This window comes from Rosa chinensis, chromosome 1 (genome assembly GCF_002994745.2).
Source record: "Rosa chinensis cultivar Old Blush chromosome 1, RchiOBHm-V2, whole genome shotgun sequence".
Lineage (NCBI taxonomy): Eukaryota > Viridiplantae > Streptophyta > Magnoliopsida > Rosales > Rosaceae > Rosa > Rosa chinensis.
Window position 1 is genome coordinate 11,870,413 of NC_037088.1, and position 71,117 is coordinate 11,941,529.

At 37.7% G+C, this 71,117-nt stretch overlaps 2 protein-coding genes, 1 long non-coding RNA gene and 1 pseudogene across 9 annotated transcripts in view; all 4 read left to right on the plus strand.

Annotated features, from left to right (window-relative positions):
* The first annotated feature begins 36,054 nt into the window (after positions 1-36,054).
* On the plus strand, positions 36,055-43,012 carry LOC112175626 (annotated as a pseudogene).
* A 7,936-nt stretch (positions 43,013-50,948) lies between these two features.
* On the plus strand, positions 50,949-56,004 carry LOC112175636. Of its 6 annotated transcripts, none has more exons than XR_002926564.2 (7): positions 50,949-51,141; positions 53,157-53,279; positions 53,612-53,697; positions 54,607-54,675; positions 54,866-54,961; positions 55,090-55,242; positions 55,330-56,003. It is a non-coding gene; the product is annotated as an uncharacterized LOC112175636 (long non-coding RNA). The 6 variants fall into 6 exon arrangements; XR_002926565.2 differs by having other exon boundaries at positions 55,090-55,370; positions 55,502-56,001; XR_002926560.2 differs by having other exon boundaries at positions 55,090-55,370; positions 55,476-56,000.
* A 480-nt stretch (positions 56,005-56,484) lies between these two features.
* Positions 56,485-58,218, plus strand: LOC112175620 (F-box protein SKIP23). The gene is made up of 2 exons (XM_024313327.2): positions 56,485-56,641; positions 56,842-58,218. Exons 1-2 carry the CDS (start codon positions 56,632-56,634, stop codon positions 57,960-57,962), a joined length of 1,131 nt encoding a protein of 376 aa, XP_024169095.1. The 5' UTR covers positions 56,485-56,631; the 3' UTR covers positions 57,963-58,218.
* Positions 58,219-63,602: 5,384 nt separating this feature from the next.
* LOC112175601 (beta-galactosidase) overlaps positions 63,603-71,117 on the plus strand; it is a 13,343-nt gene continuing 5,828 nt past the window's right edge. The window contains exons 1-9 of one of the 2 annotated variants that reach the window (XM_024313309.2): positions 63,603-63,902; positions 64,457-64,696; positions 66,486-66,632; positions 67,200-67,278; positions 68,031-68,214; positions 68,674-68,739; positions 69,051-69,290; positions 70,055-70,261; positions 70,368-70,671. In XM_024313309.2, the coding sequence (XP_024169077.1) occupies positions 63,770-63,902; positions 64,457-64,696; positions 66,486-66,632; positions 67,200-67,278; positions 68,031-68,214; positions 68,674-68,739; positions 69,051-69,290; positions 70,055-70,261; positions 70,368-70,671 (1,600 nt within the window). In that variant the 5' untranslated portion in view covers positions 63,603-63,769. Of the gene's footprint in view, positions 63,903-64,456; positions 64,697-66,485; positions 66,633-67,199; positions 67,279-68,030; positions 68,215-68,673; positions 68,740-69,050; positions 69,291-70,054; positions 70,262-70,367; positions 70,672-71,117 lie in introns of those variants that run through there. The other variant, XM_040512120.1, reaches the window with a different exon arrangement.

Consider the following 71,117-nt stretch of genomic DNA (forward strand, 5'->3'; position numbering starts at 1 on the left):
TGAGTTCATACCGCTAGAGAGCGAGGAGCCCCAACCTACACCGATATCGGCTATCCTAGCGACACTTGTCTAGGAATTGTATGTCAACGGCTCCTCCAACAAAAAGCACTTTGGTGCCAGTATTATCATTACTGACCCTGAGGAATTCACCTATGAGTATACACTGAAGTTCAACTTTAAGGCGTCAAACAATACTGCTGAATATGAGGCCCTAATCACTAGTTTACAACTAGCATGAGAACTCGGTGCCACAAACATGAACATCTTCAGTGACTTCCAGCTAGTGGTAAACCAGGTCAGAGGAGAATACCAAACTAAGGAATCACACCTTACTTCATACCAAGGCCTGGCGGGGATGCTGTTGTAATGGTTTACGACTTACAAAATAACACAGATACCACAATCCAAGAACACCAGAGCAGATGCCTTGGCAAGACTCACTACTGATCCACCGGTACCTGTTAACGTTAGAGATTCAATGGGGTCTCTATTTAGCTTTAGAGAGAGAGAGATAAGCAAGTATAGTGGTTTGTCTCCGCCTTAGCGAGAGACTACGTCCACTTGAATATTGTACTATGTGTGTTTGGGATTACAAAGTGTGTAATGGAGTGGATGAGTTGTGGGAGGACGCATTCCTTTTATAGGTGAAGGAAGCCATCTCCTTTACATTTTCTTAGATGTGATAGGAGCATTTTAATGCGACGTTTTACTTGCTTTTCCCTGCATTTTCTGCGTTATTTCCTTAATAAAACCCTGTTTAGGAAAGTTTCCATTCTTTGATTGGGAAAGTTCCTATTTGTAGAAAGTTTCTATTTTTGTAGTTTTTATTTATCATTTTTAGTAAGTTTCCATTTTTAGTAGTTTCTATTTTTCATTTTTAGAAAGTTTCCCACTTTTCATTTTAGGAAAGTTTCTATTTTCTTACTAGTTTCTATTTTCAGGTCCTTGTCACAAATGAGCTGAAACGAGCTCACAAATGGAGAGAGAAGCTAGCCAACGTTGGAGGGAGACAAGATGAAGTACAAAGGGAAGCACAAATGAGCAGAAATGAAGAAATGAAGCTTTCCTGGTCCAACCAGGAAACCCTGTCCAGAAAAGGAAAGCTTGCCAAAACAAGACTCTTGAGCCAACCATGAATGGAGATCGAATTAATGAAGTGACATGGCATGAGAGAAGCTTCTTGAAGACTCTAGATGATGACATGGCACAAAGGTGGCGCATGGAGGCCCAAGAACTCTCAAGACTTGTTGGATTTTCGGCAAATGGATCAAAAGCCCACAAAGCCCATGCAATTAGGGTTTGTGACGCAATGAAGAAACCCTAGAGATGTTTGCCGTCCAAAATGAAGAGAGAAACAAGGAAAATGACGTGGAAAATCAGAAATTAAAAGGAGATTTTCTAGGGAGATTTTCTAGGGCTATTTTTATGGAAATTCATCAAGAGATAAACCCTAGAATATCTTTTGCCGTCCAAGCCAAGAGGAAAAGAAGGAAGTTGCCGTGTGAATTAAAAGAAAACCCTAGAGAATTCGGCAAGGAGATATTCAAGGGAGAAATAAAAGGAAAGAGAAAAAGGTGGAGACCAAGAAAAGCTCAAAAGAAGTCTAGATACATTCCTTAATTCCCTAAAGGAAGTTTGGCCGAATTGAACTACAAAAATCAGAATTATATCAAGGGAATTTCGGCAAGATTATTTAGGGAATTAAATGGAATTTTGTGATTGGTTGAACCACCTCATAGGGCTTATTTGGCAAGATATTATTGGAGGAAATTATGTGGAATTTTCAGATTAATTCCATAAGGTTTACACGGCTTGGAGAGCAAGTTGGCCGTCCCCTATATAACCTCCCATCTTCTCAACGTTTTGGAGTTCCTAGTTCCCACTTTTGCGTTTACACTTTGAGAAAAAAATCAGAAAACTCTCTCTAGCTTAGCCGTGCTCCTCTCCATCCTCTAGGGCAACCACGAAGTGCAAGCAAGGCCAAGGAAGAAGAAGACAAGCCGTGCACACCATCCACCCTCCACCTTGAAGATTGCTTTCGAAATTCAAGAGACCACATCATCACTTCATTCATCTCATCTTCATCACGGTGTAATCCGATTCTCCTTGTACCTTTGCTTTGTATTTTCGTTGGTTTTGCCTTAGTTGACACATATGTATGAACAAGTATTGTTTTCTGAAATTTTATGATGAATTGTTAATTTTCAGATTCATATATTGCGATTTATGGTTGCTTTTGTGTGAGTGTTTGATTAAATTTGCATGATAGATAACTTTTGTATTTTAATCTTATGTGGTTGCAAACACTTAGGGTTTTGATATAATTGGTGCTACGAATTTAAGAACATGAATCAACTTTTTGGTTTTGTGTTCTTGAATCAATAAGTAGTAAAGGTTTTGTACAAAAACCGAATTTAATCAAAGAAGATTGCAATTAGGTGGACTTTTCCATACTAAGTTGCACATTTGAGTTGATAGCCTTTCTAGGTGCTTAATGCGTTAAACATGACATGATTGACTAGCTTTCTAGGGTTTGATTGCATGTTTGATAGGATTAATCTAGGTGCTTTCGCTTAGGTTAATTAGCATTGAAAGTAAAATATGGGAAATTGTTTGCTTTTGAACGTTTCACATGATCAACTCCTCTTGCATGACTATGATGAACAATGATGAACTTGAATCAATTTTAATCATGAGTTTCGAATTTGATCTTTGTTCTTGCATCCCATTTATATTTTTATGTTTTTGCATTTTAATTATTTTCTTAACTTAGTTTAATTTTCGAAAACCAAAAATCAAAAATCCCCCTTTTCGTAAATATGTATATATTTTGTTATATTTTTGTAAATATTATACTTTGTTTTAATTTTAATTGTTTAATTGTTTGACAATGACAGGTGTACCCTCAATCCCCGGAATAGAACGATCCCTATTTACTTTATACTACTAATGACATTTCAGGGTTAAATTGGTCGCTTCCCAAGAGCGACATCAATTTTTGGCGCCGTTGCCGGGGATTGAAAAATCACTTGTTAAATATGTGAATATATGTGTTTGTTTATATTGTGACCGAAAAAAAAAAAAAAATTTCTTGTTAATTGTTCATAATTTGTTAGTCAATTAGTTAATTAGTTAATTAATTACTTAGGTTGTTATTTATATTATTGAATACGAATTTTAATTGTGAGTTGTAAATTAAAGAAGGAATAGGTGAAGTCGTGTTTATTAATATTGACCTAAACCCCTTATTGGTACCTAGTCCAGGTCCCTTAAGGTTGAGGGCGGTCTTTATTAACATTCATTGAACTGTCTTCACACTTAGAATCTTTTTCATCCAAGTAAGTATAGCCTATGTGGGATGGTGTCTAGGAAAGGGGACAACGTTCATAACGGGTTCTTGGATTCAGAAGTGCATGCAAATGGGCGTAAACCACAATGTGGGAGTAGCCTATGCCAAAATGGATCCTACCTCTTGTGTTCGCCCTCCCCTACCTGGCCATCTCAGTAAGGTTGCCCAAAGGATGTAGGAGGGACTTTGTGTCTAGACGACTATACTTGGGCCGCACGTCCTCTTGATTTACCGCTTGGAATTGAATTTGAAATCAATGATATATATAACAAATGAAAATATTGTGATTCACTAAGGTATATTGGATTAAACATAGTCTTGAAAAGGGTAGCTGTTTCAGTCCCATTGCACATCGAGACTCACTGTTCCCGTACCTAAGTGTTGAGAATAATTGTAAAGAAAAGGAAGAAAAACATATATTTGTAAGTATTTTCGTAAAAAAAAAAAAAAAAAAAAAAAAAAAAAAAAGAAGTGTACAAAGTGTGACGTTTGTTTGTTTGAAAGTTTTGTACAAATTGTGTCTAATCTTGTTATACAAAAGAAATTTAAAGAATTAATTGTAAATATTGTTAAATTCTTGATTGTTATAAGTGTGTAAAATCGTATGAGTAGATAAGGGCCCTTTTGTTAATATTGGCCTTAACCCTTCATTAGTGCCTCTCTAAGGTCTTTTGAAGTTGAGGGCGGCTTTTATTAGCATTTGGAGAACTGTCTAACACATGAGTTCTTTTCAAGCTGAGTAAGGGGCATATAGGTGGTGTCTTAGGTTGAGACCCTGGGTGATGGGTTCAAATTGGATCTCAGAGATACTATAGACTGTGCGTAAACCACAATGTGGGAGTAGCCGATAGGGGCCTAAACCTCAATGAGGGAGTAGCCTCCGTAGTGTCACCAAAATGAGTCCTCCCTCTCACTTACCTCTTAATCTGGCCATCTAGCCTTCTGAAACAAAGGAAAGCGACTTATGTCTAGACGACTATCCCTAGATCGTATCTCACCAATAGTAGTGGTTTCTATTGGGCTCGACTTACAACTTGTAATCAATTGAAATATTAACTTTATTTTGTAAAGATTATAAGATACTTGAACATAACCTCCACTTGTAAATTGTGTTGTTTTGTACATTTTATACTTGTATAAACTTCTTACGTGGTTTATTTGTGAAAAGATTGTGGATAGTTTGTAATTTATACTTCTCTTTATACTTGTATAAATCATAAATAGTAAAGTCGTGAATAGTAACTTGTGAATAGTGACTCGTGAATAGTGAAGTTGATGTATTAACCACTAATTTGTAATTAGTTTACTTTATACTTTGCTAACTTCTTTGAATGCTGATAATGTTCAGGATTCCTATGAATGACCGAGCCTTTTAGACCATCTACACTAAAGGAAATTGAAGCAAGGCTCGCTCGTTTGAAGGGTCCTTCACTCCTTGAGTTCACAAGCCCTTCTCCTTCAACATACAAAGAGTACACATTTAACGAGCAAGGGAAGAGGACCTACTGTTCTGAGGAGTCTACATCACCTACACCGAGTCCATCTCCTCCCTCACGTTCACCTTCACCTGTGATTTCGTCCAACTCTACACCACCACCTTCACCACCACCTGAAGAAGTCGAAGAAGAGAGAATGGCATCTATTAGGGAACTCTCCACCGCAACTGTTGAAGGAGGACCCCCTACAGGCATAGTATACCCTGCCCCTGCAGCTGGAAGACAAGCAGAGTTCGAGCTTAAGAGTGGATTGTTGCACAAGCTCCCTATCTTCCATGGCCTCAATATGGAGGATGCTAACAAGCACGTACGAGAATTCCAATCTGTTTGTGCAAACATGCAACCACAAGGGGCGGATGAAAACCTTCTTAAGATGAGAGCATTTCCATTCTCTCTAGCTGATAGAGCCAAGGATTGGCTATATGAGCTTCCTGCAGGTCGTATCACATCATGGGAAACAATGAGAAAGGCCTTCTTGGAGAAATACTTCCCAGCTTCAAAGGTCATCACACTTAGGAAGAAGCTTAGTGGAATAGAGCAAGCTCATGATGAGTCCTATGCTGCCTACTATGAGAGGTTCAATTCCTTACTTGCACAATGTCCTCAACATCAGATGAAGGATGAGACCCTACTCACATGTTTCTACGAAGGACTCTTACCCTTGGAAAGGCAAATGTTGGATGCTGCAGCTGGTGGAGCTTTTGTGGATAAGTCACCTGCGGTTGGGAAGGAACTTATAGCTAATCGTGCCCTAAACTCCCAACAGTATGAGGGTGTGAGACAACCCACTCGTAGGGTAAATGAGGTGAGCACTAGTCCTGCCATTGCGGATCAATTGAGCAAACTCACCCTTCTTGTGAACAAGGTGGCGACTACTCAAGGCCATGGAGGACCCTCTGCTTGTGGGGTATGCTTTACTCAAGGACATCCTACGGATCAATGTCCTCAACTGAGTGAGAATGGTGGTTGGGAATCTGTGAATGCTATAGGAGGCTATCAAGGGAACCAAGGGGGTCCCCCACGTCCAAGGTATGATCCATATTCGAATACCTATAACCCTGGATGGAGGGACCACCCCAACTTCAAGTGGACCAACAATGAAAATGTTCAGAACCCTCTTGGTGGCAGTTTCCAACGTCCTCAAGGACCTCCCTATCAAAGACCTTACATGCCTCCTCAACACAATGTAGGGAATCCCAATTCTCACTATGATAAGACGATAGAGGCATTGACTAATTCTACTCAGGCATTGACTAGTGCCACACAGACTTTGCTTCAAGGACAACAGACCAATGCCAAGGACATTGCAGAGCTCAAGAAGCAAATGGGATAAGTGGTGGACTTCATGACCAAGTTTCATGAGAATGGTAAGCTTCCGAGCAACACAATTCCAAACCCAAAGGGAGGCTTTGAAGGTTCCACCAACTGAGGAGAAGAGGAAACCACGTCTAGGCTGAGAAGACGTTAAAACCAAGCGCTACTTGGGAGGCAACCCATGCAAATCAGATTTGCTTTCTTTATCCTTATCTTTTATTTTTCGTTTTTGCTTTTTGAATTTAGTATTATTTTCGTAAATTTCATCCCTATATGCTTAAGTGTTTCATTGCATGCTTTTAATTGATTACATTGAGGACAATGCAATATTTAAGTGTGGGGGAAGGGATTTATATTGAGTCATATATTGAAAAATACAAAAAAAATTGAAAAATGTCCAAAATTTAAAAATTTTCGTTGCTTTTGTTTTTGTTTTGAGTCTTAGGATGCCCTTTCAACTGTCTAGGATGATTCTATATCTTTGAAATCATGACTAAAAGAGGATCACAAAATTGAGATGATTTAAACACGGTATTCTTTGGTTAATTGAGATATATGAGATATATATGCATGTGTAGTGGATATGGATTTAGAAACTTTGGTACAGAAAATATGAGCATGTTAAGATGAGTTTTGATTCATAAAAGCCATGTGAGATAATTGAGCCATGTCCCTTTTTTTCTTGGAGTAAAAATGAAATATATATTCTTATTTTCTTGGCGATGTTTTGATGATCTCATTATTCTTTCATCTTGATTGACTACTTGCCATAGATTAAGTTTGATGGACTAGAGAATGCTAGAATTCGCTCTTGTGCTTGTTGAGACGTTATATCAATACATGGCCCTGATTCTGGAAGGGATAGAGGCATCCTAGGAATTACCACCATTGCCATATAAACTTGTGTCCCCATTTGTGCCTGTCGTGGGACTCCCCTAGATAAGCCCCTTTGAGCCTACATTAAGCCTTTTCGTTCATCACCCTAAAATCCTTAACCATGAAGCTTAGTATAGTAACAACCCTACCCTTTGTTCTAAGAACTTAGTGGAGCTATCTTTTGAGACATACTACATGGGTTTGGTGCTAAGGAGGGAAATTGAGAAGAGGTTAAAGTTCAAGTGTGGGGGTAGACTTGTCCATAAAGAAAAAAATATGTGAAAGCCGTGAAAAATGAAAAGAAAAGAAAAAATGTACGGCTAGAAAAGAAAAGAAAGAAATATTTATGGATTTTAGTCCCCCATACTTAGTGATTTTGGAGTTTACTTTGAAATGAAGGCCTATTAAAGAAAAATTTGACCTTTGTCCATTCACTATAGTTCAGGGGAAGTTTACAATGAAGATTGGGCCCAACATGAAGACACTAGGCCCCTTTTATGTTACCTCTAGGGGAAGTGACGTTTTTGCAATACATTGGTGGATTTCTTGTGGTCTCTACATTTACATGTGCTCTGCTAGGTTTTTAGGACACTTTGATAAATCCTTACCCTTCATTTCTTAAAACCTTGAGCCTTAACCCATTACAACCCTTGAAAAGACCTTCTTGATCCTTAAGATGGGACAGCCCTTGATGTGGAGATGAGTTACAAGAGTTGAACCTATGGCTTGGGTCCATCTGTGCAAGTAGTTGGTATCCTTCATGAGATCTTTAAAGAAAATTATACATGTGCTTTCGTTTCTTACATTATGTGATATACTTGCTATCTTTCACATATACTTGAGTGTATAAGCTTTTAAGCATTGCCTTGAATTCTGAGAGAAGAAAGAGTGGATATGCCTTGTGAGGATTGAATCATACTTGTCTGAAACATGCTTAACAGAACCCATCACCATTGTTACAACCAAGTCCTACTTGTGTATGTGAAGATTATGTGTTTTAATTAACTCTCGAATGCCTAAACATTTATTCTTGGTGAAGTGCTAATCTTGGTGTTGTGAAAGTAAGAGATTGCTGAGACAAAAAGTTGAAGGGCTATAGAGTCTGTTTCGTGTCAAGTCTTTAATTTTCGTTGAGTCTTAGTGTGTGTCTTAGTGTGATTTTGCTAAGGGACTAGCAAAAGCTAAGTGTGGGGGAATTTGATAGGAGCATTTTAATGCGACGTTTTACTTGCTTTTCCCTGCATTTTCTGCGTTATTTCCTTAATAAAACCCTGTTTAGGAAAGTTTCCATTCTTTGATTGGGAAAGTTCCTATTTGTAGAAAGTTTCTATTTTTGTAGTTTTTATTTATCATTTTTAGTAAGTTTCCATTTTTAGTAGTTTCTATTTTTCATTTTTAGAAAGTTTCCCACTTTTCATTTTAGGAAAGTTTCTATTTTTCTTACTAGTTTCTATTTTCAGGTCCTTGTCACAAATGAGCTGAAACGAGCTCACAAATGGAGAGAGAAGCTAGCCAACGTTGGAGGGAGACAAGATGAAGTACAAAGGGAAGCACAAATGAGCAGAAATGAAGAAATGAAGCTTTCCTGGTCCAACCAGGAAACCCTGTCCAGAAAAGGAAAGCTTGCCAAAACAAGACTCTTGAGCCAACCATGAATGGAGATCGAATTAATGAAGTGACATGGCATGAGAGAAGCTTCTTGAAGACTCTAGATGATGACATGGCACAAAGGTGGCGCATGGAGGCCCAAGAACTCTCAAGACTTGTTGGATTTTCGGCAAATGGATCAAAAGCCCACAAAGCCCATGCAATTAGGGTTTGTGACGCAATGAAGAAACCCTAGAGATGTTTGCCGTCCAAAATGAAGAGAGAAACAAGGAAAATGACGTGGAAAATCAGAAATTAAAAGGAGATTTTCTAGGGAGATTTTCTAGGGCTATTTTTATGGAAATTCATCAAGAGATAAACCCTAGAATATCTTTTGCCGTCCAAGCCAAGAGGAAAAGAAGGAAGTTGCCGTGTGAATTAAAAGAAAACCCTAGAGAATTCGGCAAGGAGATATTCAAGGGAGAAATAAAAGGAAAGAGAAAAAGGTGGAGACCAAGAAAAGCTCAAAAGAAGTCTAGATACATTCCTTAATTCCCTAAAGGAAGTTTGGCCGAATTGAACTACAAAAATCAGAATTATATCAAGGGAATTTCGGCAAGATTATTTAGGGAATTAAATGGAATTTTGTGATTGGTTGAACCACCTCATAGGGCTTATTTGGCAAGATATTATTGGAGGAAATTATGTGGAATTTTCAGATTAATTCCATAAGGTTTACACGGCTTGGAGAGCAAGTTGGCCGTCCCCTATATAACCTCCCATCTTCTCAACGTTTTGGAGTTCCTAGTTCCCACTTTTGCGTTTACACTTTGAGAAAAAAATCAGAAAACTCTCTCTAGCTTAGCCGTGCTCCTCTCCATCCTCTAGGGCAACCACGAAGTGCAAGCAAGGCCAAGGAAGAAGAAGACAAGCCGTGCACACCATCCACCCTCCACCTTGAAGATTGCTTTCGAAATTCAAGAGACCACATCATCACTTCATTCATCTCATCTTCATCACGGTGTAATCCGATTCTCCTTGTACCTTTGCTTTGTATTTTCGTTGGTTTTGCCTTAGTTGACACATATGTATGAACAAGTATTGTTTTCTGAAATTTTATGATGAATTGTTAATTTTCAGATTCATATATTGCGATTTATGGTTGCTTTTGTGTGAGTGTTTGATTAAATTTGCATGATAGATAACTTTTGTATTTTAATCTTATGTGGTTGCAAACACTTAGGGTTTTGATATAATTGGTGCTACGAATTTAAGAACATGAATCAACTTTTTGGTTTTGTGTTCTTGAATCAATAAGTAGTAAAGGTTTTGTACAAAAACCGAATTTAATCAAAGAAGATTGCAATTAGGTGGACTTTTCCATACTAAGTTGCACATTTGAGTTGATAGCCTTTCTAGGTGCTTAATGCGTTAAACATGACATGATTGACTAGCTTTCTAGGGTTTGATTGCATGTTTGATAGGATTAATCTAGGTGCTTTCGCTTAGGTTAATTAGCATTGAAAGTAAAATATGGGAAATTGTTTGCTTTTGAACGTTTCACATGATCAACTCCTCTTGCATGACTATGATGAACAATGATGAACTTGAATCAATTTTAATCATGAGTTTCGAATTTGATCTTTGTTCTTGCATCCCATTTATATTTTTATGTTTTTGCATTTTAATTATTTTCTTAACTTAGTTTAATTTTCGAAAACCAAAAATCAAAAATCCCCCTTTTTCGTAAATATGTATATATTTTGTTATATTTTTGTAAATATTATACTTTGTTTTAATTTTAATTGTTTAATTGTTTGACAATGACAGGTGTACCCTCAATCCCCGGAATAGAACGATCCCTATTTACTTTATACTACTAATGACATTTCAGGGTTAAATTGGTCGCTTCCCAAGAGCGACATCAAGATGTGGAATGTAGAAATCACTATTCTAGTGTAGAAAGCATGTTTGTGAAGGCAACTTTGCAAGGCCGGAAAGGTGGCTTCCCGGCTACGTATTTGCCACTTTCGGATACCGTAGCGTAGCTTGAACATAGGGCTACGGGATGCATGTCTCGGTTGGGCCTCACCATGGCTTATGGGTGTCCCAAAGAGGGTGTTACTTATGCTTGGTGAGATAGTAAATTCTCCATATTGTTGGAGGTATGTACAAGTCCCCGAAGTCCCCAAGTAAGAGGAGCTTCTTGGTTGGGGAGTTAAAATCATGAAGTCATCAAGCATAAGTAACCGGGGGGCACGGAGCCCCTACAAGTCCCTGAAATCCGTAAGCAAGAGGGGACTCGCTAACCTGCACAACGAAGACAAAAACACGCATATGTAGAATGCTCGTTGGATTGGGCAACAATGTGAGTGGCATTGATATACATTGGCATATACAAACATATGAGGTGCATGATACATGTTGATGCATGTATACATGTGGAAGGCACCGAGTACGATTGGTTATGACGTATAGACTCGAGAGCGCATATGTTTGTGTGCGCATATGGATTGCATATTATAAATGTGTGAAGGGCGTAAGTAAACGAACGAGGTCGAGTTTGACGGCGTTATGCACATGAGATGTAAGTTGCATGAGTGTCATGAAGGCAAGCATTTGTAATTTCGTGAACGATGCTTGCGCAAACGTTTGGGTTTGTTTGGTTTTCGCTCGTATTAATGGAACATGAAAAGAATTCAATTTGTCGCAATCGGTAAACGACAAATGGTAGAAAAATTGAATGTTCCATTAATGTGTAGTGTGTCGAGGAGACATGAGTGTAAAGCTTGGGAATGCCGGAAGGCAAGAGTGTGAAAGCTCGGGGGTGCCGGGAAGTCATGAGCAGGAAGCTCGAGGGTTGCCGGGAAGGCATGAGCGGAAAGCTCGGGGTTGTCGAGAAGTCATGAGCGGGAAGCTCGGGGTTGCCGGGAAGGCATGAGCGGGAAGCTCGGGGGTGCTGCGAAGGCGTGACCGGTAAGCTCATGAGCGGATGCTCGAGAGTTGCCGGGAAGGCATGGGCGGAAAGCTCGTGGGTTGCTGGGAAAGCATGAGCGGAAAGCTCGGGGTTGCCGGGAAGGCATGAGTGGGAAGCTCGGGGGTGCCGCGAAGGAGTGAGTGGAAGCTCGAGGGTTGCCGGGAAGGCATGAGCGGGAAGCTCGGGGGTGCTGTGAAGGCGTGACCGGTAAGCTCGAGGGTGCCGTGAAGGCTTGAGCGGAAGCTCAGGGGTGCTGCGAAGGCGTGAGTGGTAGCTCATGAGGGGGAAGCTCAGGGGTGCCGCGAAGGCTTGAGCGGTAGCTCAGGGTGATGCCCTGAGGCGTAAACGTAACCGTTGCTAATTATGTTGGGCTGTATGTACGAGTCCCAAGTAAGAGGGTTTTCTTGCGGGGTTGATACCAAAGTGTAGCTTTGTGCCATATTGCGAGTGCGTTGTCCATCTAGAATTGGTCGGAGCGAACGCTTATTCCCTTTCAGGTGGGCCCCTGCTAGGCCCTTCGAGGAGTCCCCCACTCCTGGCTATAGACCTCCGTATGGTCGGAAAATTGTTTGATGAAGGGAGCTGCGTTAAAGCAGTGGGCGTAAGGTAGCGAACCTAATCTTTGATACCCAAGTGTCGGGGGTTAACTGCCGGATCAATGGCTGCCGTGGGCTGCGTTAACCAGTCCCTTTACTCTTTCTCAGAGGAGAAAAGCTTGACTTCAATGCCACCTAGCGGTCATCGTCATTATGAGGTGTTGCCTTTCATCTTGGCTGTTGGTCGTCGACCATAGACTCGTGGTGTCTAGACCCGTTTAGGTCTCTTTACCGTGGGGAAAGTTTGACAAAATATGGTGGCCAAGAGGCTAGACCATGCGTTTACATATAGAGTATATGTAAAGTTTGTAATTGTATGGACAATGACAAATAAGTATAGCAAGTAATAATATATAGATCTTATGACCATGTAACATGCACAATAGATAGTGACAAGTGTGATGGTTGTCCATATAAAATTTTGAGAGTAGCTTCCGATGAAAGCTATAGAGTATTGTGAACTTAGAGCTTAACTAAAGCATGTTGGATATGTTTATGCGAGTTAGGTTGTGTTCGAGCAAGTTAGGTGTAGTTGAGCAGATAGGCGCTATGCGAGCATGCGGGGCGTGGCCCAAGCAAGTCGTGGCCATGCTCGATACCCAAACGAGTCGTAACCATTGCAAGTGTTTATCCAAGCATGTTTAATTAAGTCATAAGTGTCATAAGCTTCTAGACATGGCCTAGTTTGTTTGACGGTCACATGTTTATTTAATTGGGTTGCAATTAAATAGAAGCATGCATGGCATGTGTACCGTGTACTTGTAGTGAAGTTACTAATAACATTTTTGCATTATTGTAAACATGCTTAGAGATTATGAAGACATGTAAATGCATATCGTGTGATATATTTGTAGGCATGCTTAAAGTAGTAAAAGCATGTGATTGGCATGGCACTAGCTCAAATTGAAAGAGCGTAAAAGAGAAGATATAGTTACTTATCTTATGCCGATTTGGAGCAAGTTGGAGGAGAAATTGGTATAGGTACCCAAATCATGTTGGAGTTGTCCAAGCATGACGCTCCATTGCTTTGGCCAATGTACCGTCATGACGAAGTGTGCGAATAATACGTGTACACTTGAAGTTTTGATTTTGAATATAAGGCAATCTCTGATAGGAATAATTTGAACCTCCGTAAATCAAAAGTAAATTATTAGTATGAGTCTATAGCTTACCACAATAATATCATTAGTTTAAGTAAGCTTATGAGGTAGACAAAGTGACTTTGTCATTATGAGCAAGTTTAGCACACAAGCAGTGGTGTAAATTAAAGAATTCTCAAGAAGAGGTAGTGCACCAAGCAAAGTCTTTTGCTGATATATATGTGGATGGTGAGCAGCAGACATTCAGAATGATGGTAATGGTCAATTGTAGACAGATCTTATATATGCAATGATTATTGACATAAAGAAGATATGAACTTCTGACCAAACCCACCTTAATTTAAGAAGCCAGGATGGTGCAAGCTAATGTTGGAGTTATGTGCATGCAAAAGGTTTGATTAACAAACAATGTTATCAAAACATTTGTGAGACTGCATGTAGCATGCCTATTATGAGATTTTGCATGTTTTAGTGTGATACCGTGAGGAAAAATTGACGCTACAAATAACATATATTTCTCCATGTGTACACTTTGTAAAACATTTAAGTCATTCATATGCCCAATCTTGGCGTCTATCATGTGTGCGCGGCAGATAATACTTTGGAAGAAGATTAGGATAAGGAAGCTAACCTTCTCTGTCATGTTTCTAATGGTAACGACAAGCGTGGTGTGCATATGGCCATTAGGTAATTAAGTACTAACCAGGTGTCTAATATATATGAACACCAGATGTATGAACTATGAAGACTATAGCTGGGTGGCCAAAACATGCCTACTCTGCTTTATGTGGGGTTCATATATATGAACTTAAGCATATATATAATGATATAAAGCTATGTATGAATGACGGAATAAAGCGAAGATGTGAGGTGTTCCGTTGAGAGCTTGAGCATATGTATGCCACACAATTTATTCATAAATTAATGAAGAGCATGTATAAAGTACTGATAAATATATGCACTATGCCCATAAGCTGACAATTATAATATGCGTTCTTGCTCTTAAAGATAACAGTTACTCTGTTTCGCAAATGAGCATGTGGTGTGCGTAAGAGTGAGAACAACATAAAGCAAGAAACTTAGCTTATATGGTTGGTCTGGCCGCAGGTGAAGTCTGTTCTGGTGAAAGCATTGTTTGAATCAGGAAACTCAAAGCTGCTGCTCAGGGAAGAGATGAGTTCAGACGCCAATACTTGGGTGTCCGCTGAAGCTTGAGTGTATAATCGACCATAGTTGCTCATTGGGTGTCCAGAGTAAATGTAGGTGTGATGGTATTGCCCAGAATAGAAGGTCGATTGCAGGTGGCCAGTGATCTCCAGATTTACTTTTGTGCTTGGAGCTGATTGAGTACTGAGTAAAAGTGTAGGTGAATGATCAGTTGTAGTATGTGTATAGGTGCTCACTGTCCAGAGTAGTTGTTCAAGTGTCCAGAGAGGATAGATCGAACATGGGTGTCTAGAGAGGCTCAACGGAGGAAGTTGGGCGGTGGTGCCCTAGTCAGCTGGAGAAGAGCTTTGGCCAGCGGTTTGCTGGTGGTGGAGATTTTGGGACATCATCAGATCATGGACTGCGGAGCTCTTGGCCGGCGGAGCCGTTGTCCAGCTAAGCGGAGCCTCAGAGGTGGGCGGAGACTTGGAACTGAATGGAGCAGAGGTGCTCGACGCTAGAGTAGTTTTGGCCGTTGGTTTTGCGGCTGGCAGAGGTTGTGCCGCCGGTGTCTCCTAGGGTGTTGTATCAAGCTGAGGAGGCTCAGAGTATGGTGGAGATTGATGATCGAATATTCGACGTAGTCCCCATTGTTGACGGGGCTCTCTTGCCAGCCTCTCCTGACTTGACTTGGAAAGAACCCTTGATGCTGATGATCGATTGAAAAGCTTGGCGAAGCTTTGCTTTGTAGAGGCTGGCCAGCGGTGCCGCTCAGCGGAGGAGAAGTTAGGCGGAGCGGAGCTCAGCCAGCGGACCTCGTTGATGGAGCTTTGGTCAGCGGAGGAGAAGCTCAGCGGTGAATAGTCCAGCGGAGGTGTAATGCTTGGCGGAGCTTGTTTAGCCGTGTAGCCTAGCAGTGGTGATGACTGAAAAACGCCAAAGTGGACCTTTGGGTGTCCAAAGCAATTTGGCAAAAAAAAAAAAATTTTTAGTGGGCGTTGACCACTTTGAGCTGGCGTTGACCGGAGTTGGCTAGCCTTGTTGAGCGTTGACCAACCTTAATTTGGATTTTTGCGAGCACTGATCCCAAGTTGAGCTTGATGCAAAAATTGTTTTACCGCTAGGATGGGTTGCGGCGGATGTAAGACTTGATTTAGAATACTAGGCAAGGGAGGCCGAGTGCTTCTAGCGCCAATGTTAACGTTAGAGATCTGATGGGGTCAGGGTCGGCCCTGGGACTAGGCAAAGCAGGCCCAGGCCTAGGGCCTCTGATTTTAGGGCCTCAAACTCAGATTTTAGGAGCCTCAACTCAGATTTTGAGAAAATTGTTGCCTGCTGATCTATTAACTTTGAGCCTTGTGTTGCCATACTTATTGATCTCCAAATGTCCTGACATTTTGATAGATTTCTATTCTGCTAGTTAAAAAAGGATCTAGAAAGTTTCATCTTATTTGGATGTATAGTGAATCTCCGGTGATTTTTCTTTTAAGTCTAGTCTGCTTTTGGAAAAGTTCCAGAATTTTTAGTGTACTCTCTGAATTTCTGCTGAGATTTGAACTTCTATTTGAATCATTTAACCTCTGATCTTTGTATATATTGAACTAAACATTCTATTAGTTGTTTCAAAATTGATTTCTTGTCAATTGGTTTTGAAATGAATTTTTGGTACATTTTCTAATTTGACTTTGCTGCTGCAATGTTTTTCTAAAACCTGACAGTTCAGTCTTTTTGCATCCATCGTTTCCCTTACTTCTCGAACTCTGATTAGTTTGAAATTTTAGTATGTTGTACCTTGATATTTCAGCTCTCATTTTGGAAAATTTCAACTTCATTGTTGCACAAATGAATTTTTCGTAAATCCTCAAAGCCGAACTGTTTCTGCCTAAAGTTTACACTTTAAGTTGTCTAAAATTTGGTCTTTTTCTGAATTTCTCATGCTGAATTTGGGGCCTCGAATTTTTTTTTCCCCTTGAGCCTCTAAACTCACAGGGCCGGCCCTAGATGGGGTCTCTAGTTAGCTTGAGAGAGAGAGAGAGAGAGAGAGAGAGAGAGAGAGAGAGAGATAGAGAGAGATAGACAAGCAAGTATAGTGGTTCGTCTCCGCCTTAGCGGGAGACTACGTCCACTTGAATATTGTACTATGTGTGTTTGGGATTACAAAGTGTGTAATGGAGTGGATGAGTTGTGGGAGGAGGTATTCCTTTTATAGGTGAAGGAAACCATCTCCTTTACATTTTCTTAGATGTGGGATGTAGAAATCACTATTCTAGTGTAGAAAGCATGTTTGTGAAGGCAACTTTGCAAGGCCGGAAAGGTGGCTTCCCGGCTACGTATTTGCCACTTCCGGATACCGTAGCGTAACTTGAACATAGGGCTACGGGATGCATGTCTCAATTGGGCCTCACCATGGCTTATGGGTGTCCCAAAGAGGGTGTTACTTATGCTTGGTGAGATAGTAAATTCTCCATATTGTTGGAGGTATGTACAGTACCGGTGGAAGAGATATCAAAGTTGAAACACTTGACAAACCAACGATTTCTAAGTCATTCTCAGAAATATTTGTTACAGATACCCCATCACCACCATCGTGGATGGACCCATTCATCGCTTATCTGTCCTCCGGTACACTACCACAGACCAAGTCCTAGCGCAACGCTTGAGAAGAAGAGCATCATTGTACAAACTACGTGACGGTAAGCTGTACCAGATAGGACAATCGTTCCCCTCCCTCAAGTGTATCCCACAAGAGGAAGGCCAACGCGTCCTCGAATCAATATATAGCGACATCTGTGGTAACCACTCTAGTGCCAGGGCACTGGCATTTAAAGCATTGCAGACCTGCTACTACTGGCCCACGATAGAACATAATGCGGTACTACTGTCACTGTCCTACACTCAGTGCCACCAATTTACTACTTTCCCATGAGCACCGACTGTCCCTATTTCCATTATCATAATACCGTATGCTTTCGTCCAGTGGGGCCTGGACTTCATTCACAAGTTCCCAACTGCATCAGGTCAATACAAATTTGCTATAGTGGTAGTTGACTAGATACCAAATGGGTAGAAGCAAAGCCCATGGTAACTATCACCACCGCCAAGGTCATAAACTTCCTGTGGCGGAACATATTCTATCAATTTGGCATTCCTCAAACCATCATCACTGACAACGGCACACAATTTGATAACGACACGTTTCGTGCATTTGTCAGCAAGTATGGTACTAAAGTTCTTTACGCTTCACCAGTTTACCCCAGACTAACTGCCAGGTGGAAGCCGTTAACAAACTGATCAAGCAGAACTTGAAGAAATGGCTTGACAATGCCAAAGGCCTTTGGGCTTCCAAATTGCCAGAGGTCTTACGAGCTATCAGGACTACCCCCACAGAGGCCACAGGTGAATTGCCTTTCTGCATGGCCTTTGGCACAGAAGCCATAATACCGGTAGAGACTGAAATACCATCTGGTTTCATTCTCATTCTTGGCCACCACCTCCGCTTCTATGTTGGCCAACATCTTCTCCACATTGAACCAACCCTTGGCGGTACCTTCCTGGTACCTGGTAGTTACAGTACTCTGTTTAACAGCTTCCATGGTAGCGATGTACTCGGCCTAGGCTTTGAACTCAGCGATGGTGGTGGACTTGGCTATCTGAACCTCTTTTTTCATATGCTCGTTCTCTTGCTCCAACTCTGCAGTAGTGCCTTCAAACGGCTAAATCCGGATCAACTGATCCTTCTGACTCTTCGCCTTGGCCACGAGCTCTTTGTTCTTAGCTTCCAATTCCTTAACCAGGCTCTCCAGAGTCTTGATACCAGCGGCACGCTGATTAGCAGTGGCTTCCAAGAGCTTTTGCTTCTCCTGTGCAGTAGCCAAATTGTTGTTCAGCACCTTATTGGCCTCAGTCAACTTAAACTTCTCGCCCTTAGGCAGCCGTGCCTCAACCTCCATGAGACTCAACAGCTCCTTCATGGACTTCCAGGTCTCAGATCCAAAGGGGGAATAGATGAGCCTCACCGACTAAAATATAGCGGCAGATGTTAAACAATAGCATCAATAGCAATACATAAGTTAAACAAACCAACGGTACTTACCCTCATCATCTTCTACAGGCACCTCCAATCCCGCTCCTCCCAGTCTATGATACCGATGATGTCATCGTCATGGTGCATGTGGCGGAGGTCCGCCACCGTCTCCTGGATGCAGGAATCCTCCACACCAGCTTCCCCCAAGGCCTTAGTGAGTGCCTCTTGTGTGGCCTCACCGGTGGGCCCGGAGCTGGACTGGTTGGACCGCTTCTTTTTCCAGGAACTGGGCTCTAGATGTGGCCCCCGACACCCACTTCCTTGGTACCGGTACATACTGGTTGACTACCACCTATTGGCTGTCACCAGCACCAGCCGCCACTGTCTTCTTCTTGAGCTTAGCCACGGCCTCAATAACTGTTTTCTCCTGGCCGTAGCTGCCTTGGCTACTTAGCGAGGCCAGTGAGTGCGAAGGGGTCTCCTCTGCAGCATATCCTCCTGAGCCACCGTAACCACCAGCTGCACAGGGGGAGCCCGAGCCTTTTTCTGTAGCTCTCTCTAAATATGCACCGCCAAGACCTCCGTAGTCGGTTGAGCCACCGGGGGGACCGGAGCATTGACACCCTTCAAGACTTAGTCAGGGTCCGATTGCGGGTGCAGCCACTCAAACACATGATCCAGCAAGGATGTATATCCATCATCGAGCAATCACATGTTGACAACCTACCCCTCCACTCGATGGGCCTCATCGACATCATCAATGGCGGTCTCCTTCGCCTTCTTTCTCTGCCTTAGCAGGTTCCGCACGAGGTCACGGTCAGTCATCTTGTCGTACGGCATAGGATTATCCCACTTCGCCCTTGGCGGGTACTTTCCTAAAAAAAAAAAAATTACAAGTGTCAGCAACGACACAAAAATACACAATTGCAAAATGCAACACTACCGCCACTGAGGCAAGCTTACTCGGTGGACGCATCAACTCCAGCTTCCTTAACAAGTACAGCTGTCATAACCGGTATGAACTCTTATCAAAGGGGGACGAAAACACGCTCAACACCCTCTTGATCTGCTTGTCTTTGACGTCGGAGAGCTTTGGCTGTGGTTGCCTCCCTATCGACTGGAACGTACTGGGGAATATGTGCTCCTGTCCTAGTTTTGCAACCGACCCCCGACAAGACATACCTTCTCTCACCAATTGGAAATTTCGGATGAGTGCAGGCCATCCACATTGGACCCATAAGCCTTGGAGAAAACTAAATGCAGCCTCCACTACCAAACTTCTTAGAGTACTGCATCCCATAAAAAGCCAAGAACTAGGCATAACTTGGCAGTCTAACCCCGCTAACGACCATAGAGTGCCCCTGGGCCAAATTAAGGCATGTTAGCATGTATTGTACCTGCTCAGTCAACGGCAACGACATATCGTGCCGGAATTGATTAGAGTGGATGGCAACCCATCCCAACAGGGGATTACTCGCCATCTTGCCAGGCGCAACCTCCCTTAGCACGATATTGCCCGGGATCGCCTAATCCTTGCTCAATTCGACCATGTTTTTCTCGGTCATGTTCACAGAAGTTGTTGAACATATTGTTTCTTCCCCCGGGGGCCCAACAGCACATGTCGGGGCGGGTTCCTTTCTAACGTGACCGTTGACCCGACCGCAGCACGACCAGCTGCCTCAGCTGTAACGGTACTACCATTCATAGGGACAGACTTAGCCTCATCTTCAGGCCGATAATTCTCCACTTCCTGGAGTAAGGAATCCCCATAATCAACATGGGACCTTGCTCTAACCGCTGGGGCATTCATGACTTGGTTCACTTCCTCACTAAGTGCATTGACTTCACGCTCCCAAACTCAGTTCTAGCTATTGTCGCTGCTAGACAACGCTAGCACCTCGAGTTGCCTGGAGGTACCGACTCGACCTGCCATGTCAAAAGTACAATTCAATCAACACTAGGACTCGAGGTGTCTAGACCTATCGCCCCCTACCTCCCACCAATACCCATTTTTCAAAACATAAAAATGGGGGGATTCTTGGAGCCGAAACCCCAGAATCCATCCCATAACCTATTCTAAAACAACAAGGGGTTTTCTTGCCATACCACGAACTGCATCCCCTACCTAGACACACAAATACCTAACCACAATCAAAGAGCAAAACAAAGCAGAAACATACATTCTCATGCCCAAAATATTCACAAACCCAGAAAACTTGAATTTGAAAAATGAGTAGGGTTCATAACTCTTTCTTACCTGTGAGTACTTCGAGCAAAGTAATCAACTTCGTGGACGGTTGCAAATATCTAGGAAGATTGATGAAATCTTGATTCAAGGAAAAAAAACGTTCGAACTCTCGAGTTCTTCTTCTAGACAAAGGGTTTTCCAAAGATGAAGATGGAAAAGTGGCTCTCTTTCTCTCTCTCCAATGCCCTATTTATACCAACCTTCAAACAAATCTAAGCCATTAACCGCGAAGCAACGTATACCCTTAGATCTCGCCACGTGTCCAGGCACGTTCTGCATTGATGATGGATACAAGCTGTCGCCTCTGTTGACAGAAACGGTCCCATTAATGACCATGTTGGACATTTACGGGACGCTTCAACGTACGTCCCACCAACCAAACTTCGCCACATATTGTTAATGTCTAAGATTTAGTGGTAGCCGAACCCGGGTCTGATGGGCGAACCGCTACTTGTGATATTCTTGATACTCCCACTATCTGTCAAATAAAATACACAGGGCGTCAGAGGGAGACCGCGGTTGGCAATCTTCTCTACTCCAATGCCTAAGTCAGTTAATGTATTTGTGTTGACAAAATAACATTAGATAAGTAGTTAATGAGTAATTAATGAGGAGAGATGAATGGACCTTTTATAGGTGGAGAAGAGGCTGATCTCTTCCTTGTTTTCTATGTAGGATCGATATGCTTCTATTCCCAGCTTCTGATACTTCAGTGAGGTGATATTGGTGCGGCGCGTGGCGGCGCATCAGTGATGATCCTGGGCTGAGCCGGAGCTCAGGTGATAGCCTGTCTAATGGTGTTTCAGTAGGTCACACCCTTGATGGTTGTTTGGAACCGCTATCAATGGCATGAGCGTAGCTCATTGTAGCTAATTATGCTTTAGGCAAATGCTCATGTAAGTACAAGTCCTCCAAGTCTCCAGTCAAGAAGGGCAATCTTGGTTGGGGAGTTGCCTAGCGGTTTGAAGTGTTACTCCTGCTAGTCTTTCAAAAGCATAATTAGCGTCAGTGCATTGTCAACCATAGACTTGTTCTGATCAAATGCTTTATGCCCTTTCGGGTGGGCCACTACTAGTCCCCCTAGGGAGTCCCCCACTCCCCAATTAAGATAGACCTCCGTTTGGCCAATGTATTGTTTGTTGAGGGGAGCTGCGTTGAGCAGCTAGTGCTAGGTAGCGAGCCCAATCTTTGATACCCGAGTGACAGGGGTCAACGTGGCTGATCAGGGCCATCGAAGACTTTGTTGACATGTCCCCTTACTTTTTCCAGGAGGAACAGAGCTTGACTGCAATGCCGCGTGACGGTCGTTGTCATTATGAGGCATTTCCTCGGGAGGCGCTGCTGGCGAGAGTCTCTCCCCTGAGAGGTAGTGGTAAGAAGCGCCGCTGGCGCAGTGTTGTATACCGGAGACTTTCTCGCTTGCAAGATGAAGGTGAGAAGTTCCGCTAGTGGTGTTGCGCTTAGCAGAAACTTTCTCACCTGAATGGTGAAAAGTGAGAAGTTTCGCTAGCGGTGTTGCGCTTAACGGAGACTTTCTCACTTGAATGGTGAAAAGTGAGAAGTTCCGTTAGCGGTGTTGCGCTTTGTGGAGACTTTGTCGCTTGCAAGATGAAGGGGAGACTTTCTCGCTTGCAAGATGAAGGTGAACGACATATTGAGAAGATGTGTATACGTTTCATGGCTGATTGGTTTTAGTACAAGTGGGAGATTGAAGGAGTTGTGTCCTAAAACAATCATTTTGATGTAATTATTATTATAATTATTATTAATGAAAAGGGTAAGTTTATTGTTCATTGCTTATATTTAATATTTGATTGAATAAGGTCCAAGGAATATGAGTTAAAGAAAAAGTAATCTAAAGAGCTTAATTAACAATAATGCCAAAGATCTTTTAAATTGGCAGCTAAAGTACCATATGTTATAGCATAAACGGAGAGCTTCAGTAATCCCACATTCCGATGTCTAGCTAGATATGTTGACGGTAGAAATTTTTAGATGATATGTTCGCCTGCAAAAACTTCAAAGCTATAGGCCTATAGTCTTCTTAATTAATTAGTTTTGCAAATAAGAATGAATTAATCCTTTTTTTTTTTAGAAACAAATGAGCCAACCCTCCTAGATAGTCGTTTTTTCTTTATTCTTTTTAATAAATCTGGGGAGATGGATTTGTCATCTCTCATTAAAAAAACGATTGAACTAAGCCTTCTTAATCTAGATGGACCACTGTAAGTGATAGTATGAAACTATGAATATATAATTATCCACACATATATGTAATTATCACGAAAAGTTCACGGCAGCTGCTTAATTAAATATATTGAGATGCCGGTCATAGAAGAAGAAAAAAGAAGAAGAAGAAGAATAGCTAGTAAGATGCTCCCCACCTAGTTATGTGTACCCAAAGCAAAAAAAAGTACGTAAAACAAGAATTTAACTGGAATAAAGTACCGGTAGGCCTGGCAATTCAGCCCATGACCCGTTAACCGCCCATTAACCGCCCGCTAAAAACCCATTTATTTCCGCCCGATAACTTAACGTGTTAATGGGCTGCCAACCCGTTAACAACCCGTTAGTTAACGGGCGGAAACAGGTTGCCCGACGGAACCCATCGAACCCGGTTAGAAGAGAAAAAAAAAAAGATTTTTTTTATTATTATTATTTTTTTTAAGAATTGTGAGCCCAATATGTATTAACTTTTGATAGTTTCGATTTAATGAAAATCAACAATGAAAAAGAGTTTTAATGGGTAATGGGTTGGAAGAGGGTTTAAAAAAATAAAAAAAATTTTTTTTTTTTTTTGAGAAGGTTTAATAGATAATGGGTGTGAAAAAGAGTTTTAAAAAAATGTAAAAAATAAATAAATAAATTCATTTTATGTTAACGGGTCTCAACGGGTTTCAATGACCAATTTATTGTTAACGGGTTTTAGTGGGTAATTGATTAGAAAAGATTTTTTTTTTTTTTTTTTTAAAAACCTTAGCGGTCTTAATGGGTTCCAACGGGTAACCCGCGAACCCATTCTTAACGGGTTATAACGGGTTGAGCCCGTTAAGACCGTCAACCCGTTAAGTCCGCCCGTAACCCGCCCGTGACCGCACTGTTGCCAGGCCTAAGTACCGGTACAACTTCTTTTTGGCCAAAACCAGTACAACGATACATCTAAGAACAGATTATTATGAGAACAAACACTATGCCTTTACATAATTAAGCAAAAACAAAAATACACTGAAGTTATTAATAGGGTTTAAGAATAAAGTACAATCTTACCTCCTAAGAGTTCTTTCCAACCGCTTGTCATGCGAACTGTACGTCCAATCTCGTTCAGCATTTGAGCCTATCTTGTACATTATTCAGGAATTTGAAATATGCATCTCTCCAGGTCTTGATAAGCAATAAGGAACCACAAACTCCCACTAACCCTATAGTGAAGCCAAGCACAACGGAAATATGAAACCCTAGAATTTGATTCCCGTCATTCTTATCATCATTTGTATCAGTACCATTGAATGATCGATTGACACAGATTTAGAAGGGGGGAACCATAAAGCTTCAGATTCCCCTCAAATGCTGAGACATTCAAGCCTTGGAGCTGAGTGCTTTTTGGTATTTCTCCTTCCAAATTATTATATGAGACATTAAAATATGACAAGAAACTAAAACTTTTCATTGAAGGTGGGATTTCTCCAGACAAATGATTCACTGAAAGATCCAACTTCTCCAAATTTTTGAGATTAGATATTTGGTCTGGAATGGTGCCAGACACCTGGTTGGCACTGAGATCCAATGTACGGAGACGTTGCAATTTTCCTATCTCAGTAGGTATATTGCCACTGATGCTATTGTTGCCTAAGAATATCGATGGTGGATAGTAAGACAAAGAGTTGAACTGTAAAATACTTGCATCAGGCACGGCTTGGGAAGCGAAGAAAGGCAATTCAAGATAACCATGATCTACTTGTGCTGCAGTTTGTTCAGATAACAACATTGGTAGTGTGCAAAGTTCTTTTGGAATTTCACCTGAGATTAGGTTGGACCCCAAGTTTATAGAAAAGAGCATTGGAAAAGTCCCCAATCAAGTAGGAATTGAGCCTGTGATTCTATTAAGAGACACATCCAAGATCTCTAGCTTCTTGAGCTTAGAAAACCATATAGGTATTTGACCAGTGAGCTCACAACCACGCAAAGCCAAAATCCTAAGATTTTGGAATCCATCAAAGTCAGCCATGTGAGCACCATCCGGCATTTCTTCACCTATAAAAGTGGTTGAAAGGATGAGTACCGTGAGACGTCTACAGCCCTTTAATATATTCATAGCACATGTGACATTGGTCAGTCTGTTCCCAGAAAGTGAGAGACAGGACAAGTGTTTCAATGAGACAATCTCGGGTTGTATTTGTCCCTCTAGGTTGCGTTGTTACATTTTAATATTTTATTTATTATTGAAATTAAATTTGGGTGAATTTATTTTGTGTTTAAAATCTGAATTTATTTGTGTGTTTAAATTCAGAATTTATTTTGAATTTTATTTTGTAACTCATGGTGTTTTATTTTGATTTATTTTGGGTTTTAATTCTTGTAACCTATGGCTTTTGGTTACTACCCTATTAATGGTAGGGAGTGTCCTAAGAGCCTATAAATAGCACCATTTGTTGCATGCTTAAAAAGATCATTGCTTTTACGTAATATTGTTACAAAACACTACCATTCGCCCATCAATTTTCTTTCCAAAATCCCCCAAAGTGTCTTATGTGTTTTTTGGCCAAAGAAAGGTGTTCTTTTGGTGGAGCATTGGGTTCCTCCAATTTGTGCAGATTGGTGTGAGACCGTACAATTATTGTTGGGCTGTTGTATCCTGGAGGGGACAAGTCAAGAGATTTCTGGTGCACCGGCATTGTTACGCAGAGGGCTTGAAACTCCTTAAAGAGAGCGAGATACCCGCGCCTCAGCCTATTGTCAACGAGTTTCTCATATAGAAATTATAATTTTATTGTAATTTCACCAACAATTTTAAGGAGATTCAACAAAGATGGAGCATGCACAAGAGAAACCGTTTGACAATATGGGAGATCTCAATTTGAGAAAGATGAGTATCAATATTATTTTTTTATCTCTTGACTTATTTCTCATATAATGTTTATGATTATAATGAACTACTCATTGTTATTCAAAGAAATATTGAGAAGTTTTGTAGATTAACTTGGAGAGACTTCCAAAAATCCATGTGTCACAAACAAAAGGAGATTTCATTGGAGACCTTGACGACTCGCATCCGCATTGAGGAGGAAGCAAGAGGTCAAGATGTTCTTATGCAAGATACAAACAATGACACCTCCAAGGTAAATTTAGTATCTTCCAATAATAATATGCCCAATGGTCATTTTCATAAAAATTCTCTTATGCAGCCAAAGAAGAAAAATATATATGAAAAAAAGTTAGTAAATCTCACCAACAGATTAAAAGCAAATCAAGCTATGTGAATAAGAACCAATACGCTCCTTCAGAAAATAAGCAACAATATACTTGTTGTTATGTTTGTAGCAAAAGTGGGCATATTGCTCGAAATTGCAATTATCGAAAACGTGATGCTGTTCCTCAAGCTCACGTCACTGAAGAACCATATGTGACAATGATAACTGATGCAAATATGATTCAAAGTGTTGAAAGATGGTGGGCAGATTGTGGTGCTAATAGGCACATCTGCTATGATAAAGATTGGTACAAGAAATACACTCCTTTTAAGGAGCCCAAAATAGTTATGCTTGGAGATTCACATACTACTCTTGTGTTTGGAATTGGTGAGGTGGAACTCAAATTTACTTCTGGTAGGGTGCTAACTTTGAAAGATGTGTTACATACACCCTCCATGAGGAAAAATTTGATGTCTAGTTATCTTCTTAATAAGGCAGGTTTTAAACAAACTATGGAATCTGACCAATATGTGATCACCAAAAAAGGTTTATTTGTGGGCAAAGGTTATGATTGTGATGGTATGTTCAAATTGAATGTTGAGAATTATTATAAAGCATCTACTTCAGTTTATATGCTTTCTTCTTTGAATTTTTGGCATGCACGTTTATGTCATATAAATAGTAGATATGTGGGAATCATGAGTAGCTTGGGTTTAATTCCTTCAATGCAAAAAGATTTTGAAAAATGTGAGACTTGCAGTAAAGCAAAAATTACTAGAAGGCCTCACAAAAATGTTGAAAGGAATACCGAGCTATTGGAATTAATTCATACAGACTTATGTGAATTTGAGGGAATTTTAACTCGTGGAGGTAACAGGTATTTTATCACTTTTATTGATGATTGTTCTAAATATGCTCATGTCTATTTGTTGAAAAATAAAAGTGATGCTTTTGCCAAATTTAAAAAGTTCCTCCTTAAGGTTGAAAATCAATTCGGTAGAAAAATTAAAAGACTCTGAAGTGATAGAGGGAGATAATATGATTCTTCTGAATTCAATTCTTTTGTTCAATCTTTAGGAGTGATTCATGAAGTTACTCCACCTTATTCACCTGCATCTAATGGTGTGGCTGAAAGAAAAAATAGAACTTTTATTGAGTTAACAAATGTCATATTGATTGATTCAGGTGCTCCCTCTAATCTTTGGGGTGAAGCAGTTTTAATTGCTTGTTATGTGTTGAATAAAGTGCCACATAAAAATACAAAAATTACACCATTTGAGGTGTGGAAGGGGCATAAACCAAATTTGGGTTATCTTAGAGTTTGGGTTGTCTAGCCTTTGTGAGGTTAACTGACCCTAAAAGACCAAAATTGGGTGCTAGAGCTACTACTTGTGTTTTCATTGGATATGCTTTAAATAGTACCGCCTATAGATTTCTTGATGTTGAAAATCATGTTGTGATTAAATCTGGTGATGCAATTTTTCATGAAGAAAAATTTCCTTTTAAATCAAAAAATAGTGGGGGTCAAGAATCCAGAGAAAATATTTTTCACAACCTAGTTCTTCTTCTTCTAATTTGCATATACAAGAAACTAATGAAAATGAACCTAGAAGAAGTAAGAGAGCTAGAGTTGAAAAAGATTTTGGCCCAGAATATTATGTTTATAATGTTGAGGAAAATCATATTTCTTTACATGAAGCTTTATCATCACCAGATGCAATTTTCTGGAAAGAGGCTGTGAATGATAAAATGGAGTCTCTAATTTCTAATAATACTTGGAAATTAGTAGATTTACCAACAGGGTTTAAAACCATTGGGTGTAAATGGGTCCTTAGAAAAAAGCTCAAACCGGATGGAAGTGTAGACAAATATAAAGCTAGACTTGTTGCTAAAGACTTTAAGCAAAAACCTGATCTAGACTTTTTTGATACTTTTTCTCCAGTTACAAGGATTACATCAATTAGATTATTGATTGCTATTGCTACAATTCATAATTTGATTATTCATCAAATGGATGTGAAAACAGCTTTTCTAAATGGTGATTTAGATGAAGAGATCTATATGGACCAACCAGAAGGTTTTATAGAACCTGGTCAAGAGCACAAGGTATGTAAGTTATCTAAATCCCTTTATGGTTTAAAGCAGGCTCCTAAACAGTGGCATGAAAAATTTGATTCCTACATGATTGAAAATGGTTATAAATCAAATGAATGTGACAAGTGCATATATTATAAATCTTGGAAAAATTCACATGTTATTATTAGTCTCTATGTGGATGATCTGTTAATTTTTGGCTCAAATTTGCATGTAATTGATGGACAAAAACTATGCTTAAGAGCAATTTTGATATGAAAGATCTTGGTGAGGCTAATGTTATTTTGGGCATGAAAATAACAAAAATATCTGATGATATTTTTCTTGATCAGTCACATTATATTGAGAAAATTTTGAAGAAATATGATTATGTTGGCCACAAGCATGTGTCTACTCCTTTTGATTCTAGTGTTCACTTATTTCCTATTGAAAGTGAAAATGATGTGATTAATCATAAGGAATATGTTAGTTTAATTAGCAGTTTGCGATATGCAACTGACTGCACTAGACCTGACATTGCATATGCAGTTGGAGTACTTAGCAGGTTCACAAGTAAACCAGATAAAAAACATTGGCATGCAATTGAGCATGTTGTGAAATATTTGCTTGGTACTAAAAATTATGGATTATTTTATAAAAGATATCCTGCTGTACTTGAAGGCTTTTGTGATGCCGATTGGAATACTCTGTCAGGTGATTCTCGCTCTACCACTGGTTATATTTTTACATTAGGTGGATGTGCTATTTGTTGGAAATCAAAGAAGCAAACAATAATCTCTAATTCAACCATGGAAGCTGAACTTATTGCTCTAGCTTCAGCAAGTGAAGAAGCAAATTGGTTGAGAGATTTATTGTATGAAATTCCCTTGTGAGAAAAACTTATACCACCTATATTGATTCATTGTGATAGCACTACAGCTATTGATAGAGTAAATAACCGTTATTATAACAGTAAATTCAGATCTATAAGAAGAAAATACAGTACTGTGAGATCATATTTGAGTGATCGAATTATTAATGTGAATTATGTTAAGTCATGTGATAATCTTGCAGATCCTTTAACTAAGGGATTGGCAAGGGATAAGGTCTGGAGTACATCGAGGGGGATGGGATTGAAGCCCATATCGTCATGAGCCATATATGAGGACACCCAACCCAGTGATTAGAGATCCTAAAAACTGGGTTCAATGGGAAAAACGAATCATAAGGTGGCCGTAAGAAAAATGCACTATATTTTCTTACTCATCCCTATGATGTAAGTGCATTAATCTTGTAACGTATATGAAAGTTGAGTTCACTTAAAACTCTTAATAAAATCTGTAGCTCATATGAGTGGGATGTTATAGTTACAAGAGCATCCTCGACAGATTTTACCTATATGAGTGTGAGAGTGGGGCCGCTCTCTACGAGAATTGGGCTTATTCTTGAAATGCACTCATGAAAACCGGGATAAGTACAAGGCCGTAACATGCTGGCTAATAAAGCTCATATTAACACCTGAATTATTATGTGTGAGCAGTAGTTCTTATTTTCCCTTAAGCAGTTGTAGTTCAAGTCTGAGACCACTATCAACTCTGGAGTAGGGATTGCTGTTTCCCTAAGTGAAGGTTCAATGCAGAGCACACCTTCATGAGGCATAATGGTTTGTCTTTGGCCAGTAACTTTGGTTTATATTTGTTTTTAAAATATTAAAATGAGTGGGGGAATGTTGTTACATTTTAATATTTTATTTATTATTGAAATTAAATTTGGGTGAATTTATTTTGTGTTTAAAATCTGAATTTATTTGTGTGTTTAAATTCAGAATTTATTTTGAATTTTATTTTGTAACTCATGGTGTTTTATTTTGATTTATTTTGGGTTTTAATTCTTGTAACCTATGGCTTTTGGTTACTACCCCATTTTTTTTTTTTTTAAACTAGCAAAGATTAGGCGATATTAGCTCCTCTGAAGCAGTCTGAAAGGGGAGACTAGCACCCACCCAACCCCGAAGGGGACCGCAACAACCGGGAGCCCACCGCCCGTCCCTTGACAGGAATTTATTAAAATGAATAAAGATACAAACATGGGAGGGGGACTAGACCAAAACCTCCCTGGATGGATAGACAGACCCCACGCAGTACAAAATAAAAACATAACAATTAAGAAACCAAGACCTAATAGTGTAACAGAACAAATAAATAAGAACAAGCCTGCACTAAGAGAAGCGAAAAGTAACTCTAGAAGCCAAGTCTCTAGCATACTCTAAGAGAAAGGATGTAGGGAGTTTCCTCCACCAAACTGGCCCCATATTCAAAGCACCATAGCGAGCAAATTTATCTGCCAATGCATTTCCTTCTCTGAATATATGCGATATCCGAAAGATAAAATGGCTAATCTTGTATAAACAGTTCATCCAAGGGATACGCCATCTCCAAAGAATCAGATCAGGTTTATTGAAGTAACGCACCACCAAAGCAGAATCAGTTTCCAACCAAACATGAGTCCAACGTCTAACCATTGCCACCTCAACTACCCTATTAATGGTAGGGAGTGTCCTAAGAGCCTATAAATAGCACTATTTGTTGCATGCTTAAAAAGATCATTGCTTTTACGTAATATTGTTACAAAACACTACCATTCGCCCATCAATTTTCTTTCCAAAATCCTCCAAAGTGTCTTATGTGTTTTTTGGCCAAAGAAAGGTGTTCTTTTGGTGGAGCTTTGGGTTCCTCCAATTTGTGCAGATTGGTGTGAGACCGTACAATTATTGTTGGGCTGTTGTATCCTGGAGGGGACAAGTCAAGAGATTTCTGGTGCATCGGCATTGTTCCGCAGAGGGCTTGAATCTCCTTAAAGAGAGTGAGATACCCGCGCCTCAGCCTATTGTCAACGAGTTTCTCATATAGAAATTATAATTTTATTAGAATTTCACCAACAGGTTGTTTAAACATAGTCGAATTGCTCTAAAGGACTTGCATGAGTAAAGGCTTATTGGCAAGATACCAGTAAAATGATTACTCATGAATTCCAGTTTACGAAGTTGACCAAGTCTGGAGAAATTAAAAACTGAGATATTTCCTTTCAAAAGGTTGAATCCTAGATTCAGTTCCATATGGTTTGTGCAATTCACCAAAGATGGTGGCAAGAAACCTTTTAGTTTGTTGGAATGAAGGAGCAAGACTTTCAATTTGGAGAGCTTACCAATATCTATTGGAAGCATGCCACTGAAATTATTTAAGTAGAGGTCAAGGATTGCGAGGTTAGTGAGGTTAAGAATTCTGTTACTAATGCCTCCATAAAAGAAATTAGCAGGGATTGCAATTTCTTCTAGTGCGGTAGCATAATAGATATCTTCTGGAAGTGATCCTGAGAGGTTATTGTAACCAACACGGAAAACTTCCAGTTTGGAACAGTTTCCTAGTCCGCGAGAGAGATTGCCTCCAAAATTATTATGGGAAAAATCCAATAGCCTAATCAAGGAAGAAGAATGGACACAAATAGATGACCGGATATAACCTGAGAAGTCATTGTTTGTGACATTGAATCGAGTCAAATTCTTTGCTTGTTGGAAGAAGGAGGATGAAATTGCACCATGGAAGCGATTGCTAGACAAATCCACCTTCCGAATATTATTGGATAGAGAACCTGGTAGCTCTCCAGAAAGAAGGTTAAAGCTCAAATCAAGTACCTCAAGAGGACCTAAGGACAAGATGAATCTAGCTTGATCTAAAGAACCATAAAGTGAATTGTGAGAGAGATTGAGGTGGGTCAGATGTGTGAGATTTCTGAGTGGTGATGAGGAAAAAATACCTCCTTTGAGTTTGAGGCCTTTGGAGGATAAGTGCAAATGGGTTACTCGACCAGCCACATCACAAGTAATGCCTTCCCATCGGCAACAATCCATGGTAGTCCAATTTAAGGAAGGAGAAGACAGAGTGAAGGCTAAAGACAAGAGGTACTTTCACTTGAGGTGCATGCATGAATATGTGTAGATAAAATGGAGCCAAGTAGAGTAAGAAGAAAGTAGTGAGCTATTGGGTGATAAGGCAGCATTGGCAGCATATTTCTTTGTTTCTCAGACATTTGAAGTTTAATTAGTCTGTCTAGCGAGTTTGTTCTCATTCCTAATCTCCCAACAACATAAATATACAATATAGATCACTTGATGTTTATGGTTAATTATTTTCATCAATTTTGTTTTCGTCGATTAACATTTTTTTTCTTTTTGTGATAAAGGATCAAAGGATTTCACTCCTACCCTCATGGTGACTCGAACCCATGACTTCGTACATAGGTAGTGGGTACTCGAACCATTGAGCTAACACCACTTCGTCTAAATTTTCGCCGATTCACATATATTATAAAAATATTGGTCAATATCTTGATCTATAATTAATTAATTGAAATTCAATTGTTCAACCTTTTTTGAACCATAATATAAATTCAAATTAATGAGAATAATTAATTAATAAGATAAAATTTAGTATGGTTCAAGGTCTTAGGGTTAGACCACAACATTTGAGTTTTAGGGTTTCATAAATCATTTTTATTGCTATTAGGGTTCGAAGTATCACAATTGAAAAAAAAAACAAAAACAAAAACAAAAATCACATTCAACAACTACAATGAACTTGTTGGGTATCAAAAAAGGTTGATATCATAAAAGATTAGAGAAATGACAAAAAATTAAGAAAGAGAGATGAAGAAGGACAAACTTCTTCGTGCATAGAGAGCGACCTTTTTTTTTTTTTTTTTGAAGAAGAAGAAACTTTGATAGACTTTTTGAGAGGCTGAAAAATTATTGGAGTTTGGTATGTATAGTTAACACTACAAAGTCCATGATTATCCATGATTTTCTAATTCCATAAGTATGAATAATATTTTGAATACCTCTGTACTTTTATTCATTTTTAAAAGTCCTAATTGAATACCCCTAGATTTTGGTGGAATTCATAAAATCTTTAAAAATCCTAATTGAATATCTCAAGACTTTCATGGACTGTTAAAAGTTTATATTGAATACACCCAGACTTTTAAATTCCATAGATTTCTTTAAAAGTTCCACTAATTCCATATACAATATACCCCCCATAATAAAACACGCGAGGCAACGAGTCTGTAAGAATTTTTGAGAAGTTTTTAAGATACCTGCACTATTTATTATGATTTTTTTTTTTTTTAGTTTTGAAATTATGAATAATTAATCAAGAAAGAGAAAATAAAAAGGAAAATTTGGTAGTGCAATCTGGATCATTGAAATTGACCACAGCCATTGAAAATCAATTAATGGAGAACTATAGAGAGGCGGAGATCAGATCGATGCAGGGGAGCTCCAAAAGCTTAAGGCTTCTGACCCCTTTCGGTGACTCGACGACCCGCAACGGATTGGAAATCCTCCATCCAGCCACGATGTGGTGATGCACTAGTCTCACATTTGATTCCTCTCCTTACTACAGTTCTACCTCCAGTCTTGGTTTGCTCGATGGATGGGAGAGGAAGGAGTATCGAAGCTCAAAAGATTCAGGTAATTCGGTGGTTCGTCTGCATAGTCCGGCAACGGTTGGTTGTGCATGAGGTGAGAAACTTGGTCCTCTTGTCAAGATCTAGGTCTTGGTATAGTTTTTTTCCAATTTAATTGAGTCTTGAACGAGTTGGTGTTTTGGGAAAAAATTTCCTTTCCACTTAAAAAAATCTAGATTATTTTCAAATAAATTCGAGCTCAGGATGTTACAAATGGTATCAGAGCGGGGATTAGATCCTGGGATATCATCTTAAGGTGGGCAGAAACTGTAGTATGCACAACCTTCATCAAAGCAGCCTGAAAACCTCCCTTATGATCTTGAAGTACACATCCAACTCCACCTTTCCTCTGACGGTAACTATAGCTGCATTATAACAATTGTTTTAAGCACAGTTCTCGAAAAACAATGAGAATAGAGCTTCTTACGTATGGCAAACGTACCACGTGGCTGATAGAGCTGCCCAATCAGAAAACACGCAAAATGGTGTTTTGGGTATTTTACTTTAATAAATAAGGATAGTTTCGGAATACACTTAAAATTTTCTCAATTTTAATTAGGCTGCCCCACCACCACGTGGTACATTTGCCCTATGTAAGAATAGCAAGCAGTATGGCTACAAATGGGGAAAACAAGAAAATAAGTGAAGTGGAAATTTTTTTTTTTGATGTAATCAAAGGTCTAATGTTATTGTCATTCAACCAACTGCAAGGAACTTCAAGAGCATTTATTTCAAGCATATTCATCATGAGGCAAATTTCGTGGTGGATGTTATGACGTCTCTTTGCCATGCAAATCAAGATCTCTGTATTTGGAGAAAGATGCTTCCCCTTTCGGTTCAATCTAGATCAGTTCGGTGTTGGTGTAGTTAGAGGTTTTATGTTGTAGTTGTTTCCCTTTTCTTCTAAAAAAAAAAACAAGAAAAAAAGAAGTGGTTTCTTTGAACACTATTAGCTCTCTAGGTACTCCTCCACCGGTGATCACCCACCATCCCACCTGCACAGGAACAATTTTTAGGTTCACTCTTAGGGTGAATAAGCATATTCACCATTTCTTGCGATTAACGCATAATAACTTTATAATTCTCTATTCCAACCATTCATGTTGTATAACGTAATACAAATATTAGCTTTGTAAAAAACAATCAAATTGAAGACCTTTTAGTTATTCATCTTTATGAAATACATGGACGGTTCATCATAGTAGTAGTAAGTGTTGTTAAAACCATCAATTTGTTTGATTCAATTAGATAATTAAACGATTTCCGATTCAATTGATTTTTTACAGAGATGATCTTTAAAGGATAATTTAAGATATAGACCGTTGCATTATAAATTTATTAACTATTGGATTATAAATTTATTAAGTAAAAATATGTTAATCAACAACGGGGTGACCCTAGGGGTGAACCTAAAAATTGTCCCCTACATAACCAGTTAGCCACCCTTACTGCTTGGGTTTTATTTTTTCAAGACCTACTAAAAGCTCCCAACCTTAAACTTAAGTCCGGAATTTGGTAGTTGCGCAAGTTGACCCACTGAGTTTGGCACAAATTGTTAACACACCCCCTTGGTTAATTCCAATGTGTTTAGGAGAAAACTCCATGTATGTATCACTATACATGTACATATGAGAGTTCTTTTAAAGTACATCAATGTACAAATATATTAAATAAACTAATTTAATTAAGAGGTAAACCAGCTCTATATATTGGTAGACTAGTTTGAGACTACTTTACCTCCATACATATCAAACTAATTTTCTTAATATATTGATACAGTAAAACTTCCGATGTATATGGTGGTCTCATTAAAACTATACGTGATTAAATACCGGTGCACAAATGATTGATATAATAAAGAATAATATGGTCATTTCAGTCTCCTCTTATAATACAGGGAGAATTTCACAAATGGTCACTCAATTATGACTCATTCCACACTTTTGTCACTCAATTTTCAAATATATCACTTTGGTCACTCACTTATTACTCTGTCAATCACTTTAGTCACCCAATGAGCATTTTATCTCACTTTAATCACTTCTCTCAATCATTTTAATACAGATTTATCAATTTTTCACAATTGGTTGGACGAAAATATCATCAATATTGTGGCAAATAATTTTTTGTTAATGAAAAAAATTAACAAAGTGACTAAAGTGAATAACAGAGTAAAGTTGAGTGACCAAAGTGATATATTTAAAAGGTGAGTAACCATAATGTCGAATAGATAAAAGTTGAGTGACCATTTGTGATATTCTCCTTATAATATAATATAATATACACACACACACAAATATTTTTGAGATAGCAGTGAGGATATATACCGATATAGAGTGATAGTGATATCCTGGAACTACTATTGTGCGAAAAGATTAGTTAATGGTCGAAAGACAAATATCCAGTTTCAGTTTCTGATTGATCCACACGATCACCAAACAGTGCCTCTCTCAAGTCTCAAGTGAATCCAAGTGATCGATCGATTTCAGTTTGATGATTCAATCTGTTTAAGATAGGCCATGGCTGCTTCTATGATGGGTCAACTGGTTTCTCCCTTAGAGAATGGACATCATGTGTGGGAGGACCAATCTTTCATCAAGTGGAACAAGAGAGATGCACATGTCACTTTACGTTGCCATGAATCAATTGAAGGTGAGAGACCCATCTCAGTTTCAGTATTCTGACTAGCCATTAATGCTGTGTTCATGTTGGATTTCAGAGTCGTATTGGATTTCTAGATATAAAGATATGAACTGGGTTTAAAGTTGTGAACTTTTGAGTTTATATATAGTTGTGTGTGTTTAAGCTCAGCAGTTTTTCTTTACTTTATCAATAATAGGACTGGAAAAACATAAAAGATGCTTCTGAATGCATGCCATCTTTTAGAAATTTTAGTTTGATGATTTTCTCTAATTACATAATACTTTGAGATTTTAAGAAAATGACCCATTTTAAAAACACTCCTTAAGAAGATGAACCTTGGATGTGGCTGCAGCGATGCTCAATCTCACTATAAGAAATTTTGAAATTCCTTAATGCGTCCTCTCTAATGGATAGGACAGAGGTTAGAAAAAGGAAAAGGATTGAATAGAGGACCTCCCGAACCGCCCTTAACTTTATTTAAGGCTATGCTATCCCCTAAGGTGTTTGCCCAGGTAACTGATTCTGCCATAATGTAAAAAAACAAAGGGCATCTTTTTAGCATTGTTACTATCTTATTCATTTGTTAATTGTCCTGGCATCCTACCCATGTGAGATATTTAATGATGAAATCTAATGTTTTATATGTTGTTTAGGTTCTCTTAAATACTGGTATGAACGCAGCAAAGTGAATTTTATGGTATCCAACTCTGCACCTTGGAATGATGATGCTGTTCCTGAAGCTCTTGATAGTGCAGCTCTTTGGATCAAGGGCTTGCCTTTTGTGGAGTCTTTGTCAGGCTATTGGAAATTTTACTTAGCTTCCACTCCTGGAAATGTTCCTTTGAATTTTTACCACACCGCATTTCAGGATTCTGTGTGGAAAACTTTGCCAGGTAAACATATATGTATCTTTACGTACTTTTGTGTAAAACCTGACATATGTTTAGGTAAAAGTAATAGTTACATCACATCTCAGCGGTGTAGCTCTTTTGGACAGAGAATTATTGAAATGATGAGGAGATGATTATATAAAAAATAACAAACTAATAGAATATGCATCTAATATATAAACATGATGCCAAAGAATTATTGTATTATCTTACCATTAGTTTCCTCTCCACTGCTTGCCTTTATATTTTTGAAATGATGAGTAGGTGCTCTTGATGCCTCTACTAACTGAGATCCTGTCCTTCATACTGTCAGTCAGAATCTTTGGGATTTGTATAACCATGAATAGCAGCTGCCAATAGCCCAGCTCTTAACGCAGTAGCTTCAGCCTCCAGGACATTAGTATGACCAAGAGAAGCAACAATAGGATTTCCTCTGTCATCTCTAATAACGAAACCAGCAGCTCCATTATGCTGTTAACAACCTGAACCATCATAGTTTAATTTAACAAAATTTTCATTCGGAGGCTGCTATATGATAAGCTTTTGAATTTTCTTCTGCATGGCCTTTGATGATTAAAGAGTCGATATTGAGTAGTTATTGTTGAAGCCACATAAAGTATTTGATTAGGAGATCAATGTACCTACTTAAATATTAGATGTTTCTAGTATGCCAGATAATTTAACGCATACTAAGATTTTCAGCCAGAGAACAAAATTAGTCATAGACGAGTAATGCTTCAGAGAATCCAGCCAATAAAGAGTGAGGCTAATGTAAAGGATTAATAGTTTGAGAAATTTTTTCCCAACTTTGCAGGGAGTGGCTACGTTTCATAAACTGATGATCAATTGTTTCCAGATCATGGCAACAAAAGGACACATATCTATCAATATGTTAAGAAGTAATAATATTATCTCTAGTTTTTAATCTTTGTCTGATGAGTTACCAAGCAAAAACTTTAGTTATTACACTGTCCAATTGCTTTAGACCTTTGGAAAAGACTGACAAGAGGCCATGTTCAGTTGTAATAACCCAGCTTCTTCTGTGGCTACATTGAGTGGAAGGCACAAATTTTTTGATGCGAGGAACAAGGGAAAGGTCTTTTGGGTCATTTGGATGGAAGAAGAAACAAAAGAATTTTTGAGGACAGGAGGTGGGAGGTGCTGGGTAATCTGCAGGAGAGGGTTCACGTTCTTGCCTTTCTATGGGCCTGAGTCATTTCGGAGTTTGGGATACTTCTCTTTTTGAAATTTCTTCATATTGGAGAGCTGCTGTTCTCTAGTTTTTTGAAAGTTCTTGTTACTTCTTCGCCTTTCTATTTATTTATTTTGTCAGTTCTGTGGATTTCTTATCCACTGTTCTGAGGTGCACAATTTATTTTCTTTTAATGAATTATGATTCGTATTAAAGAATTGAATATAAAAACAGTGGACAATATCCTACACTCACAGCTGAGAGAGAGAAAGAACCTCACTGTTTAGATATCGGTATTATTTTCTTCTTGATTGTATCTGATGTCTCATGGACACTAAGCTTTTTGTGCCATTCTTGTTTAAGTTGGAAGCAAGTAGTATGGAAAAATGATTGGGACTAACTAGTTAATAGAAGGGAATGGTCCCGAAACTTAGTAGTAGCCAATGCCTACAGAGCAGACCAAACCCACACCTGATCCCAATGCTCTTCCACTCCCAAACTCTATGATGAGTATGATCCTTGAAATAACTTATTGTACCCTATAAGGTTTCAGCTTTCTTTGCTCTACAGTTAAGAACATCCTTTGGGAATCAGGGAATCGGGATGAGTTGATGACCCAGAATTCTTCAATTTCCCCAAACAGCTTTCACCACATTGTACAGTAATATGGCAGTTCTTCAGTTTTCGGATATTAATTTATGGTATGAACTGTAGGTTTAATTGAAGCTTATGTAATTATTAAAATGGTTTCACAAGTGCAGGTACTATGATCTGATGATTCCATATTTCTCTTTTCCTACATTTTTTTCTTAGTTTTTTAGTTAAATTAATAGTATCTTTTTAGCTCATGATATCCTTATAATGTTATTTTAACTTTAACGATGCTGTCATTGAACAAGTTTATGAGCTATTTATGTTACTTATTAATAATGATTTTTCCTTATCTTCGTAAGGATTCAGAAACTTGATATTGATATCATGCAACTTTTATCCTGTAACCATGTCTCATTATTTTATTCTCTCTAATGGAACAGTTCCTTCAAATTGGCAGATGCACGGATTTGATCGGCTTATATATACTAATGTTGTATATCCATTTCCACTTGATCAACCTTTTGTTCCTGTGGACAACCCTACTGGCTGCTATAGGACAGATTTTGTCATCCCCAAAGAATGGAAGGGTATGCTGGTTATCATAGCTGTTTACTAGCATTTTTTCTTCTTTCTAGTACACTACAGAAACTGTACCAGGTTATATCTTGCACACATCCTTGTATGATGATTATCATAACTGATTACTATTTGATGATGCTACCTTTCCCAGTACAGTACAGAAACTGTACCAGGTTATATTTTGCACACATCTAAATAAGCTTTATTATGAACTTTATTAATACTGTAAATTGTAACCACTTTTCTTGTTCAACTGTCACAATGTACATGAAATATTTGTAGGATGTGAGTCCATGTTATCTGTTGGATATGTTTAAATAGTTTTTAGTTTACATTGGGTAATAATATTGTACATCTATCTATGGCTCTCATTTAAAAGGCACTACTCAACTCTGCTGATTATATGACAAAACATGATACGGTTAACGTGATCATTGGCTTACAGTCATCTGCAGCATCCTTTGATAGAAATCTTTTGATTATTGATATTTCTGTGCTTATGTGCTCTCTCTTGTCTTAAGCCAGCTATACTTTAGATGACAGTAATTACCTTTTGGCAGGTCGCAGAATTTTGTTGCACTTCGAAGCTGTCGATTCTGCCTTCTGTGCATGGATAAATGGAGTTCCTGTAGGATATAGGTAAAATATACTTGTAGAAGGCCCTGTTTTATTTGTTTTAATTTTAATGCATAGTTTCATACTAATTTCTTATGAGCAGATGCTTTCCCTCTATACTATATATTAAATTTTGATTCACCTAATCTTCTCCCGGTTGACGTGTAGTTTACATGGACATTTGTCACCAAGGTAGATGTTTCTAGAATTAGTGCAGGGAATATAGTGACTAAGACTTATGAATAGAGAGTTTTCTTTTGCAATGTACAGAATAACAGTCAAATAAAATAAAAACAAAAAGTAACAAAAAGTAAAGAATAATACTGAAACAGAGGGGTACACTAACATACAAGATAAAGCACATCTTCAAGCTGAGTGTTGGTACTCTTTCGTGCCTGATACTAATTGATAAGAAACCAACTGCACATAAAGTCATCAGATCTGTGATTGTCTTTTATTTTTGGTGGTGGGGGGAATTCTAAAAAAGTATCATTTGAATTATTTAGTGATTTTCTAATCTGTTAGCATATTGATTTTGTCTTGTTGAATTTTTACCCAGTGAAACTGAATGAGTCGTAACCTACATAGTTGTGATGGTAAATTTGTTCTTGTTCTAAATATTGTAAAAAAGAAAAACTTGTTCTTGTCAGTCTTATGGATCTTACCATTCTATCTTTAAGTATTGCTACATCTAAGTGTAGATTGCTTTCCTCTTATGAGTGATGCATAGTTTGGTAAGAATGCCCTGTTACATACATTAACAAATGTTTTTTTTCACTCTTGTGGTAGGTCAGTCAGGACAGTTGACTTCCTGCTGAATTTGAAATCACTGATTATTGTTATCCTTGTGGGATGAACAAGAAAAATGTACTAGCTGTTCAAGTATTTAGACGGAGTGATGGCTCTTACCTTGAAGATCAGGATCATTGGTGGTTATCTGGCATTCATCGTGATGTGCTTCTTCTTTCCAAGCCACAGGTTTCAGTTCTCGCCTTTCTTGTTTATAAATCTCTTTGTTTTGTACTAGTTACCAACTTACATTAAACTTTAAGCAACAGCCATTCTGGGAGTTAGTATATAGCTGAAGACTGCGGACATTTATTTATGCATGGATGATTCACGTGGCTACTTATCTATGCAAATGAAAAGATCATTCCATTTCTTTATGTGTAAACAAACATGATTTTGTTCTTCCCCAACCTCCTTTGCACGTTCTGCACATGTGGCAGGCAAAGAAACTGTAAAATGTAATACTAGAATGTTTAAATGGAAGTTTGACTGAGTTCCTTGATGTGCTAATTTATATTTGATTTAGATTAAGTATATGTCTAATATATGTTATTCATCATCCTGATTTATCAGATGTATCAGATGACAATTTGTTCTGACTTTACTGGAGCCTTGCATGACATTAAATCTTCCAAATAATTGATGTGCAGGTATTTATTGCAGATTATTTCTTCAAATCGAATCTGGCTGAGGATTTCTCTTATGCAGACATACAGGCAAGACTTTATTATTGAGAAGGATCTTTTTGTTTTCAACTTCTTGGTGTTTAGGATCTTTTTATTTCAAACGTGCAATAGATATAACCATGATATTTTGTGTTTTATTTAGATGGCGGACACTTGCCATAGCAGGTAGTGTTTTGTAAGCCATCAGCTTTGTGTGATAAAGTCTCTTTTCTTATTCCAAAAAATACATGAAATGGTACCGTTGTCTATTAAATGCACATTGTCATAGATTCATTACTCATGCTTTTAGAATCTACCCTTCTATCAAATGCAATAGTCATTGACTTATCCAAAGTCTAAATTGTTATTTTATGTACTTTTTGTCCAGGTTGAAGTGAAAATAGATAACTCCCAAGAAACATCTAAAGACAGTGTTCTTGATAATTTCACTATAGAAGCTGCATTATTTGACAGTGGGAACTGGTACAGTACTGGTGGATCTGCTGATCTGCTCTCGTCAAATGTAGCTAATCTAAAGCTTGATCTCTCACCCAGCACAATTCCTGGATTTCGTGATTATTTGCTAGTAGGGAGACTGGAAGTGCCAAGGCTTTGGTCTGCAGAGCAGGTGGGAAGCTCATCTGATTATTTTCTTTTTCTTTCTTCCTATTTTGTTCTGAAGTAAAAATATTTTTAAGCAATACACTTGCGTTTTAAGCAATACAAAAATATTTTTTCCTCGGGAGTGTTTTGATGAAGAAGGCCAAGTTGTTATTTTTCTCCCCATCTGTGCGTCATTCGGATAGAAAAAGTTGTATTGAGTAGGCCACATGCATATGAATTTCTTTCGTAAAGTGGAGCATGTAAACTACTTCTATCCATATAGGGATATATGAAATCAAACTTGCAACTGACAAGTAAGGATCTTTCCTTGTTTTTGTTTGAAGGAGCAGCAAAATGATACAAAATGACTGAATTCCACAGTCGACGTTTTCTAAAATTAATGAACGCGCGCGGGATTACTTGGTGGAAGTTGGTTTTGCCAAGTGGTCAGCTTACTTGTTTGCTGGTTGAGTCATATGGAACATGTTGATGGGATGGTTTCCCCAACGGAGGTTGATGACCGATCTATGTGCCACCATCTTATGCCTTGATTTAGGGAACCAGAAACTCATAAAAACACTAGAGGAAGCTTCCAAGATGAACGTGGAGGAAATACGATTAATTTCAAGTACCATATGAAGCGATAAAATATCTTAATTAACCTCAATGAAAAATTAACACTTTCCAACTCGTGCCATTTACTTCTGAATTCATTACACGGATGATTGTGTTTTCTCTTCTTCTTTTTATTTTTTTTCCTTTTCATCACTTCATCTCTCCCATACATATTTTCTCAACAATAAAAACTATGAAACTTAAAACAATGTTTTTTCTATATATATATATATATATATATATATATATATATATATTTTTTTTTTTTTTTTTTTAGAATAAGAATTCCTTTATTTAAACTAAACAAAATTAAAAGGCATGGGAATGTGGTCATGAACTCCCTACTCTCCTCCTTAAAAACTGAACCAGTTATAGGTTCATCATCACCAATGTCATCCATGAGCCAAGTCGCCAAGAAACTCCAACCCCTAACCAACATCTCTGCCCATTCCAGAAACAACATGAGAATCTTGTTAGCCGCCCTAGGAACATGCGTGATGAATATTATGGACATCAAAAGAAACCAACAGCTCCCTAATCTGCTCTACAAGGATACCTTCACAGGCAAAACATTCATCACTTCCATTTACCAGCCTCATAGCCTCCAAATAATCTGTTTCCACAACGATACCATTCCTGCCTTGATCCATAGCCCATTCATGATCAACACCCCCCGACAGAGAGAATAACTCGGCTGCACATGGTCTTACCCTCCTACAACCCTCTCACACATCGCTGCGACAAGATTCTCATCACTATATATCTCGGCAAACAATGCCAACACCAACATGTTCTCCATTTGCGGCAACCGATCGATGCATCACAATTTAACTTTAGTCTTCCAGCTGGTGGCGGAGACCAAGCATTGCATTCTCATCTATATGTAGCACAATCCTCCACCTGGCCCTCATGGTTACGAACTTGTGCTTGCTTGATACTCTCCCAAATAGATGCACCCATAGGACATGAATTATAATGAACATTATAATTGATGAGAAGAAGACCAGAAATTTCAAAGCCTTTGCCATGTTGGAAAATTCTACAATGTGTTAACGTATGACATGCATACAATTGCCTTAAAAGTGGTAAAATGAGTCCTCAAAATAGTAATATTAGTCATCAAAGTAGTAACATGAGTCCTTAAAGTGATAAATTTTTTTAGTTACCACATGAGTCCTCAAAATAGTAATATTAGTCCTCAAAGTGGTAACATGAGTCCTTAAAGTGGTAAATTTTCTTAGTTGACTGTATGAGTCCTGAAAATAGTAATATTAGTCCTTAAAGTGATAACATGAGTCCTTAGAGGGGTAAAAATAGTTGATGTATGAGAAATGTTAACATACCATAACTTTACCCTGCCATGTTATTGGCGAACATGAAATAAACTCGTTTAACCTGTTACTTAAAGGAGTCATGTCATATTGTAAATTTGTAATAACTCGGTGATATCTTAATGCTAATCTCAAGGAACTGGGAATTTTCATTTTGTTGCTTTGAAGATGTAGTTGGCAACTTGGCATATGATGACTTGCTTGGAATTGAAGTAAATGCTTCCATTGTTGAAGATAATTAAAAAGAATAAGAACGTATCTTAATGCTAATCTCAAGGAACTGGGAATTTCATTTTGTTGCTTTGAAGATGTAGTTGGCAACTTGGCATATGATGACTTGCTTGGAATTGAAGTAAATGCTTCCATTGTTGAAGATAACTAAAAAGAATAAGAACGTAGCCTACTAGGAGAAAACAAAATGACGGGAATGAAGTTTTCGTTTGCAGAGATGTAATAAGGGTAACAAAGGTCTTTTACTCTCCCAAATAGTCAATTTTTAATTATTCTAGAAAATAAGGTTATAAATCAATTTAAAAACCTAAGGTCAATCTTCAAAACAGTTGCATAGGTCACCAGTCAATTAGAGACCGACGAATCTTGGGACTGGTTCTTCCAAAAGCTACATACAATGATTGGTTATGTGCCGGACTTGGCAGTCATTCGGATAGAAAAAGTTGTATTGAGTAGGCCACATGCATATGAATTTCTTTCGTAAAGTGGCGCATGTAAACTACTTCTATCCATATAGGGATATATGAAATCAAACTTGGATCTGACAAGTAAGTATCTTTCCTTGTTTTTGTTTGAAGGAGCAGCAAAATGATACAAATTAAATGACTGAATTCCACAGTCGACGTTTTCTAAAATTAATGAACGCGCGCGGGAAGTTGGTTTTGCCAAGTGATCAGCTCACTTGTTTGCTGGTTGAGTTCATATGGAACATGTTGATGGGATGGTTTCCCCAACGGAGGTTGATGACCGATCTATGTGCCACCATCTTATGCCTTGATTTAGGGAACCAGAAACTCATAAAAACACTAGAGGAAGCTTCCAAGATGAACGTGGAGGAAATACGATTAATTTCAAGTACCATGTCAGAATTATATATATTTATCATTTTCATGATTATCACCGACCTAGTGTTGTACCAAAAATCCTCCAGCTGGACAGTTCCCCATTCTCTTTGGTGACCGGGGGACGCAGTCTTGCTTCTGTCTTCATTCTGACGACATCCTGAAGTGACCCTTTTTGCTGGCAATCTTAACTGCATGTATTATACTAAGGTGATCCTTATCTTTTTCTATCTCTGTCGTGAACAATGTACGTCTTCATGCATGACGTCACATAGCTCCACTAAAGCATTATCCGTGTTTGCTCCAAACTGATACACATGAAACAAAAGCTGAATGCTAGTCTGTTAGTAGTTGTTGACGGAACATGGAGTTATCCATGACTTAATAGTCGAACAAGTTGGTAACTCACTACTCATACTTCAGCATCTGTTGGTCTGCTACGTGTACATCCTAACATAAACTCGTTACATGTTGTGAATGCAGAGAAAAATTAAGTTGGAGAAAAGAGGAAGCATAGTTGTCATGGCCGACGGCTCAGTGGTTGAAGAACTGAATGCTTTGAGAGACAATTGTCACTTGTTTATCTTTTGAACAAAGAAGATGATGTATAACAGGATCACTAACTGGTTTCAGCCATCTTATACGTGATGAGTGGGGTAAATTAATACGTGATGAATTAATAATCGCACTTAAGTAATAGAATTTTTAAGTTAGATCAATATACTAAATTAATATTCTCGTTACATAAGATATTAATTCTTTTTCAGAATTTTTTTATGTTTCTATTTTTTGTCAGAGGAAATTTGTATTAGAAACAACCAACATGGCAACATTAAGCAAGAACAAAACAGGAGGAGGGAGGAGCAATTATTATTGTACAAAGAAAAGCGAAGTAGGCGCGGGGCCAAAATCAAACAAAAAGATGTGAGTAAAGATGGAAGCAGGATTATTAATCCAGTCTCTACCTTCTACGAGCAAAAAAAAAAAAAAAATGTGCCGTCTCATTTGAGTTTCTGCTGGTCCAACCCCAACTTAAGTGTGGCAAAGCAATTGTGAGATCTCGAAGATGACGGATAAGTGGCAAAACTCATATATGTGTAATAGATTAGACATATATTACATAAGCTTCATTGAATATATAAATTATGATTTGACTAAAATGACATAAACATTTATAAGACATATTAATGGGAAAAGCTAGCTCATATTAAGACATTTGAATTAATAATCTATTTAATGTATTTGTTGTATACCTAGCTCCTTGTGGAAAAAGTAAAGGGGAAAAGCTCCTGCATGCACGTGGTGTGAATGTTTTGGGTAGCGATTTTGAAAGGAGTATTGTTCTTGTTGAGGATATGGCTGTGAGAAATTATTGTGACTTATGGGTCAGGTTTACTGATCTGTGATTGATTTGGCTTTTACTTCCGAGCGCTATATGGTTTACAATCGGTATCTTCTTGGTGTCAATTTGACTGGGATCTGCCGTTGCACGGTTTTGAAGAGGTTAATGTGATTATTCTTACGTTCGGCAACGAGGATTTATCGCAACTCTAGGAAATTGGTCTCGCTATGTAGCCTGAGTGGAAGGGCGATTCAAGTGGTTTGTGGTTGGGCCTCATTGACTTATGATGATGTTTTTTTAACAAGCGACCGGGAACCAATATTTATTTTAGCCTTCTTAGATTTTGTGTGGTGCTCCTATTACTTGGATTGTGGGTATCAAAGTTTGTATTCGTTGTTTACTTTTTTTTTTTTTTTGATCAAATAAGGTTTCTCTTCTTCTTCTTAAAAATAAGAAATAAATAAATAAAAGGAATAATATTTGATCTTCAAAATTCGAAAAAGAGTTTTAAGACTTTTGTTTGCCAAAAAGAAACATTTCAATACAGAAAATGGTCTTTCACCAAAAAGAGAAAGAAAAAAGAGGTGGGCTTTTGCTGAAAGCCCAAAATCCCAAAAGACCCGAGTCCACCACCCTCAAACTTGCTATAAAGTCCAGGCGACTCTGGTTTCTCTTCTCCAAAAACAAACTCGCTTCGCTCTCTACGGACAAACCCTTTGCTTGAGGACCAAGCTCACCCTACGAGGTACGTTTCCGGTCAATTTTTTCATTTCGATCGAGTACCTAGGGTTCATGGAGTTCTTAGGGTTCTTATTCTGCTGATTTTACCCTACAATAGCCTCTGCATTGATGAAGTTTGGTTTCGTTTTGTGTGCGCAGTGCTCAAAGTTGCTCAAATGGCTCCGACAGGTATGCTCTTGAATTTCTTGCTCTATTACAATTTTCTATTAGATTTTGTGCTCAATTACAGCTTCAGTTGTTCGTGTTCAATTATAGGGCGTTCTTGCTCAACTGTGTTTCCTATTAGCTTCGTTTTGTTATTGCTTAGTTATAGCTTCCTTTAGCCTATAGGGCTCGCTCAAAGAGGCATGCCTTTTCGTTGTTTCGTTAAGTTTCAATTAGGGTTATTTCCGGCTCGGGAATTCTGTTTGTGGTATTAGCCCCAATGTGTTTATTCACAGTATCTTACTGGGTGATATGGATGGAAGAGTGAGTTTGGATTTTGTTAGTAAGATGGAGACAAAATCAAACATTGTTGCGAAGATGTTTGATGGAAATTGGAGGTGGAAATCTCAACTTCAGTAGGTGTGATTTGTGTCAAAACTTTAGTGCCGTTTGCTCTTCTCATACTACTTTATTTAGCCACTATTGTTCTCTCAATTTTTATATGTTGTCATTTTTATTGAATTCTGAAACATCATCAAGATGCTCATGGTCAACCATAGCTACCTCCTAGCTGCTAGCTGCTAACTACATTATTCTTCTTCTAGCTCAATGAACAGAAATAATCCAACAGATATGCATACTTTAAATAAAATTCAGTAGCTTTTAAGACCCTAAAAGTCAAATGTTGAACTACAATATGCATGACCAATTCAATTATTAATGCAATTGAGTTGGCTAGATTGTACACATGTGTCCATTACTAAACCAAAGCTTAAACTGGTCCAATATTAGTTCATTTAATTTGTTGCTTATGCCACACCAAGTAATGAGAGAGCATTTAATGGCAAGAACAGGGACATACTGCAATAGAGAGAATGAAAAAATGAGCAAACCAAGGATCTAGATTCATATCTAATATATACTTTCAAATATTGCATTTAATGTCAGTTTACTCTTTATAGATTCATAGCTAAATGATGTTAATGTAGTTCTTGGTTCAGTCATGGTTTTAATCTTCTTCCTTTTTCCTTCTCTTTTTTTTTTTTTTTTTTTGTCTCTGTGCAAAGGGACATACTGCAATATAGAGAATCGTTGGAACCCCTCCTATAGGTTGCTTTTGCTCAAATGATAATGTATTAGTGGAGCAAGGAGGAGATTTATATATAAAGTATTTTTTATTCCTACCGTTCCATTATTTTTCGGCCATACATCAACATCCTTTCTTAGGGCCAGAGATTACTTTTTGGTCGAAGTAGCCGATCCCTTCTTATGCATTTGATTAAGTCATGCCATTGCAAGGACTTTTTGCAAGAGCACTGAACATTTGTCTCTCTAACTTATGAAGTGCCACTGCTATGCAGGTTCCCTTTTGATCAATTTATGCTAAGATTTGGTATCTACCGAGGGCTTTAAGTACATTAATGGCAATATAAATTTTTTCCAATTTTGGTTCAGTGGTTTCCATTTAGTTCTGTTTTGGCTTCTTTAAGTGAAAGAAGGGAAGTGTTTAAACGGATATCCTTATTACTGCTGTGTTCAAATAGAAGAAGAAGAAAAGGAGTAATAGATCTGAGTTTGGTTTGGACAATAGGGATTGCAGGTTTGGAAATTCGTGTTTTTGCTGTTATGTTCTTCTTCTCTTAGTTTTGTTTGTGCTGGGGTTAGAGATATGGGCATTTGAGTGGAATGGTTTTACCAATTTTGGTAACTTAAAAACTTTTGTCATTTTTGTTTTGTTATATCCTGTTTGCTGTTCTATGTTTGCTCTTCTATATTGGCTTAATCCTATTTGTTTTGTTATGTCCTGTTTGAGCTTCTATGTTGACTGTGAAAATGATATGGGCTTAATTCTTATCTACGATTATTATCTTCTGCAGATTTCTCTGGTTTCTGCCGTGACTGCCTTAAGGAGGTTGATAACATGTTGGCTCACACTGCTCTCAAGCACGGCAGGAAATACTGTCAAGTTTGTGACAGGTTTCTAGAGTTTGAGGTCAAGGGAGGCCAATTCAACAAGCACTTTGGTGCCCGACACAGTCAAACTCACACTTGCTGCTCCAAAAGCAAGTGTGTGCTTCCCATAACTCCAAAGGGAGAAGTGCATATCCATGTGGTTCAAGGTATGCAACATTCTTCCTATGCAACAATTCTTTGCAACTAAGTAAACAATGACAGTAAAGCAAATAGAGTTTATCAATTGCAACGAACTTTTTGAAAATTAACCACTTAGATAACATAACAGAGATGTTATCTGTTTGAAAATTCATTCATGCTTCCCCTTTGATCATCGTAGACCTCTGAATTGTGATTCTTAGTGGTGCAATACGACGGTTTAGACAGTTCATGTTTTTGAAGCTTGTAGAACTGGATAAGTATATCAAACAGTCACAAGCTTGAAGATTGGTTTTCATTTGAATCAATTGCTGTATTGTATTGTACAGTTGTACTTTCTTTGAAGATCTGTTCTCTGGTGTGAATATGGAATAAAGGGACTGTCATGTGGTTCTTCATTGGTGTAATAGTTATGTTGCAGTAATAGTTGTCGAGAGATATCTATATGCATTTGAAGATTTAACATGTTTGTCTAAGAAAACAATAGGAAAAGGATATTGTCAACAGAGTTTTAGTTGAGGAGTAACCTTGCCAAAAGCACATTCTTAGAAACAAAAATATGGAGAAAGGAATAGATCTGCATTCAACTCCGACTCCTTTGGAATTTAGATCATGCAGATGCCCACTGTGGAAATAAAAATAACTGGTTTAAGTCGCAATCTTGATTAATATCACTATTTCATAATGCCGAGGTGACTACTATGTAATCTACTTTTATAGATTCATCCAAACATTCTTTGTCAACATGAATGCTCCTGCAAAGTAGAATAGCTGCTGCTGCAAAGTTTTATAAGTTTTTGCTTTGTTTAACTGTAGGTGAGAGCTGCTTTGTTTGAATAATTCTGATGATGAGTTTCTTCACTTTGTTTAACTATAGGTTTGAAGTGATTGGCTGCATTGGATCAGCTGGAGATTTTGTTAGTGCTGGAGAAGAATGAAACAATAATCAAGTCATGAAGATGAATCACAAATGAAGTCAATCAAGTCATCAAGCTGAATGGCTGCATTATGGACATCCTGTTTGTGAACTTCTGAGTTCTGAACATTTTGTGTTTTCATTCTGGACATCTTGCACTTGTGAAACATTTGAGGTTTCTTCGTTCCAGCACTCGGTGATTTGTGAACGTGTAAACAGTAATCATGCACATGGCAAACATTTTGTGATAACAAAGACACATATAATGTACAAATTTCAAGTTTCCAAGCTTTTTTTTTTTTTTTTTTTTGCCATGTAAAATACGCCAAAAAAATTTGTTTTATATGATATGCTACCCCAAGTTTGAGTAGACCACATGGCAAATGAAAGGCACACACAGTACTTAATGTGGGTGTTCGAGTCCTGATCCGAGCTATCGTAGCCCTCGTACCTCCGCCTACCACTCGACTATTGATCTCCCGGCAGAGAATCCCAAGTTTCCAACTTTGAATAGAAAATTTCGAAGTCGGGGCCTTTTGACCGTCCGGGTTGCGCTTTCAGATCAGGAGAATATTAGCAGGTTTGTGATAATACCCATTTGTGATTTCTGTTGCTCTGTTTAAACTGAGCTAATGCCTAATGAGACTGCTTTGGGCAGCTCAGAGTGAAATTCCTTGCAAGAGTGAGGGTGACGAAATTTTACAGATTTTGAAGCTTGTTTTGGATTTGGTTGTCATTATCTGTTTGTAATTTTATTTGTATTTGTCTTTTCAATTCAGAATTTAGTTTTGTTTGAACAGAATAGAAAAGGAATAACCTCAATTATCCCAACAAGAAAAGAATTGCTACTATTGTTTACAGCTTCTAATGATACTGAATGAGTTTCCAGTGTTCGCTGGTGTTTCATATTGTTGCTATAGTTAGCAGTAAACTTTCTTATACAAATGATGATCCAAAATATACATGAGTTGTTCTTATTCCTTTTTCTTTCTTTTTTTCCCTGCTACATGGGGGTCTAAAAAGACCTGGAAAAGGTTTTTTTTTTTAAAAAGGTTAAGTAATAGCTGAGATTCTATTGCTGGTAACTCCACCCAAATCATCAAGGTAAACTTCAGTGACTTGTGAAGGAGGATATTCAAGACCCACACTTGGAAAGACCATCCGCGATCATGTTCAATTCATGGTAAAAATGAAGAATAGCACATGGTTGAAAAAACTCTTTGAGAACTCTACAACTGCCCAGAATATCTTTGAGAGGGTGAAGATCATCTGAGTTGTTCTTATTCTGGTTCATGTTCATTTTTTTAAATCCTTATTTGTATAGAAAAAAGAGAAGAAAAAAAAAATCCTATTGTTTTGCAGAGTGATAGAAACATTAAAAGATCCTTATTATGGTTGGTTTGCAAGTTGCAATATCAGTGATGTAAAATTATATTCCATATAAGCAAATTTAGGGAATGCATGTGCAATGTTATATGATTGCAAGCGCAAGCCCAAAAAAAAAAAAAAAAAAAAAAAACATGTTTATGTTTCATGACAAGGTTAATATGGGCGATGGGAGTACTGAGGTTGATCAAGGAATGTACAAATCTAAAAGTGGGTTTTGCTTGAATACCCTTGCCATCGGTGATTAGAGTATTGCATGGAATGAGTTTGACATGTTATTTGAAAATACCATTTCTTATGCACTGAAGTACCCTGGAAATTGCTGTGCTATCAATAGTCAAACTACGTAGCATACAGTAAAATTGGTGATGGTGTGATATTGATTATTGATGCAGATAAATTAATGTCTTTCCGAATTATGTTTCTTGACTGTTGAACAACAAAATTTATATTGCTTGATGGTTTTTCATTAAATTTGCATATGGTAAATTGCTTGTAACGATTCTAAACTGGCAGAAACATATATACTTTTTGCTAGGGACAATGTTATGGCAGGGGAAGTGAAAAGTATAGAAATTAATGCAGTCATAGGTAGCCTTCATTCAGCGGTTAATAAACACATGATGCTTGTTAGCAATGAAACAAAAAAGTTACATTTGTACCAATCCATTAACAGGATGACAGGTCTTTAGGTTTATATTTGTCGGTATTTTCTGTCCTATTGTTGTTTTTCTTCAAACTAATTTCAAATATGACTTGATTTTAGAAGATACAGCATGAAACTTAAGAACTTGGACAACTGGTTAGCCTGCTTTTTATTATAGGTAACTTTTTCTTCACATGAATAGGTAGTTTGGGAATATGTGTTTAGTGATAACATCCGTGAATTCCTCTTCAGAAGCATCTGAAGGGAAAAGGTTTGCTTGCAGATGAGTCAAAAGTAAAGGAAATATTATAAAGGGTATTGTGGTTTTGCATTATCGCATATATGGTGGTAATTCAATCAAAATTTTTTAGCCTAATGAGATGGGCAATAACAATAAATATCAGCCGAGTTTAAAACATAATGATTGATGACTACATTACCTACTCTGATGCCAGTGTGAATATAAAGATTGTGTCAAGACATTGTCCTAGTCGGTATTTATTTATTGCAAATTAACATTATCTTAGTGTTCTCATTGTTCTTCATGAATTGATTTTATACAGGAGATGGTTGCTAAGGAGTTTGGCATACCAGTTCAATTTCAGCGGTTTTGGCTGTGGGCTAAGTGTCAAAACCATACATATCGTCCAAACCGTCCGTTGATTCCCATGAAGGAACCACAACATGTAATTTCTATGCATATTTCTTTTATGTTCTGTTTCAAGTTTCATCTTTCTTTTTCTTTTTAGTTTCTTGTGGAACTAGAAAATTTGTATTTAAGCAGTTCTTTCATTTTGTATATTAGATATAAAGCTGGATTATCTTGATTGCTGTATAAAACTTTTAAATCCTCTGAAGGTGCATTCAGTATTGTTAACTGTTACCCCATGCTAAGACTCTAGGTGTATTATTTTAAGAGCAGCGTGATGGTGACCTTGCTTTTGCTTCTTTTTGGAGTGAGTATGCATATGGATCAATGCTGCTTCTTCAATTTTTATTTCTTTCCTTCTGTTGTTAGGTTGGGCAGTTGAGGGAGGTATCAAATAAGGCTCATTACTTCATAATGCAGAACCCAAGTTGTTCTTGGAAATAGAGCTTGGACAGGTAATATTGTCTTGCATCTAAATACTGTAGCTAGAATGATCTTTGCAGCTCTTTATCAGATTTTGTGCATTCTTATGTCGGATTTACATCCTATCGCTCCACCTGAAAAAGAAGAACTACAGTACTTTGATATCTTTCGATTATCCTTTCTCGTAATAATTCTGTGAGAATATAATGTCTGATATTATGCTTGTTACTCCATAATATCAATTATGTTGCAAGGACTTTTGTGAATAGTACCGGTAAGCCAGATGAAATCTTGTCAAAATTAAATGAATTGGCTGGCTATGCCCCCGATGAGGAGATGACATTTAAGGGTTTGCATACAGCAACAATTTTAAGAATATCTGTGAAATTTTTTAGGTGACTTCCAATTAGCACTACTATATTGAATCTGCCCGTGTAGAGATAAAGGCTGGGATTTAGTGAGAGGGTCTGGCATAGTACATGTTCATGCTGATTAACCATGCAAAGTCGTGGTGCAGAAGTTGCTGGTTCGGTAGCATAGGAGAGTTAATAATTTGGCTTTTATTGTTGTTCAAAACATGCTTTGTATTCCCTCCTTTGTTAGGATAAAAGTATAGTGACGCAATACTTTCATGTATCACCTCTAGGTGGAATTGAGCCATTGTAAGTTTAGTCCCTTCATAGCCATACTGTGTTGGACCTAACAACTTAGGATGGTACCGGCAGATGTTTTGAATTCCGGACAAGGTAGCAAGTAGAATCACATATCCAAATCTAACCTTGTTTGTTTATGGATTCCGAGCCCTACAAGCCATGAGTTGAATTTGTTTGATTTTGAGCTGCATGTTCAGCTGCTTTCTTTGTAGTAGCATGGTGTGCTGCTGTAGATTTTTATTACTTTGGTTGTAACCTTTGATATCTTACTGGTGCTCCTATGTTTAGGAAATTAAGTACGAGCCAACTGTCATGGGTGAACCCATCGACATGAAATTCACATTTTGAGCAAGCCAGGTATTTTCTAAATATTTTGAACTTTCATGAACATCTAAAGAAAACGATATTTTATGATCTATTGGTCTCCAAAAGTATCTGGAATAGTTTTCATTTGTCCGTTTCAGAACTATACCTGATTGAAGGGTGGGAGTAGGACTTTGAAAGAAAATGTGATCAATTATGATCTTATGTCAGTCTTTCATTGCAGCTGCTGAGATCCTCAAAAGTATCAGCAAGTGTTCTTGGTGCAGCCGCTGTATTATGGATTTTCTTTGAGTTGCTTGAATACCATTTGATCCCCTTGGTGCGTCATATGTTGATACTTACAATGCATCTGCCTTTATCAATAAGTAGTTCGATATATATTTTGCATGTTTGATTTTTTGATGTAATACCCCGTATGACCCTGACTTCACTTTGTTGCTGGATCAGGGCTCTACTAGATCCAGCCCCACAAATCTCAATAGTTAAATTCCTGAGAAGTGTGTCATGGAGCTTGCCTCTGCAATGAGGATTGAACTCAACAAAGGGTTCCATGTTTTGTGGGATATTGCATTTTGAAGAGGTTTGAAGACATTCCTTGGTGTAAGTTGATTGTTCCCTCATAGTTGGGATGTATAAATACACAATTGTTGCGCGTACATACTCCTTAGGTGTCCCTTTGGTTATCAGATTATAGCTGTCCTCTGGATTCTGTCAAAGATTGGGAAATGGTTCGACTTCCTGACCTTATTACTTGAGTGAAGATTTCATTCTACCCTTGTCTACCTTCGGAAGTTTTTCTGCATTTTGGTTTTAAATCCTTTCATTTTTAATAGGCATCATCTTGAAAATTGAATGACAGCTTTTGTCTTGCTGTACACCCCGCCGGTGATCTATGAGAAATATGTTGTCCAGATTGATGTTTTTACTGAGAAGACATGGATAAAGTTTAAGAAGACAGGTTTCAAGTAAGATACACAAGGGTCCGGTGAAAGAGAAGAAGGATTGGAGACACAATGCAGTGTTTAATATCATCTCAAGTTCCATCACATGCTTCTCTTGCATCCCAGGTCCCCAATTTACATATTCACCAGATTTTCTTAAATGTTGGCACATATATCAGTTGTCGCATTGAAAGGTCTTATACTCTTATTTCCACGGTTCAGTATGTGTTATAGCTAATCCTCAAGAAACATGCAAGATACCTTGGACAAACGGAAAACTGTCTCTGAGCTTGATTACAGCTCCCCTGCTCTGGGATCATTTATAATTTCATTCACATTATTTAAATATCATGTAGTTTATGCCGGATGAAAAAATTACGAAAAGTAGCAAAAACTCCAATTTGAATGGACAAATGTGACCATCGGCAATTCAATGCTAAACCTTCAAGCCCTAGAAAAACTTATAGCCACGCTTGACTCATATATATGCTAAAACAACTGTGGATCAATGGCTACAGGAAGAAGTGAATTAATAGCGTCCTATTTCATTATTTTTGAAAGAACTCTACTAAAAGGATTTTTTGTTTTTTTGACTCATTACGAAAAGGCAACACAGACCCCTACCGTACAAAAGCAAGTACGCAACAATCATAACTCATTGGGTTTGAAAAAGGTTTCCTAGGTTGAATATTACTCCTGTCTCCTAATATTCAACTCTTCTGTCTCCTAGTGCAAATCGGGTAAAACTGGTTAAAAAAAAAAAACTGAATAGGGTAAATGCTAGGAATAAAATTATGACCATTGGATTACCACACACCACTGACTGATTACACAAATCCAATGGCTCAAATGAAAGCCCAAACCAGATTGGAAAAGGAAATAAAGACAGCTCACAAACCAAAGTACTATAAAAGCCAACGCAGGGACTGACTGCAAGCCGTACTCCAAGACTACTCCAGAGATAGATAGATTCTGCAGATCAGAAACTTCGCCGCGGCCATCATCCTTTTCCAGTCAAACACAGCGATCTTCTTCTGGGTTTGAAATTATGGATCCAGGTATGTTTTCACGCAGATCTGTGTATATTGTTATCAAATTATAAGACTTCGATCATACGGTTTTTTCCTGTTTCTACGTGTGGTTTGTTTGCTTGTCTAGTTTTTTTTCTCTCTCTCTCTCTCTTCATAAACTTTGTCGAACAGTTAGGTACGTCTTCTCACTATAATGATCTTTTGTTATTTACTTTTCTTCTTCTCAGATTGGGCAAATTTACCTAAGCACCTTTTAGATTCAGTTGTAAAGAGATTGGCATTACCCTCGGATTATTTGCAATTCAGCTGCGTTTGTAAGTCATGGTGTTCTGTAGCTAAGGATAATAAAAGCCAACGCTCGAAGATGATAACTCCGATGCTCTTGATTTCAGCCAATAAAAAGCACACCTGGCATTTATATAGGGTCATGGATAACAAGATTCTAGATTTGCAAATAAGTGTGCCCAATAAGCGGTATTGTGGATTTTCGAAAGGATGGTTAATAACTCTAGAGAATAATTTTGTTGTAGCCCTGATAAATCCATTCTTTAGGGTTAAAGGAAAGCCGAAGAAAGAAAACTCAATCATTCGCCTCCCTCCTTTGACCTGCAAAGACTTAACTCGCCGCCGGATACTTCATTGGTCTAGAAGATCTGAGAATTACGGTGTCAAGGCGATGATTTCAGCAGACCCAGTATTAAATGCAAGTGATTGCATCGTTGTCTTTATATATGAAGAGCTTAAGCAAATGGCATTCATCAGGCTAAGTAAAGATACAACTTGGACTTATATAGATCGAAGTGTTGATAATAGAGGGCGCTTAATTGAAGAAGTGACATACTTTCGAGATGGTTTTTATGCTGTGGATCACTGGCGTAGACTTTTATCTTTTGATATCACTGCTCAGTCGAATTCAGACGTAAAGTTGGTAGCACAAAGCATTGAAGGAAAGAAATTTGACAAGAAATATATTGTGAATTCAAATGAGAAAGAATTATTGATGGTTCAAAGGTATTATAGCCGTGAGGATTCAAGTGTGACAATAGGGTTCAAAGTTTTTGAATTTAAGTTTGACAAGAGTGAGTGGGTGGAGAAAAATGATTTGGGTGATGTTGCTCTCTTTCTTGGTGATAACACTTCAATATCTGTGGTTACTTCAAGTTCGTCAGGATGTCAATCGAATAGCATATACTTTTGCCATGATTATAATGATAATGATTATGGACGTCAGTATTGTGATTGTGGTGTTTATGACGTCAAAAGTCAAACCATTACACGTTATGATATACCCCTTTTGAAGATGACTGATCGACCAGCCATATGGGTTGTGCCATCTTTTCATTTGTAATGGATTCTCTGACTTATTGTACCAGTTTTTCCTCACCTTCGGTGCCTGTCTCTTCCTTATTATTCAGATGAGAAGGTGAGCGGCAAAGCCTGGTTCAACTAAGGAGTAGGTCGTCCGAGCGGATAATGATCAAATTTTTTATTTTTTTTTGGGTTCTGCATGCCGTCATTCTTCTCTTGTTGTACTATATATGTATCTTTTCCTTGATGAGTTAAATCATGTAATCCTGCCTTTGATATTGGGATGCTTTGTTCTATGTTTTCTTTGTCTTTTGTATTTATTATCTTACCTGGGGTTAAAATCCTACTTTCTGGTTTGCTACCCAAGTTTATGACGTAGAGGGGACCGCTTCATTAACAACCCAACACAACCCCCCCACCAATCACTTTAATATCCGACCTAGTTATAAGTTTTTGCTACGAGATTGAAATCCTACTCTTTCCAACTCATACTATTTTGTTTTTCCATTCAACAGAAATTGATGTATAATACTATAATTGATCAATAATTGATTCTTATAAATATAGTGGTAATTCATGAAACGACAAGGTTGAATATTGGTTTACAATCTTATTTATGTAGAATTTTTCTAACTTGTTCTTTGGTTGTTCTGAGACTTTCTTCTGCTCCAGCGCTGAATTTTGCCCCTCCTTTATGTTTTCTTGGCACACGATATCGAATTAGAGTTCTGTTATTTTAGAATCAAACTTGAGTCGATTGGATTCTAGGAACGCCAAAAGAACTCAGTTGATTAACATATCACAAGCCAATTCAATAAAGAAAACATAAGAAGTATAGAAAATAGACTTAGTTCTGACATGAGAATGATGACGAGAATCTACTCAAAGTCTCAAGCAGCCAAGCTATTCAAGTTTCAAAAACAATCAAATAAAAAATAATGAGAAATGGTAATGTTTACCGTTGGAATTACTTACCAGACAATGCAAATGTCACGTACTCATGTACAATTCTTGCAACATGTTGAGAACGTTTTCAGCTTTTTATATGAGAAAATAACCTATAAAAATTATAACGATTGTTTCAAGCACAATTCTTGAAAACAATGAGAAAATAATAAGCAACTAAATAAAAACTTTTAGGAGTTACGACACACCTCCTTATATAACTGTCAACTACATCGGAGCAGACTGTGATGCCTAAGTCTATCCTCCTGAAGGAGAATAGAGATTCTTACGTTGGGCAAACGTACCACGTGGCTCGTAGAGCTGCCCAATCAGTCAACATGCAAGGGGGTGTTTTGGGTATTTCATTTTCATAAGTAAGGATAGTTTCGGATCGAACACACTTAAAATTTTTCTGGATTTTAATTAGGCTACCCCACTGCCACGTGGTACGTTTGCCCTATGTAAAAATCTCTCCCTTCTTAAAGGTATGATATTCAGTATTTATTGGACATGCAAGTTGTAAGTTTTTTTTTTTAACGTTATAAATTGTACGTTTTCTAAAAGCCTATGTAAGCATGCGAAAATGTTCACCTGATCAGTTATTGACCAAGAAAATAATGCTCAACCATCCTTGGATGTAAATCAAAGGGCAGAGAAAATTATTATTAACTTGAGGTGTTTTGTTTTCCACCCTTGGATGTAAATCTAAGAGTTGTTGAGCATAAATTCTTTGGTCAGCAACTGACCAGGTGAACACCACTGTGTAAGCATGGTGTACAAAATTGCAGATTTTGGATCATTACAATAGATTTGAAGAAATATAGAGCAAGACGAGTCATTGTCAAGAAGTGGCAGTGTAAGGATTAGTTTTATTTCACCAAATGTTTAGACCCAATATCATTTTAAGGTTTAAACTATGTCATTTAAGCCATAATAAAGTTAGCGACTACCAATTTCTTCAAGAAGTATAGTCATGAGGAATGAGTCCCGCACCAGTGTTGATTTTACCACAGAGACTTAAAAATATGTCAGGTTGAGCTAGGAAATTAAGAGAAAAAAAAAGGTAAAAGATTCATCTAACCTTTTTATATGAGTCGAACTCCATGCTCTTTGTAAAATTGCTAATCATGCGAAAGAGAGATTCGTTCCACTAGACATGCGAGTAAATGTTGTATAAAAAGTTGTACAAAACCTGCTAGTAAATTTTAACATAATTCGAAATACCACACTAATATAAAATTAGAACTTACAAGTGCCACAATAATATATATATATATATATATATTTTTTTTTTTAGAAAAGTACCACCTTCTATTAATAACCAAATAACCATACAGGTTACAATATCATCGAAACCAAAGTTACGAGACCATCATCACCAGTGACTTACATGAGTCAAAAAGACCAAACCCCTAACCAAACTTAACTCTTAACTAAACCTAACTATGGCAGTACAACCTCACCAGTAACATAAACGATGAACTGTTTTCACCCGTTCGGACATCGTGTCCAAAACAGCCAAACCACGTGTAAGGGTGATTCATCGTCACGTTGATAGCCAGAAAGCACCGCCAGCAGACCAGACCAAAACCCTAACCCTCGCTCACAAGAGGAGGGACTTATTCTTACCAAAACAACCACCGAAAACTAACTACCAAAAATAACACCAGAACACAAAAACAAAAACAAAGAGGCCCAAGAATCAGGCTCAGCCCAAAGATCACCACTCTCAGCCACGGCCAAGCACAACCAACAGATCCACCGACCGCCAGCAACGCCAACGCCACCAGGCCATCGTCACGGGTCAAAACAGCATCACGCCGAAACCCTTCGCCGCAGCCCCGCCATGACACGCCACAAAAACCACCCCAGCACTAGGCTGACAACCCCCACAGATCCAAAAACGAGATCGGACAGGTCCTTTCTGGGATCAACACCATCGCATCTAGATCAGGACAGCCACAGCCCAACACGCAGGGATGGTGGCGAAAGAGATCACCGCCGGAGCCCCAAGATCCGTCGCTGCACCACCGCCGCAAAACCTCCATGAACCGGAGTAGCAGATCGAGATCGATCCGACTACACCTGGAGCTGACAACCCATCCACCAACCTAGAGCCTCGCCGCTGCCATGGACCCCCATCACTACGCAGAAACAAAACTCCCCTCCCGGACCATAACGCAGCGGCGGGGGAGCCACCGGCATACGGCCGGGAGAGAAAACTCTCCTTTTGTTTTTTCTTTTAAGTGCCACAATAATATTTAACATACGATAATTATATATAATTGTATAGATAATAGATATTGAGTGTGAACAGAATGTATTCTACCTCGGACCACATAGGTCAAAAAGCCAAATGCATATAACTATTACTCTAACATGATCAAAACATGAGAATATTAACCCCATGTGTTCCCCATTGAACAGGAAATGAATAACCAACATCAAAAACAATGTTTTATCATGTGTTAAAACATGCTAAAAAACAAAAACCTTCTGGCTTGTACAATGTACCCATTATAGTAAAGCAATTAATATCTACTCAATGGTGCAGAGCAAATCTATAGAACTGGATGAGAGTCTGAAATCTATAAAACTGGATATGTGACATGCTTTTATTAGACAAATTAATCTCACTCTTTACAGTTTTAGACAGTAAAGGTCGTGTGACTGACTGGAATTTTTAATAGTTGTATATAAAAGTTGTGCCTACAAGCACCGAAAGAAATCTCAGTCGATCAAAATATCACAAACCCATTTTCGAACATAAGAAGAAAAAAAAATATATATAGACTGTCCCGTTAGTTCTCAAAATGATGATGATAACATAAGACGATCTTCTCTGTGATACATGGTTTTAATAAATTAAAAAAATATTGCTATCACCCAAAAACTTATACAAAAAAAAAAAAAACTGAATTATGCCGGAAATATTTATCACTGTTTGTTTGTTGCGCATTAAAGCTCTACCTATTGTATTGAGTGTTGACGTTTGGAAATCACTCATAAAAATGTTAACGATTGTCCTGAGCACAACTCTTGAAGGCAATGAGAAAAATTTAGCTTGTTTGTAAGGATATGATATATATGGGTACGAGCTATTTTTCGAAGCACAACTCTTGAAATCATAAATTTTCTGAGCATAGAAGTGAGCATCTGTCATAAGCACAACTTTCGAATACAATGAGAAAATTCTTGTTTGTATTGATATGACTCATAGTGGTACAAGTTCTTGTTCAAAACACAACTCTTGAAATCATAAATTTTCCTAATAACTACATACCTATGCAGAGCCAGTGAAGTAGTGTTCGACGCCAGACAAAAAAGGTCCTCCAGCTGGAACCGGATGCAATAGCAGAGCCGCAGTGAATGAAGACAGAGAGCAAAAATGGCGAGCGGTATAGCTACAAATGGGAAAAAAAATGCATGTGGAAAATAAGTGAAGTGGAAATAATTTTTTTTTTTTTGTGTGTGTGATGTAATCAAAGGTCTACTATTACTGTCATCAAGCCACTGCAAGAAACTTCAAGAGCATTTCTTTCAAGCCTGTTCATCGTGAGGCAAATTTCGTGGCAAATGCTGTGACATCTCTTGGCCATGCGAATCAGAATCTCTGTATTTAGAGAAAGATGCTACCCCTTTTGGTTCAATCTAAATCAGTTTGGTGTTGGTTTACTAGAGGCTTTATGTTGTAGTTGTTTTCATTTTCTTAAAAAAAAAAAAAGAAAAAAAAAAAAGAGAAAAAAGAAGTGGTTTCTTTGAACACTATTAGCTCTCGAGGGTACTCTTCCTCCACAGGTGATCACCCGCCATCCCACCTACATTAGCCAGTTAGCCACCCTTATTGGTCGGGTTTGGTTTTCAAGACCTACTCAAAAGCTCCCAACCTTAAACTTAAGTCCGGAATTTGGTAGTTGCGGAAGTTGACCCACTGAGTTTGGGGACAAATTGTTAACAATGTAATTCCACTGTGTTTAAGAGAAAACTCCATGTATATATAACTATAGGTGTACATATGAGAGTTCTTCCAAGGTACATCAATGTACGAATACATCAAATAAACTAATTTAATTAAGAGGTAGACTAGCTCCATATATTGGTAGACTAGTTTGAGACCTTACCTCTATACATATAAAACTAATTTTCTTAATATATTGATACGGTAAAACTTCCGATGTATATGGTGGTCTCATTAAACCTATACGTGGTTAAATACCAATGTACAAATGATTAATATGATAAAGAATAATATGATCATTTCAGTCTCCTATTATAATATAGAGAGAATTTCAAAAATGATCACTCAACTATGACTCATTCGACACTTTGGTCACTTAATTTTCAAATATATCACTTTGGTCACTCACTTATTATTCTATCAATCACTTTAGTCACCAAATGAGCATTTTATCTCACTTTAATCACTTCTCTCAATCATTTTAATACAGATTTATCAATTTTTCACAATTGGTTGGACGAAAATATCATCAATATTGTGGCAAATAATTTTTTGTTAATGAAAAAAATTAACAAAGTGATTAAAGTGAATAACAGAGTAAAGTTGAGTGATCAAAGTGATATATTTAAAAGGTGAGTAACCATAATGTCGAATAGATAAAAGTTGAGTGACCATTTGTGATATTCTCCTTATAATATAATATAATATATACGCACACACAAATATTTTTGAGATAGCAGTGAGGATATATACCTATATAGAGGATATACACACACACACACAAATATTGTGCGAAAAGATTAGTTAATGGTCGAAAGACAAATATCCAGTTTCAGTTTCTGATTGATCCACACGATCACCAAACAGTGCCTCTCTCAAGTCTCAAGTGAATCGCAGTGATCGATCGATTTCAGTTTGATGATTCAATCTGTTTAAGATAGGCCATGGCTGCTTCTATGATGGGTCAACTGGTTTCTCCCTTAGAGAATGGACATCATGTGTGGGAGGACCAATCTTTCATCAAGTGGAACAAGAGAGATGCACATGTCACTTTACGTTGCCATGAATCAATTGAAGGTGAGAGACCCATCTCAGTTTCAGTATTCTGACTAGCCATTAATACTGTGTTCATGTTGGATTTCAGAGTCGTATTGGATTTCAGATATAAAGATATGAACTGGGCTTAAAGTTGTGAACTTTTGAGTTCATATATGTTTGTGTGTGTTCAAGCTCAGCAGTTTATCTAATTACATAATACTTTGAGATTTTAGGAAAATGACCCATTTTAAAAACACTCCTTAAGAAGATGAACCTTGGATGTGGCTGCAGCGATGCTCAATCTCACTATAAGAAATTTTGAAATTCCTTAATGCGTCCTCTCTAATGGATAGGACAGAGGTTAGAAAAAGGAAAAGGATTGAATAGAGGACCTCCCGAACCGCCCTTAACTTTATTTAAGGCTATGCTATGCCCTAAGGTGTTTGCCCGGGTAACTGATTCTGCAATAATGTAAAAAAAACAAAGGGCATCTTTTTAGCATTGTTATTATCTTATTCATTTGTTAATTGTCCTGGCATCCTACCCATGTGAGATATTTAATGATGAAATCTAATGTTTTATATGTTGTTTAGGATCTCTTAAATACTGGTATGAACGCAACAAAGTGAATTTTATGGTATCCAACTCTGCACCTTGGAATGATGATGCTGTTCCTGAAGCTCTTGATAGTGCAGCTCTTTGGATCAAGGGCTTGCCTTTTGTGGAGTCTTTGTCAGGCTATTGGAAATTTTACTTAGCTTCCACTCCTGGAAATGTTCCTTTGAATTTTTACCACACTGCGTTTCAGGATTCTGAGTGGAAAACTTTGCCAGGTAAACATATATGTATCTTTACGTTTATTTTTGTGTAAGACCTGACATATGTTTAGGTACAAGTAATAGTTACATCACATCCCAACGGTGTAGCTCTTTTGGACAAAGAATTATTGAAATGATGAGGAGATGATTATTTAGAAAATAACAAACCAATAGAATATGCATATATTATATAATGATGCCAAAGAATTATTGTATTATCTTACCATTAGTTTCCTCTCCACCGCTTGCCTTTGTATCTTTTTGAAATGATAAGGAGATGCTCTTGATGCCTCTAACTAGAACCTTGATCCTCAAGGAACTGAGATCTTGTCCTTCATACTGTCAGTCAGAATCTTTGGGATTTGTATAACCATGAGTAGCAGCTGCCATAAGCCCAGCTCTTAAAGCAGTAGGTTCAGCCTCCAGGACATTAGTATGACCAAGAGAAGCAACAATACAGGACATTAGTATGACCAAGAGAAGCAACAATAGGACTTCCTCTGTCATCTCTAATAACAAAACCATTTCAGCTCCATTATGCTGTTAACAACCTGAACCATCATAGTTTAATTTAACAAAATTTTCATTAGGAGGCTGCTATATGATAAGCTTTTGAACTTGCTTTTGCATGGCCTTTGATGATTAAAGAGTCCACATTGAGTGGTTATTGTTGCAGCCGCATAAAGTATTTGATCAGGAGATCTCCTATTATTGAGGGTTCACGTTCTTGCCTCTTTATGGGCCTGAGTTATTTCAGAGATTGGGATACTTTTCTTTTTGTTATTTCTTCATATTGGAGAGCTGCTGTTCTCTAGTTTTTGAAAGTTCTTGTTATTTCTTTGCCTTTATATATACATATATATATATATATTTTTTTTTTTTTTTTTCAGTTCAGTGGATTTCTTATCCACTGTTCTGAGGTGCACAGTTTCTTTTCTTTTAATGAATTATGATTCATATTAAAGAGTTGAATATAAAAACAGCGGACAATATCCTATGCTCACAGCCTAGGGAGAAAGAAAGAACCTCACTCTTTAGATATTGGTATTATTTTTTTCTTGATTGTATCTGGTGTCTCATGGACAATAAACTTTTTGTGCCATTCTTGTTTAAGTTTGAAGCAACTAGTATGGAAAAATGATTGAGACTAACTGATTTATAGAAGGGAATAGTCCCCAAACTCAGTAGTAGCCCATGCGTACAGAGCAGACCAAACCCGCACCTGATCCCAATGATCTTCCACTCCCAAAACTGTATGATGAGTAAGATCCTCGAAATATAATATTATACCCCATAAGGTTTCAGCTTGCTTATCTTTTCTAAAAATGAATAGTCTACAGTTAACAACAGCCTTTGGGAATCAGGGAATCTGGATGAGTTGATGACCCAAAATTCTTCAATTTCCCCAGACAGCTTTCACCACATTGTACAGTAATATGGCAGTTCTTCAGTTTTCAGATATTAATTTATGGTATGAACTGTAGGTGTAATTGAAGCTTATGTAATTATTAAAATGGTTTCACAAGTGCCGGTACTATGATCTGATGATTCCATATTTCTCTTTTTCTACATTTTTTTCTTATTTTTTTTAGTTAAATTAATGGTATTTTTTAGCTCGTGACATCCTTATAGTGTTATTTTAGCTTTAATGATGCTGTCATTGAACAAGTTAATGAGCTATTTATGTTATTTATTAATAATGATTCTTCCTTATCTTTGTAAGGATTCGGAAACTTGATATTGATATCATGCAACTTTTATCCTGTAACCATGTCTCATTATTCTATTCTCTCTAATGGAACAGTTCCTTCAAATTGGCAGATGCATGGATTTGATCGGCCTATATATACTAACGTTGAATATCCATTTCCTCTTGATCCACCTTTTGTTCATGTGGACAACCCTACTGGCTGCTATAGGACAGATTTTGTCATCCCCAAAGAATGGAAGGGTATGCTGGTTATCATAGCTGTTTACTATTTTATGCTAGCATTTTTTTTGCCGAGTACACTACAGAAACTGTACCAGGTTATATGTTGCACACATCCTTGTATGATGATTAATATAGTTGCTTACTATTTGATGATGCTACCATTTTTTTCCCAGTACAGTACAGAAACTGTACTAGGTTATATCTTGCACACATCTAAATAAGCTTTATTTTAAACTTTATTAATACTGTAAACTGTAACCATTTTTCTTGTTCGACGGTGACAATGTACAGGAAATATTTGTAGAATGTGAGTCCTATGTTATCTGTTGGATATGTTTAAATAGTTATTGGTTTACATTGGGTAGTAGTATTGTACATCTATCTATGGCTTTCATTTAAAGACACTACTCAACTCTGCTGATTATGTGACAAAAAATAATATGGTTAATGTGATCATTGGCTTACAGTGATCTGTAGCGTCCTTCGATAATTTTTTTTTTATTATTATTGATGTTTGTGTGCTGATGTGCTCTTTCTTATCTTAAGCCAGCTATACTTTATATGACAGTCATTACCTTTTGGCAGGTCGCAGAATTTTGTTGCACTTTGAAGCTGTCGATTCTGCCTTCTGTGCATGGATAAATGGAGTTCCTGTAGGATATAGGTAACAGATACTTGTAGAAGACCCTCTTTTATTTGTTTTAATTTTAATTCATACTTTCATACTAATTTCTTATGAGCAGATGCTTTCCCTCTATACTATATATTAAATTTTGATTCATTGAATCATCTCCCTGTCGATGTGTAGTTTACATGGACATTATGTCCCCAACGTAGATGTTTCTAGAACTAGTGCAGGGAATATAGTGACTAAGACTTATGAATACAGAGTTTTCTTTTGCAATGTACATAATAACAGTCAAATAAATTAAACAAAAAGTAAAGAATAATACTGAAGGAGAGGGGTACACTAACATACATGCTGAAGCACATCTTCAAGCTGAGTGTTGGTACTCTTTTGTGCCTGATACTAAATGATAAGAAATCTACTGCTCATAAAGTCCTCAGATCTGTGATTATCTTTTATTTTTTGGTAGTGGAGGAATTCTTAAACAGTATCATTTGAATTATTTAGTGATTTTTAATCTGTTAGCATATTAATTTTGTCAAGTTGAATTTTTACCCAGTGAAACAGAATGAGTCGTAACCTACATAGTTGAGATGGTAAATTTGTTCTTGTACCATGTACTGAAAAAAGGAAAAACTTGTCTTATCATTCTTATGGATCCTACCATTCTACCTTAAAGTACTGCTACATCAAGTGTAGATTGCTTTCCTCATATGAGGGATGCATAGTTTGGTAAGAACGCCCTGTTACATACATTAATAAATATCTTCACTCTTGTGGTAGGACAGTCAGGACAGTCGACTTCCTGCTGAATTTGAAATAACTGATTATTGTAATCCTTGTGGGACGGACAAGAAAAATGTACTAGCTGTTCAAGTATTTAGATGGAGTGATGGCTCTTACCTTGAAGATCAAGATCATTGGTGGTTATCTGGCATTCATCGTGATGTGCTTCTTCTTTCCAAGCCACAGGTTTCAGTTATCTTTCTTGTTTTTAAATCTCTTTGTTTTTTATTAGTTACAAACTTACATTAAACTTTAAGCAACGGCCACTCTGGGAGTTAGCATATAGCTGAAGACTATGGACATTTATATATGCATTGATGATTCACGTGGCTACTTATCTATGCAAATGAAAAGATCATTCCATCTCTTTATTTGTAAACATACACATGATTTTGTTCTTCCCCAACCTCCTTTGCATGTTGTGCAAAATAGACATATAGCTGGCAAAGAAACTGGAAAATGTAATAGTAGAATGTGTAAATGGAAGTTTGACCGAGTTCATTGATGTGCTAATTTAAATTTGATTTTGAATAAGCATATGTCTCATACATGTTCTTTATCATCCTGATTTATCAGATGAAAATTTTGTTCTGACTTTACTGTAGCATTGCATGACATTAAATCTTCCAAATAATTGATGTGCAGGTATTTATTGCAGACTATTTCTTCAAATCGAATCTGGCTGAGGATTTCTCTTATGCAGACCTACAGGCAAGACTTTATTATTGAGAAGGATCTTTTTGTTTTCAACTTCTTGGTGTTTAGGATCTTTTTATTTCAAACGCACAATAAATATAACCATGATATTTTGTGTTTTATTTAGATGGCGGGCACTTGCCATAGCAGGTAGTGTTTTGTAAGCCATCAGCTTTGTGTGATAAAGTCTCGTTTCTTATTCCAAAACGTACATGAAATGTCATAGATTCATTACTCATGCTTTTAGAATCTACCCGTCTATCAAAATGCAATAGTCATTGATCTATCCAAGGTCTGAATTTTTATTTTATGTGCTTTTTGTCCAGGTTGAAGTGAAAATAGATGACTCCCAAGAAACATCCAAAGACAGTGTTCTTGATAATTTCACTATAGAAGCTGCATTATTTGACAGTGGGAGCTGGAACAGCAGTGGTGGATCTGCTGATCTGCTCTCGTCAAATGTAGCTAATCTAAAGCTTGATCTCTCACCAAGGACAGTTCTTGGATTTCGTGATTATTTGCTTGTAGGGAGACTGGAAGTGCCAAGGCTTTGGTCTGCAGAGCAGGTGGGACGCTTATTTTATTAATATATTTTCTTTCTTCTTATTTTGTTCTAAAGTGTAAATAATTTTGAGCAGTACATTCCGTTATGTTTTGAGCAATACAAAAATATTTTTTCTTCGGGAGTGTTTTGGTGAAGAAGGCCAAGTTGTTATTTTTCTCCCCATCTGTGCATCATGTGTAACCTTTGCTCAGCAAGTGAAATTCAGACTGGCTTTGGCAAAGGGAAAATGGCTACAGCTCCTTGGGTTGCAGTGTTTTGGCTGTAATTTTGATGGAAAGGGATAAGGGGTTATGGAGTGAAGGTGGAAGAACTTTTGGAGAAAATTAGGTTCTTGTCAACCCTGTGGGCTTCAGTCTCTGTTACATTTAAAGGCTCCTCTCTCCTGTCTTTCTAGATTAAGGCTGCTGTCGTTGATTTTTTTTGTTTTGTTTTGTTTTTGTTTTTAGCCTAGGTTTTATCTGATTTTAGGCCAGTCCTGTTGTAGTCATTTTTGTTTCTGTTTTGTTTCTTGGAGCTGTAAACTTGTCCATGGCTGTTTCTTGTTTCTGGCTTCCTCTTTCAATAGAAGTTCCTTTCTCGGTTTCCTGGGTTTGGGGTTGCTCTCATCTCTCTGTTTGATGGACCGCTCAAACATTGTGGACTTACTATTTAATGTTAATTCACTGTAATTAACTTTCTCCGGTGCTTTGTTACACTATTTTCTTTTAGTACTTACATAGATATTTCATCCTAATGGCTTGTCTGGTTGTTTACACTCATGCACAGCCGAATCTGTACACTCTGGTTGTGATATTGAAAGATACATCTGGCAATATTGTGGACTGTGAATCATGCCTAGTAGGCATACGACAAGTATCAAAAGCCCCTAAGCAGCTGCTCGTTAATGGGCATCCAATAACAATAAGGGGTGTGAACAGGCATGAGCACCATCCGCGTCTGGGGAAGACAAATATAGAATCGTGCATGGTTAAGGTGACACCTACTTTAGCACTTTAGCTCCCTCTTTTCCATTCTATGCTTGTTAGTTGATAGGAACTTAAGTAGATGTTATATTTACTGAGTTAATAATTTCATACAGGATTTGGTTTTAATGAAGCAATACAATATCAATGCTGTAAGAAACAGCCATTATCCTCAACATCCCCGCTGGTATGAGCTTTGCGACATGTTTGGCATGTACATGATAGATGAAGCCAATATTGAAACCCATGGTTTCGATTATACTGGACATGTGAAACATCCGACTTTGGAACCCAGTTGGGCAACTGCAATGTTGGACCGTGTGATGGGCATGGTTGAGAGGGACAAAAATCATGCGTGCATTATCTCTTGGTCCTTGGGAAATGAATCTGGATATGGACCTAATCATTCTGCTTTAGCTGGTAACTGATTGCTTTAGTCATCTTGTTATGTTGGTTAGGCTTTGAAGAAACCTTTATTAGTGCTATATATGTGCTAAATAAAAATCATATAGCATTCATAAATAGTTCATTCATAATCGTATCAACATTTTAGGTTTGGTTACAGAATTACCATTTCAAATCTTAATACGGATTTATTTCTTTATGACAATATTGTTTTGGCATTTTCAATGCTTAAAAGCTTCTAGAGGAGTAGGGGTGGGGCTTTAAGAAGTTTTCGTAAAGTAGGTTTTCTCTGTTTCAAATTAACTAAAAAAATGATAATAAAAATCGATTTGAATAAGTTTGTAATAAAGATTAAAGTTCGGGTTGATAAACAAGAAAACTATTTGCTGTAATCCCAGGACGGCAGATAGTTCTTCAAAATATCATACAACTGGTTAGTGTTGTGGTAACCAAGCTAGTAT